This window comes from Anastrepha ludens, chromosome 3 (genome assembly GCF_028408465.1).
Source record: "Anastrepha ludens isolate Willacy chromosome 3, idAnaLude1.1, whole genome shotgun sequence".
NCBI lineage: Eukaryota > Metazoa > Arthropoda > Insecta > Diptera > Tephritidae > Anastrepha > Anastrepha ludens.
Window position 1 is genome coordinate 95278169 of NC_071499.1, and position 60948 is coordinate 95339116.

Here is a 60948-nt window from a genome sequence, read left to right on the forward strand (position 1 = left end):
TATCATCTTGATTGTGGTAGATTGCCACACCGCCAGCTCTAATATTTAGTCGCTTATCTTTGATGACGCAATTGAAATTTAGTATACTAATATCCTCGTTATCGTTTAACCAAGTTTCGGACAAAAGTACTATACTATACTTTGGTATACTATTTGCGGATGACAGAATCTGTTAAATCTGCGGAATGTGCTCGTAGGCTCTGACAATTAAGAGTATATACAGATAGCCCTCTTCTCTGAGTCATGAAATCGATTATTTGTTTATCCACAGTTTCCAGTCTATTTAACGGTAGTCTCCGGAATTCATCTTGTAAATGAGACATACTGACTGATGCTCGTCGACCATGGTAGAATCTAAAATAATTTCCATTCGTTATAATCCACAAGCCTTCAATACAAGTGACTCGTGATAAAGCACCGTAAACTAATGATTGCGAATGTTTTTCGTCATATTCGTAAACAATTTCAGAATACGTGCTTCCCTGAGACTTGTGAATGGTCGTCGCACAAGCACAAACTAATGGTAAATGTGATCGTTTAGCGTTAATCGTTTTGTTGTTGTTAAGCGGGATTGTTGATATGCGTCGTCCGATTGGTACTACTGTTTTACTGATATAATGCGCTGCAACATGACCAGCAACTTTTTCCTCTGTCGCGTAACTTTATGATGTATAGCTCTCCTTCTCTTTCTCTCTATGTTATATATCTGTATACTCTGTCTTACAACGAAGCCTATGTCTTATGTATAGAAAATGTATAGCTCTCTTTCTCCTTCTCTCTACGTTGTATCTATTTTCCTCTCTCGCGTAACGAAATCTCTAAACGTTACATTTTTTCCAATTCACTCTCCATTCTCGCTCAAATATCAGACCGCCGCTAAAGAAGTTTCACTTGAAAAAATACTTCGAGCGCCATTTTGCCATAAATATGCTTCTCAATGAACCCGTCTATACGTGGAAGAGGCGCAGACTGCCGTGAACTTCATTTGAAATATATATGTTTCATAAATATACTATATTTATGAATTATTATTGCACAAAAACCCGAATTTGAAACTGACTAAAAATAAGTAAATCGATATGTGAGTGGTTTTTACATGTAAGTTTTCAATAGTACATATTTTTAATCTGAGTTATTCGAAGTACAAATATTGGCAGGAATGAAGCTTTAGGCTACTGAAAAGAAAAACATTAATATGTAATATGGCATAACTGATAATAACCAAGCTGCTATTATCTGCTTAACAACTTTAAAGCAACATGGAAAGAACGAGCAGCTGGAGAAGGATCAAATAAGCATCAACTGAATTTGCCCAATCACTCGCACAAATCGCCAACAAATGTGACATTGATTATTATTAAAAAAAATTCAACACTGGAAATCTGGGTCGGATAAGAGAAGACAAGGGAGTAGATAAATGAGAAAATTCAGACAGTTGTACAAAGAGGAAAAGAAATAAATCAAAGAGGCATGCAACATAATAGCATCAAAAAACCGTTAATGTTATCGATAAGTATGAGGAGGGAAATAGAAAAATGGAATCAAAATACTTGAACTAAACTTGATTTGGCAAGTCAGATACGGAAGGAGAAAAAAGTGAAAACACAAAGAATGACCTCTCCTTCATCTAAGTTGCTTAGGAAATTTTTGACACAGATAAATAACAGTTCGAGTTGTTCGTAGTATGTGACTTGCATAAATTTCAACAATTTATTGTTTTTCTATCATCAATGGCTTCTGTGTGCTTATGTTTATGTGTATGCACCTAAGTATGTTTGTATGTATGTAAGAGTCTCTGAGACGGACGCTTGAAGGCACTTGACTAAGTTTGGGCAATTTTCCCTATATCGATTTGCCTTTTATATAGGAGTACATATGTATATATTATATCTGCCTATACTTAGGTATATACATACATGCATGCATACATATATGTGTTTGCATGCCCATATATACATATGTACTCGTATATTATACACTTATGGCGGTCTTAATTGCAGCAGTAACATTTTTGAAGACGTTATGACTCAGTAATGAGAGGCTTAAGTGACAAATTGTGCATGAAACCGTTAAGTGGTGTGGGCATGTATGTATGTATAAGTATGTACATATGTAATTAATATGCCATTTCATGCCACAGATCAGTACGCGTGCATGATCTACAACAAGCTAATAGCAGTTACAGACATTGTTCACGCTAAATTAGTTGCATTAAGTGTCTCATACTACTGTCGGCAAAAAGTATGGTGAATTTATTTGTCAAACTTAAATTAAAATTTCGCTCTAGTTATTTTTTTCATGAGTTGGCAGCACTGTTAATAACATTTGGGCCAACTTTCATGTGAATGTCATTATCAGTAATATATTTACGCTTGTGTTTACCAAACGACCAAGAGTGCATTTTTTGATTTTTACAATGTCTGATTTGATTGAGCAGAGAAGTGCCATCAAATTTTGTTTGCGGAATGAAATTTCGGCTGCGGAAACGTTTAGCGTGTTGCAGAAGGCATTTGGTGATTCGACCATGTCGCAGAAAAATGTTTATAGGTGGTACAAAGACTTCAAAGAGGGTCGAGAACGTGTTGATGACTTGGAGCGCTCCGGACGACCATCAACGTCAACAGATGACCAACACGTCAATAAAGTGAAGGAGTTAGTGCTCAAAAATCGTCGGTTGACTGTTAAAGACCTTACTGATATAATCGGAATATCAGAAGGATCTGTGAAAACCATTTTGAAAGACCATTTGGGCCTACGAAAAGTCAAATCTCGTTTGATACCGAAAACTCTCAATTTCTTGGAAAAAAGTCGTCGCGTTGATGTGTGTGAAACAATGCTTTCAGACTATCAGGACAAGCTCAAATGCATCATTACGGGAGATGAGACTTGGATTTATGCTTACGACCCTGAAACAACCGACCAATCAAGCGAATATCGTGCAAAAGGCGAGGCCAGACCGATAAAGGTCATGATGACAGTTTTTTTCGATTTTCGTGGTGTGGTGCACTATGAATTCCTTCCACCTGGCCAAACTGTTAATAAGGAATATTATTTGAGCGTTATGTGTCGTTTACGTGAAGCAATTCGTCTAAAAAGACCAGAATTATGGGCCAATAACTCTTGGTTTCTGCATCACGATAATGCACCGTCTCACACTGCACTCGTTCTAGTGATCATTTCGCCAAAAATTCCACGCATATCGTTCCGCAACCACCGTATTCGCCTGATTTGGCTCCGTGTGACTTCTGGCTATTCCCAAAACTTAAGAGACCACTACCGAAAATGGACTATTTGGCATGTTTCGGGGATTGGAAAAATCGTTGGCATAAGTGTATTTCATCGAGAGGACATTATTTTGAAGGGGATGAAATGGATTTACAAGAATAAATAAAGATTTTTCATTTTACAACCAAATTCACCTTACTTTTTGCCCACAGTATAACTTAGCTGATAATGGATACCAAATTTAAATTTAGTTTTCATAGTAACGACATTGTTAATGGATTTATGTTACTTATAAATAGTCTGAATAATTTAAAATAGGTAGGTATATGTTGGGACATTTTTCTTCATTTTGAATTCAATGGATTCAAGTGTTTTAAAATAAATGCAAACAATAACTAAAACTTCATTACGCACAAAGTATTATTATTTAAACTCAAAAGTGTAGTTATGAAAATCATTTAAAGTCGTTTCCTGTACTTGAGACAGCAGGATAAATATATATTTGTGCACAGTATATATATATATATAATTTGTACACACGTGTGAGATGTTTTCGGCGTGAAAAAACTGTGCAGGCGGTAGAAAGTGCATTCTAAAAAGGTTTCGGATTTAGATTTAGAAGATTTCCTCTTGCACGAAAAATTAAGCTAATAGAGAGAAATCGTCACTGAAATATTTAATATCTTTAAGTGTTAAGTTAGCATACAAATGGCGTGATTCTGACTTAACAACAGAGTCCAGAAAAGTGGAAAGTTTTTTATTCTTAAGATTCGAAACGAAGTTATGAACGCAGACAAAGACTCAGAAGTAAAAGCAGTAAAAGGCTCCATATTTAACATTAACGAGATGTCCTTCCGCTTTTTTGCTCAATGAGTGCCAAGGTGTATAGTCTCCACAGCAAGGATGTGCGGAAGCCTGCCACTTGTCATAAAAAAACACCGCAAGAATATTGCGTACATATGTGCTCGGAGTGTATGTAGATATTGCGGAACGATATTTGTTTCGATGTGAATTATATAATTGGGAGTATTTGGGGGCAAAAAAATTAATTTTTCAATAAGGAGTCGTCTCTCAACTGAGTCGTAATCGTCGATACCCCAAACTTGACGCCTTATAAAACATGATCGACCTTGAGCACACATCTCAGATTTTTAGTTTATTTGAAATGCAGGTTCGGGGTTTTAGAATCAGAAAGCTTCAGATTTAAGTGTTTCGCATAAGAGAGTTTGTAAATAAGCAGCACACCCAGATATATATATTCGTTGCCAATCTCGATATTCTCGCCGCCAAACTTCCAATTATAAGAAGAAGGCAGTATTCCTGTATACACTCTATAAACACTATGCGTTTCGACTTGGTCAAATTTACTTTAAGGTCCCATGGAATGCTATAGCCGTGGATTGCGTCGATCATATACATATCTATACATGCAAGCTGAGTAGACGTGTTTTTCTCTGCACGGCAGTTATTTTTTATTTACTTGAGTTTATTCGTATTGTTTTTAGCGAATACGTGACTCTTTGATCACTTATTGAGTATTCGAGTTCTGTGGCCGAGAACATTATTTTGTGTGCGTTAGAACAAACTAAACTTTTGGGAATTATACCAAGCAAAAAATATCTACAAGAGGCAAAGCAGTGTGAGCACTCTAACTAAAAAGGAGAAAAAATGAAAGCTCGCCACCTCCTTTCTGGCTTGAGCGGATAGAGGAACAACTCGAGTTGCAGAGCAGGAGTATCATCCAAGAGATTCCGGAACGAGTGAATGCAGCTGTTTGGCGAAATAGCGGCTGAGATGGCGAATCTGCGGAAAGCAATGAAATTAATGGAAGAACGTGTGGGGAAAGCTGAAGCACAAATTGAACTGAATGGCCAACTACAGGGTGAAATTGCGCTACTTAACCCTTTTTAAGGCAGAGGCGATATATTTACCACCAACAAAAACTTTGTTTATCTTTTTATGTAAGCTATCAAAGGAGTCCTAATTTGTTGCAAGGGCAACTAAGAAGGTCTGGTTTATTATTATAAAAATAAAAAAATGACGTTTGTGTGACATATTTTTTCTTGGCGCCACTAGCTGTCAAAAATTGCGGTAATTTTGAAAGAAAATTTGTTACTCCGTGAATCTTCATATTTTTTATTTGAAAGGATGTAAGAAACTGTTTTTTTATTATGTATTTATGTTTATTCTACAAGTTGTTTGCTATACCTTACAAGTTACTATCGTATTTTGATGTGAGAAGACTTTTTACTCGGTGGGAAAAATATTCCCGCTGCCCGTGGCGTGTTATGTACATTTGTTGAACTAGTTCCTTCTTTTCTCAGATTTTCATGAAAAATGCCGCGCTATTTGAATGAAAATGATATTGAGCAGATGTTGGACATGCCCGATGATGGCTCAGAAGATGGATTTGAGTTTGATGAGGCAGAAGAGTTCAACGTGAATACAATACAACAGTTACTTCAAGCACCTGATGATTCAAGTGACCTTTTACAAAATTCTCCTACTCATTTGAATTCTACACCTAACAGTTGTTCCGAGTCAGGTACATCTACAATAGCACTATGTTCACAATTAGACAATTCGCAGCCAGAAGAGCCTTTGATAGTACAGTCATCATCACCCTTAGAACAAGAATTGACTGATGAATCTGAATGTGAAGTTGAGTCATGGGGGAAGGTTTTCTGGACATCCAGGCCAGATCCTGATGAATTTGATAAGGTGACAATAAAACCTCGGTATTTATTGAATAGGAGAGCACGTCCAGTAGCGCATTTCAAAAAGTTTTTTAGTGATGAAGTCTTCGATTTGATTGTTACTCAGACAAACTTGTATGCGGAGCAGCAAAATATAAAAAATCGGCAGCCGTTTGACACACCGGAAATTAGTGCTTTTTTAGGCATTCTCATTATAATGGGTTATCATTTTCTTCCATATATCGATTTATATTGGTCATCGGATCCTGGATTTCGTGTGAATGAAATAGCTGAAGTTATGCCAGTAAAACGCTTCAAGAAAATTTTAGAGACTTTGCATTTGAACGATAATAGTCAACAACCAAGTAGAGAAGATGTAAGTTTTTATAAATTGTATAAAATTCGTTCTCTTATATCTTTACTTAGTCAATCATTTCAAAGCAATGAATTCAATTCCTCTTCCCAAAGTATCGATGAGAGCATGATACTATTCAAAGGAAGGTCCAGTTTGAAGCAGTACATGCCGCTAAAGCCCATAAAAAGGGGCTATAAAGTGTGGTGTTGTTGTGATAGTAGCACAGGGTACTTGTATAACTATGAAATTTATACAGGTAAAACAGGACAAGGAACAGAAGAGGGTCTAGGGGCTAATGTCGTAAAGAAATTGTCAAGTAAATTAGCACAAGAAGATTTCAAGTCTCATGTTACATTCGATAACTTTTTTTGCGATTTTTCTCTCATGCAGTACTTGTATGAAAAAAATATTTATTCCACTGGAACAGTAAGAAGAAATGGAGCAATTTTACCTAACATAATAAAAAATAACACAAAAACGGCAGAAACCAAAGCCTAAAGTTGAAAAAAGGTTAATTCAAGTGGGGAACTAAACAAGATGTAGCATTTACTGTGTGGCAAGATACTAAAGAGGTTTTATTGTTGACAACTGCATTTCATCCTAAAGTGGAAGTAACAACTGTACAAATAACGCAAAAAAATGGCACCAGGGAAGCTGTAAGTTGTCCTATGGTTGTGAAAGAATACACCAAAAGAATGGGCGGTGTCGACCGTTTTGACCAAGTGAAGGGGACGTATGCTGTCGGAAGGAGGAGTAAACGCTGGTGGTTGCGGATATTCTACTTCTTGGTGGACGCAAGTTTGACAAACCATTTTATATTCCCTAACGTCGAGAGTAGAACAGCTTACCAACTTAGAATTTCGGGTGGCTGTTGCCAGATTAGTGGCTATAGTGGCTATAGCAGCAGAAAAAGAAGATCAAGCTTGCCTACCTATATCTGCAAGAAATCACGCATAGCATGCCCAGAGGTATATCAAAAAACTGTAAATGCTGTACCTGAAGAACTGCGGTTTGTAAACGTAGGTGACCATATGCCAGCAGAGTTGGAAACTTACCGACGCTGTAAATTGTGCAGCACAAAGGTCAAAGATAAGCGTAGCAAAATAAAATGCAGCAAGTGTAATGTCCCTCTTTGCATCACGCATTGTTTTGCACAATTTCATAGAAAATAATGTCTCAAATTCAGCTTGCATGTGGCTCTGTTGACGGGCAGTGGGAATATTTTTACCACCTATTTTTCCAAAACTTCCGAAATAATTAGTGTTTTTCTTTTAAGTTTATTTTTGTTATATAAATAAAAACATGCCAAAAATGTAAGCGCAAGTTATTTTATTACTCTGAATCCTTCTGCCTTATAAAGGGTTAAGACTCAGCTGGATGAATGCCATAACCAAGCTGTTTCCACCGATCACATCATCAACGGTTTGCCGCACATGGATGGCGAGAGTATTTTTAGTAGGCTGTGTCATTCTCTTAATTTGTCTGCGCCACAAGTTTGCTCCGCCTTTCAACTGCGTAAGCAGAGCAATTCTACTGCTTTTGCTGTTGTTATTAAATTATCACCTTCTGCTGATCGCTCAAGATTACTCAAATCAGTGGCTTGGTAGGTAGGTATAGTGGTTGTCGGTTGATACACCTAGGCCTGATGTAGGCCCATTGTGATACCACCGGGACTGTCCCCTCTCCTCTCTCTATATTGTCCTCATTGAACCAACCTGTGGCTTTAATAAATCTAACAAGACTTGTTATTTTTATATTGCCTACTTCTGCCAAGTTATTCAGGGAGCTTTTTCCTAAAATATTGAACCTTCTTTGTTACAGCTTCTTTAATAGTCGTTATAGGGTGCTCCCAGTCTACTGGCATGCCTACCAATCAGCCAATGCCCGGTTAGGACCCCGAGAAGATCTCTCATATTTTTTCTGTTTAGTTTCAACAGTCGGTTTGTGCGGCCCATATTACATTCCGGCCACGTCAGTCTACTAGTTGCGCATGTCAGGGACTGAGACCATAGCCATAGTGTTGGCAGCACTCATAGTGTGTTTATCTATAAGCATTTTACAAGTTGCTAAAGGTATAGGTATGTTCGCTTTGTCTGGTTGGATCAATCTCGCTAGTTCGTCTGCTTTGCAGTTGCCTTCTATGTCTCTATGACCCGGCACCCAGAGCAGGTTTAATATATTACAAAGTACTGTGATAGTTCTGTCGATACATTCTTTTACTGTCTTCGAGTTAATATTAGGCGATGTTAAAGCTTTCAGGGCCGATTGGATATCTGAATATATGCTTATATCGCCTGCGGTGAGGACACTTTTATTAAGGGCTAGCAGGCCTACCCTGATAGCCAATATTTCAGCTTGAAATACACTGCAGTGATCCGGTAACCGGAATGAGATGTTGGCATTCATTCCTTCAGAATGAAGGCCTCCGCCTACTTGATCATTTAGCTTGGAACCGTCAGTATAGATGCTGATTCCGCTTTTATTGGCCATTATCCCATTGTTCCAATCTTCTCTCGTTGGAAAAGTTGTGGTAAAGGATGTGTTTAAATGCAACTCCACTGAGCTACAAAAGTCTGTCGTTTGATGTAGGAAGGGGTATTCGTCTAGTATTCTAGCGTGACCCCTTCTGTTAATGGCTAAGTTAGAAGATTCTCTTAATCTAAGTGCCGATTTCGCCGCCAGCTGTTTGCTGTAAGCCTCAATCGGTAATAAGTGCTACATGACATTCATCGCTACCGTGGGCGTAGTCTTTAGTGCCCTGCTTATGCAGAGACTAGCGCCCCTTTGAATACTTTCTAGGCGTTTTACTGTTGTTCTTTTCTCAAGTGTTCGCCACCAGACTAAGACACCGTATGTCATGATAGGCCATACCAGTGTACTATTTTTGGGGTTAGGCCCCACTCGATGCAGCCCACCGGCTTACATCGTTCAAAGCATTTTGCATTATGTTGCAGAGCGCATCTGGGAACTTCCGTCTTATTAATATTGCAAGATTGTCTGCGTAGGCCACTACGTGTATCCTCCTTTCGTCTAGATTCTTCAACAATTGATTCATTGCCAGAATCCACAGCAGAGGAGAAAGAACCCCCAAGCATCTTGGTTCTCACTTCTTTTCTGTGCCTGCTGACATACAAGGCCTTGATATAAAAAATCTGATGAACTTCATCAGCAGCACAAAGCGGCTATCACAACCGCAAATTAGTGACCGTTTATAGTAAACAAGCTGATGCAATGAATTATTATATCAGTTCAGTCCATAAGCTCGAGGGTTTTTTAAAGGTGGTTTTAAAATTAATAAAAAATATGTTAAGAGTATTTATTAATCAATAATATATTTTTCTTCATTATTTACAATGTCTTTCCAACGTTCAGGCAAATTTTTAATTCCCTGCTCAAAAAATTGTTTGTCCTTGGAGCCTAAAAACCCTTCGATATCCCTTTTCATAGCTTCGTTTGAGGAGTAGTTCTTGTTACTCATATGGGATTGAAGCCCACGGAAATGGTGATAATCACAAGGTGCAATATCCGGAGAGTATGGTGAATGCGGCATTAGCTCCCATCCGAGCTCGTTCAGCTTGCCTAATGTTTGCCTTGCGGATGAGGTCTTGCGTTGTCGTGGTGAAACAAAACTTTGCGTCTATTCACTAAAGACGGTGGATTTTCGTTAAGTGCCTCATTCAGGTTTGATAGCTGATGGTAATAATAATCAGCAATTATCGTCGGGGTTTGTTCCAGAAGAAGAAGAATCTCCTCGTCCTTCATCTCTAGAGGTCGGTTCTGGTGATTCATCTTTATCTAACCATTGGCGCTTGCGAACAGAATTATTGTAAAGGCCCCATTTTTTATCACCAGTAACGATACGGTTCAAAAAAGTCTCATTTTCAAGCCGTTGCAGCAGCTGAGAACACACATTCACTCTCTGCTGAAGGTTGGCGACGGAAAGTCTATGCGGAACCCATTTTCCCAGCTTTGAATCCTTTCCCAACTGAACCAGGTGCCTGTGAACTGTTCCATGCGATGAATTTAAGTTTTGAGCCATCATATCGACTGTTAAATTTGACTCAGCTTCCATGAGTTCGAGCAAGGCGTTGGAGTTAAAGACTTCAGGACGACCAGCGCGCGGGGCATCCTCCACGTCGCAGTTACCACTTCGGAATTTTGAAAACCACTTTTGCGCAGTCCTTACGCTCACAGTATCCTTTCCGTGAACACTGTTTACTTCTGTAGCAGCAGTTGTTGCATTTTTACCACTTTCATAAAAAAAAAACAAAATATGCCACTTATACGCGTTCGAAGATTCCATTTTATTTTTTAACAACACGTGCTTCTATGCGCGATTAAAATCACTTGTTGAATGTACAATATATCAAAGAAAATATAAATAGTTATACCTATTTCGCGAATAATTTTTTGTATGCAAAAATCGTACAAAAGTGAAATGATGGGTAAAATACGCACGAACTTATGGGCTGACCTGATATTTATTTTTTTGTATTTTTTATTGTTAAGAGAAGTAAAATTGAGTTTCTTAGTTTGTGTTCCTTATTTTAATTATTTATTATAATATAAGTTTATTTTATATCAAACATGAAATGTTTGAAAGTGTATAGTAGTTTATATATTTATTAAAAATAAATTCTGTAAATTTAATTAAATATTCGTTTTTCTAATAGACCTACTAACAGTCTTTGTAATATTAATATGCCAACTCTTAAACAAAAAAAAAACAGTTTTTGTGTGGTGGACTTTAGTGACCTCACTCCGCCCTTTATGTTATAAAATAGACTCCGTACCCTAAGGGTTAAGTTAAAATCATCTAACGCACATAAAGTTCTGAAAATCGACCTAAAGACCACCACTAGGAATATTTGAAGATGTTATTATGCCGGTGGTGGCTGCTGCGAATTCTTTTTATACGAAGGAAAAACTCACAACTTAAAGTTGACCCTTTTAATGCCCGTTAATGAAACATCCTTTTTAATCAATTTGAAACAGGAATGCATATTTTTACTAAAGCCTGTGTGCTTAGAGAAGTAATCTTTAAAACAATCTTCAGATACGGAGGGAGAGAAAAATGCCAAATGTAACCTTTTGTATTGGACCGCAACATCCAAATCATTACAAGTATTTGTACCTACTAGTCGTACTTGTTTTTTGCTTCGTTTCTTATTGACCGTCGTCCACTGTGCATTACTAGCCACAGCAGCAGGCGAAAGAACAGTGCGCGAAGTGTTAGGTTCAGCAGCGGCTAGCGCAGAAATTTGTACATGTTTTTTGTTTCGTTTATTATTGACCGTGACCGACAAAGCATGAAGTGGATAAAAGAGCAGCGTTAGAGACAGCATCGACTGGCGCCGATACTTCAGCGTATGTGTGTGTGTATGTATATTGATTACAGCGAGTAGCAGCAGTCACATTAACGCCGCCATCAGCATTAGCAGCAGTCGTAGCTGAGAGAGCAGCAGAGGAGACAACAACTGTTGGCAACCAAATCTCAACGTGCGAGTGTGAAGCAGAACTTGCCCAAGCATTAGATAAGGATGGTAAATCAATAGTAGCGACGGACGAAGAAAGAGCAGCATGAGAAATAAATGATATCCATGATGGAAAGAATAATGAGATGGCGCCTGTCCTGGTACCGTTACTTTGCGCTCAGCGAATTTGACAATGAGTTACGTGGTTTTAGCACCAGTGTGACCAGATTACCATTTTCGTAACTTGATTTAGCATTTTTTTGTTATTTAGTTTCAGAGTTTCAGTTCTTTCTTTATGACATTTTATAGCCTGTTTTAATTAGAAGTAATGTTTATAATTTCGTAAAATACACATTTTTTAAAAATTAGTTCAATAATTCACTCAGTTTTATTTAGCTTTACTTTTTTTTACATCTGGTAGCATTGTCCGCGATTGCAGTAGTTTTTGGTGTTCTTCTGCTTTCAGCAGTCAAATCTCTCTGTCGCTACTGCAGTGTTGCCTAGCTTTGGATATAAAACGCACTTAAATGCCTATTTAAAGAAAATAAAACACCACATTTTTATGGAATTACTTAAAGAACTTTTTATGCGTGACAAATTGTCCTTGAAATGTGCGCTTTTTTAAATAAATGTGTTATGGTTATGTACAATTTAATTTATGAGTTTTTTGTTAAGAGAAACTCTTTTGTTAAGGTAACGACTTTTTTGCTATATTTGAGGTTATGTGACTAGATAAGGTACTATATTTGTAAAAATGTCCTTATGGTTTATTTAGTATTTTCTGGTATTTTTGCTTATTTTTACTATGAATACACCTCTTAATGCCCTATGTCCCACTTAGGATCGATCACCGGAAGAAACCATTGCACCTCTATGGTTTTAAATCGCATTCAGTAAATTCAAACGCTTTTTAAACTGCGTAAAAAAGTTTTCAATCTTAAGAAAAGTTGAGGGAAGAAGATTTAATATTCTTGCATAACCTTAAAGGAGCAAAAAATTCAATTTGCACTTTCAAATTTTATAAGAATCCACAAATTTCCATTGGCACTAAAATCTTCTCAGAGTGAGTTTTTAAACTTGCTTTGATCGATAAAATAGTTTTTTTTTACTTACAGCTTCGGTAGCTTTAAATTATAATGGAAAAAAGGAACAACCACCAAATATTTTCTCATTTTGGGTATAGAAAAGCACTAAATTTATTTCGAAGAGCAAATGGTTCGCAACACTGCACAACTTAGCAAACGTGACGTCACGCACTCTCTGATGGGCGCAATCTTGTTCCTATCATTCTTGAGTGATATCGGTGGGCGGGTATGTCTAGCAGCAATTACTTTTTTAGCTGCAGCATTATTACCACCAAACTTCTCAAAAGCAACAGTAATGTAGGAACGTGGATTATTAACCTCGGCTGTGAGTAAGGAAATCATATTGTTCTTCTCAAGCTGATTTCGCTGCATAGAAAGAAGACCTGAGTGCATATTCTCAGTTTTATTCAAAAGTTTGTTATTGACTTCACGAATAGCACTGATAACATTACGCGCACGGGCATTCTCAGATCGAAGAGAGACAATTATGCTGTATAGGGATCCTAATGTTACTTCTTGCTTATTGGTGCTTTCACTGTAACTATCACTTTGATTAAGCGGACTAATAGAATTTATAATTAAAGAGTTCGAAGAGTTTGATTAAACATTTGAATTAGTTGAGTTAGTTGACATGGCGTTTATGGGAGGTGGAGGGGTTGAACGGATTGATTTACGCCGAGCAGCAACACAGACAGTACAAAAGAATATCCTACCCGAGCTCATAAGAAACTCCAAATCAGCCGGTAGGATACGAACACATTGCGTATGGAAAAGTTCATTGCACTTCGCGCACCGACATTATTGTGTCTATATAGTTTGTAACAAATTAAATTAAATTAAATTTTCGGATTTTTTATTTTTATATTTTTTCAGGATAACCAACTTTATTGAGATCCCTCTAACGACTGTCTTTACATTTACATAAAATGAGTTCATATCCAGAAAAAAGAATGGACTGTGTGAAAAAAAGCTTGTACAATGAATAGTAAAAAAATAATATAAAATGAATCTACAGAGATGGCAAGTATATAAAAACAGTGATGCCAGCTCGGCCACTCCTGACAGAAACACGTCCCGAGTTAACCAGCTTCATGACCATCATCAGCGTGGTCACCATCATCATCAATTCCAACGAATAAGGCACACCATGGTTTCATCTTGTCTGCTGTTGCACTTGTACTAAACTTTCTTTGCAAGCGTTGCATACTTTCAATATCTTCGACCGATATATCGTCGAATCGTAGAGAGAGAAATGAGAAGCAATTACTAATGACGTTTATGAATAACACACCTAAAACACTTCCCTGAGGTACTCCACAGCAGCATTGAATGTTTCAGAGGAAATACCATCAATTGTGATCACACAGCAGCGCATAAATAGGATTTAAACCATTGCAAGAAAACAGAATGAAGCCCAAGGAAGATAATTGATACAGTAAAATGTTTGGAGGTCCTCTGTAGAAAGTTTTGGAAAAATCTGTGTAAATGCAGTCGACTTGTTGCCCTGCTGAGACACTGTGGACGGTCTAATGACGAATCCATGCTAATTGCACGAAATTAAGCTTTTAGTGGCAAAGGACATGTTTTTCTTGACAATGGTTTCAAAAGGTTTAGAAATTGTGGAGAGACAGATCTTTTTAACACACTTTTATTAGGTCGGGTTGTATGTATGTATGTAACGGAATCTTTGAGCTTAATTTTCACTGGCTTCTAAACATCTGATCGACTTGAAATTTTGCACACCTATCAAGGACCGATGACGATGCAATAATTTGATAAAAGTTTTCCATTATCCTTATTGGGATTGCCAGGATTAATATTTTCTTTTTTTACCTGTGGGCAAAAAGTAAGGTGAATTTGGTTGTAAAATGAAAAATCTTTATTTATTCTTGTAAATCAATTTCATCCCCTTCAAAATAATCCCCTCTCGATGAAATACACTTATGCCAACGATTTTTCCAATCCCCGAAACATGCCAAATAGTCCATTTCCGGTAGTGGTCTCTTGAGTTTTGGGAATAGCCAGAAGTCACACGGAGCCAAATCAGGCGAATACGGTGGTTGCGGAACGATATGCGTGGAATTTTTGGCGAAATGGTCCCGAAGAACGAGTGCAGTGTGAGACGGTGCATTATCGTGATGCAGAAACCAAGAGTTATTGGCCCATAATTCTGGTCTTTTTAGACGAATTGCTTCACGTAAACGACGCATAACGCTCAAATAATATTCCCTATTAACAGTTTGGCCAGGTGGAAGGAATTCATAGTGCACCACACCACGAAAATCGAAAAAAACTGTCATCATGACCTTTATTTTTGAACGACTTTGACGTGCTCTTTTCGGTCTGGCCTCGCTTCGCACGATATTCGCTTGATTGGTCGGTTGTTTCAGGGTCGTAAGCATAAATCCAAGTCTCATCTTCCGTAATGATGCATTTGAGCTTGCCCTGATAGTCTGAAAGCATTGTTTCACACACATCAACGCGACGACTTTTTTCCAAGAAATTGAGAGTTTTTGGTACCAAACGAGATTTGACTTTTCGTAGGCCCAAATGGTCTTTCAAAATGGTTTTCACAGACCCTTCTGATATTCCGATCATATCAGTAAGGTCTTTAACAGTCAACCGACGATTTTTGAGCACTAACTCCTTCACTTTATTGACGTGTTGGTCATCTGTTGACGTCGATGGTCGTCCGGAGCGCTCCAAGTCATCAACACGTTCCCGACCCTCTTTGAAGTCTTTGTACCACTTATAAACATTTTTCTGCGACATGATCGAATCACCAAATGCCTTCTGCAACATGCTAAACTTTTCCGCAGCCGAAATTTCATTCCGCAAACAAAATTTGTTGGCACTTCTCTGCTCAATCAAATCAGACATTGTAAAAATCAAAAAATGCACTCTTGGTCGTTTGGTAAACACAAGCGTAAATATATTACTGATAATGACATTCACATGAAAGTTGGCCCAAATGTTAATAACAGTGCTGCCAACTCATGAAAAAAATAACTAGAGCGAAATTTTAATCCCGCGAAGTTTGACAAATAAATTCACCTTACTTTTTGCCCACATATGTATTTTATTTCAGTGATTTTTCTTATGGTTGTTTATATGCTCAACTGGCAAAATGGTCCGACAAACTTTTATTGAATCGCACAATACTACGTTGCTCACAACAACATTCTCAGTTCTCTTTTTTCCATTACATAAAATAACGAAAATTAGCACGGGATGGAGTTCCTCTTCGTATTCCTATTAGAGAAAAATAGTAGTACTACAAACAATTTTTGTAAAGTTTTAGAATTTGTGAAAAGTAATTTAAGGTTGGTCTGGATTCTTGGTATGTATTTTTTTACTTCTCTGGATTTTATGTTTTCCATTCCATTTCCATGCCTCTGGCCATTATTGGGTTGGATTTTTCCAATGTGCACGTGATTGTACTGCATTTGCATATTTATTATTCTTAAGTGAAAGTTCGCATCTGGGCGCATGGTGCACCAAATACCCTGTTCTATTTATAAGAGTACACGAGTATATAGGTCATTTTTACATGTATTCAGGCATTTGCATTTCGATTTTCAAACAAATTTCTCTAATGGTGCGGATTTCAGCTACGAGTTGCATACAAATTACTCTTCCATGCATGCCTACATGTACAGCCTGTCTAACACTTGGCTTCCGAACTCATTACATTTGCATTCATCGGCTTCATTTACGCATTTAATGCGTAGAGCAAAGGAAGGCAAACAAAGAGTAAGGAAATGCGACAAAAGTTGAAAGGATCCAGATGCAAAATTTTTGCCTTGCATATTTAATGAGTCGAAAAATATGCAGACTCGCTCATTGAATCAACACCATTAAAATTCTTGTAAACTTCGACGCTTTCGAAAAAATTGTCTACTTTGGATTCTCTCAGGTGTGATAAAAAAAAAGCAAAACTTAATTCGTAAGAAATCTGCTTGCTCTCCAAAACTATTTGCAAAGCTTCCGTACCGCTGCTGAGTGAAGAGTTTTAATAATTAAATAAAAAAGTAACTAAAGTAGCAATTTTTATATACAGATATGCATATCTAAGTAGCAACAATGCTTGGCTGCTTGCTGAGAAGCCTTAAAACAGCAAAAAGTTTTATAGCTCTGCACAGCGTCATTCAAGTTGTGCAGCACACACTCTTATGCATGCACTTAAGTTTCCACAAAATGCAGGCAACGATCTCCGTCCACTGCCCTGCATAACCTTCGACAGTTATTACTTGCCCACAGAATTGACGCTCGGCTGTTGTTTTTTCTTTTTGTAGCCTCATCATTGTTTTTGGTAAGTTCGCCAATTCTACTGCCGCGCAATCCTCCGCATATTTAGAGAAAATTGAAACGAATGCTTTATTTTATATATATATAATTGGCGTGTACACCCTTTTTGGGTGTTTGGCCAAGCTCCTCCTCCTATTTGTGGTGTGCGACTTGATGTTGTTCCACAACTGGAGGGGCTTACAGTTTTAAGCCGACTCCGAACGGCAGATATTTTTTTAAGGAGCTTTTCATGGCAGAAATACACTCGGAGGTGTGCCATTGCCTGCCGAGGGGCGACCGCTATTAGAAAAATGTTTTTATTAATTTTGCTTTCACCGAGATTCGAACCAACGACCTCTCTGTGAATTCCGAATGGTAGTCACGCACCAACCCATTCGGCTACGGCGGCCGCCTTGCTTTATTTTACACAATTAAAAAAGGGAGTGCGTGAATGCAAAATATTTAGGAAAGAGCAAACAGTAGGCAAGTTGAGAGAAATGGTTGTAGATATGGACGAAAGTTTGCTCTGGTCGTCACTGCCTGGCTTGCACTTGCATTTTTAACTTTTCTCCAATTTAACATTCCTACCTAAGCATACATTTACGCGTTCATTGCAGCTATTGCCATTGCGCCATGCCGACCTCTTCCATGAATTTCTAACTTTAAACAGTCTGTCAAGTATTCTTAAAAAATTTGAATTTAATTTAAAGTTGAAAATAATGTTGAGAAAGTACTTGGACAGAGACTTGGCTGTAGAGGCGATGACGGCAGCTAATTTGCCTGCAATAATGTTGCCACTTAAAGTCATTTTGACTGCTTGTTACCTGAGTAGACTTGACTTGGCTTAGTTCTGCTTGTTCAGATTGCCTCCTATTGGGTTTTTGCCATGGCATGAATGAGGTGTGAGTTGTGTGTAGAATTCTACAAATTGGGCTTGCGTTTATTTTCCAAAACCATTTCCATCAACACTTTGCGAAATGAAATTAGTGCTAATTGTAATAGTCAGAGCAATTTAAACGGACATTGCTTGAACTTTTAGTCGTTACTTATAATTGTCAAATGAAATATTTAATTGCCAAAAATAGCCCGGGTGAAAATATGAAATTCCTAAACTGGATAGAAACCAATGACAAATTCATGCTTGCACTCAAAAATAATACGAGCCAGCATAAAATCGACATATTTGAAAGTTATTAGCAATAAAATGAACAAATCAAAATTCAAAATTTTCTGTATATCTTTTCAAGAATGTCCTGTAACATCGAGCAACGTATGTATGTATATTACAATTTCCATTCATATACTGGTTTATAATAATAGAAAGACGAAGACAAGATATGACATAAAAATGCATGTACAATCAATAACAATAGGATTTGAGATACAAATTTAGAGGCACAAGTTGTTTTAGGACAATAGCCTTCCCGTGAAAAAACAGATTTATACGAATACTCAGCGCCTTTTTAACCAGTCAAGCAGACAGTCACTTTTTTCTTTTGAAATAAATTTATGGTTATGTATGATAGACTGTATTAAAAAATCCTTGTATTAAAACTTATGTTACGAGAATCTCTTTACAAAAGGGTCGAAAAACACTTTTTGCTACAGGGTTTGATTAAAAAGTAATGAGCCTTCCGCGCGGAGCGTCTGCCAAGCGATCAACCAAATCGGCTGGTGGGGGAAAATGATCGTTGTACCTTCCCCTTCTACTAAAAACCCGTCCCAGTTCGCTGGCAACAGCGGTACAGTCAACATCGCTCCGCGCTTGAAAGCTGTTTTAGAAGTGTGTTAGGTTTTTGCAGTGGCGAAAAGGCAGCGATCGTTGGAGCAACGTTACTCGATCAAATTTTGCGTAAAGCTAAACAAAACGAGTACCGAAACCATTGGGCTACTCAAGGAAGCTTACGGGGACCAACCTCTGTAAAGTGCTCAGGTAAAACGGTGGCACAAGTCGCTCAAGGAAGGCCGGGAGGACGTCGAAGACGAACAGCGATCTGGAAGGCCGCCTTCCACTGCACCTCTGCATTGACCAAGATGGAGGTTCCGGTGCCTCCCCACCCTCCCTACAGCCCAGACCTGTTCCCTCCGGACTTCTTCTTGTTCCCGCGCCTGAAAAGAAAGCTGAAGGGGAGGCGTTCCGACTCCATCGAGGCGATCCAAAAAACTGTGACAGCCGAATTGAACGCGATTCCGGCGGATCAGTTTAAAAAATGTTTCTTGCAGTGGAAGGACCGCTAGCAGCGGTGTATTGACGCTCAAGGGTCCTATTTTGAAGAATATTAGTTGTAACAGGTGGCGCTAAAGTTATCCTCCTATCAGAAAATGCTATAATGTCAGTTCTGTTTTGACATTTGTGTAGTAAACACATGCGAAATACACGTTAATAGGTAAGCAATGTTACGCTACACTGCTCCAGAACCCGGAATATTGATGACTATTTATTTGACCAATAATCGGTCGGTGACTTTGGCACAACGTGAATTTCGTCGCAGATTTCCTCGCCGTCCAACGCCTACTGGTGAAACACTGCGACGTTTAGTCACTCGCCTCGAAGAGACTGGCACAACACGAGATGCTGCCAGGCGCGACAGACCCCGGAGTAGACGTTCTGCAGAGAATAGTGCTGCTGTACCCGAGGATGTCATGGAAGCGCCGTCGACATCGACCAGACGACGTGCCACGCAAATGGGTATCAGTCGACGATCTTTACATCGAATTTTGGTACAAGATTTGAAGATGTTTCCGTACAAAGTCCAGACGGTGCATCAGCTGTTAGCTGCTGACCGCCAATCGAGTCTAACATACGCTCAAGCCATCCTTAATCACCACCAAGAGGAAGATGATTTTTCATCAAAAATAATCATGAGTGATGAGGCCCATTTCCATCGTAGCGGGTACGTAAATAAACAAACTTTACGCTTCTGGGGCACTGAAAATCCGCGTGTAACCCACGAAGAGCCATTACACCCGCTCAAAGTCACTGTATTTTGTGCTGTTTTCGCTGGAGGAGTCATCGGACCTTTTTTCTTCGAAAACGTCGCGGGCCAAACGGTTACTGTGAATGGTGAGCGCTACAGAGCAATGATCAACGAGTTCTTTTTGCCGCAACTTGATGAATTGGGATTGAAAAACATGTGGTTCCAACAGGACGGTGCAACGGCACACACTGCACGCGCCACAACCGATATGCTGAAGGATGAATTTCCCGGGCGCCTAATCTCCCGTTTTGGCGATTTGCCTTGGCCAGCAAGATCGCCTGATTTGACCGCTCCAGACTTCTTTTTGTGGGACTTTTTGAAGTCGCGGGCTTATGTCAACAAGCCTCAGACTCTTGCAGCTCTTAACGACAATATCCGTCAAGAATGTGAGGACCTTTCGCCGGAAGTTTTGGCCAAAGTGATGGAAAATGCCATAAAAAGGGCTCAAATGGCAATCAACTGTGGCGGCGGCCATTTACATGACATCATATTCTCGACTTGATGTAAAAAAAATTAAAAGACCAAATAAAAATAATCCACGAGAAGAATCAAAGTTTTTTATTTATTTTTTAATTATAGCCAAAAATCATCGCAAGGTTACTTTTGTGCCACCTGTTATAAGCCAAAAGGTTTAATTTTTTTTTAACTTACAATTTTGGTAGATTCGAATTAAAAGAAAACCAAACTCAAAAAATTTCGGATTTTGGGTAACCAATAGCACTGAATTTGTTGCGAAGAGCAAAGGGTTGGCAACACTGCACAACTAAATTAGTGTGGCGTCACGACAAAATATGACAAAAATCTTATTTGGAAGGTACTAATTTAAGAAATACTTAAATTTAATGAAAGTATTGAGATTCTCGTGAATCACATTTGTATATACAATCGCTTGTAAAATTCCTTCTACTCATTTTAAATGAACATCAAGATTACATACGCACATTATAGTACACCTGCGGCTAATAAAAGTACGTCAAGTTATTGCTTTAATAAGTTCTGATAAACATAAATACAATGCGAAATTCAAATGATTTGAAAAACAAGTACGATCCCAACTTTAAAGCCCACCCATATTTTAGGAAAATTTAATTCGGACTGGCTGTTTATTTTCGGAATCCAACCAACTCATAGAAAATCAGAGTAGTCCGTTTCGGGTCCTAATGCGTCAATGTGCAGTTTGAATTTGTCAGATAATTTCGTAAAATATGGCCGATATTAATCAATCATGCGTTTCTTTCTCTTCATATCTGTAATACACTTAAATAAGTAAAGCCTAGTCTGAATTTTTATAAGAGGAACATATAGCAAACCGAATTAAGAGCATAATTATAAAAAAATCGTAAAACAATAAAAAATGTATACTTTTTGACCACTAATTTAGCCAGCCCTATGGCCCTATGACAGGTTATTGTTTGGAACATCAGAGCGTTGGACGAAAATTTAGTGATAGCATATAAAGAGTGGGCATAGTTTTTATCCGACGTATAATGCTATATATAAAAGGATGATCAGATTGGGGGCACTTTTTTCAATAGGGATTTTTTGAAAAATCGCGCGTGACTACGTCAAACTAAATACACTATTTTTTTCAATATTTCATCATGGAAAGACTTAGGGTGCGAGCAGAGTGAGCGCTGATGCCGAGCGGAGCCGAGCCGAGCATATTGACGCTGATTTTCATGCGAGAAGAAAATTTGTATATAACACAGTGAATGCGAGAATCAGCGCTGTAATTCTGTTTATTCCATGTGTTTTGCTCTTATGTCATTTAGTTTTGGTGTTCATTTGTGTTTATAAAATTGCTGTACACGGTAATGGATTCATGGATGAAGAGTATTTTGCTTCTCCTAGTATGATTAATGCAATTATTAACACAAAAGAGTTTGGAAAACTTCCAATTACACTAAAAAGGAATGAATTTGGTGAATTTCACCATTTATATAATGATTTAAGAAAATATCCAGCTAAATTTCAACAATATACCGGAATGAAAATTGAAACATTTGATTACATTCTGGACTAGATAGGTGTGAAACTAAATAAAAACTGGACACATTTTATTAAGGTGCCAGTAACCTCTTGCGAAAGATTGATAGTGACTCTGGGGTAAAATAATTCTTTAATACTTTGTTTAATTCAATTATATTTCATGCAATAATTTGTATTTATAAAAAACTATTTATGTGTCGAGTCAGTGTAATAAATTGGCGTCTCCTTTGCTGTTTGTATTTGGTCTAATAATGGCTCACTTCCAATTTGTATGGAGGCAAATGATGAAGTGGTTGGTTCATTTGTGATTTCAATTGGTACAAATGTGCTGGACTGAAAATGTCCTAATGTGCTCAAATCAATTGAGTACACGTTCTCAGAGGAGGTGCTAATTGGAGAGGAAATTGTTTCATAGCGTGAGTGTTCGTTGCGCAGTTCTGGCAAACTGTTGGCTTTGCCATACACATATTTGTACAGTGTATTCTGCATTTCCATCCTGCATAAAAAATTTTTTTTCCGGTTCCAATTTCCGAATATGCGGCAGTAATGTAAAGAAAAAGGCCTCATCTTCGTCCAAGACTGTTTTTTTTTCTGAAGTTCTTTTTTCAAGCAAAAGTAATTTTTTTTCTATTTCTAACAGTTCGGCACTGCTGCTGTTCGCCGTTTCTGCCGTTTCCTCTTTGGGCATGATTCAGGGTTTGTTTCAAAGCCTTCATACATTTCCTCACTTTCCTCAACTTGTGATGTGTTGTGGACGTCTTCATTTTCATACTCCTCCACCTGACTATTCTTAAATTTCCCTAGGCTTAAAATTCCACTTAAATTTCTATATTTCATCTGATCCTTTAAAAAAGGAGAGACTGGAAGTATGGCCAAGTTGAAGTTATTTGTGATGCAGTGTCACCAGCATCACCAGACTTTGGTGTTGGAAACTTCCTCAGTTCACTCCGGAATTGGTCGCGCAAATATTTCCATTTTTTCTTCAAATCTTCCTCTGAAAAAACAAATTTTTCATATTACAAACATTTTAACAAAAGACAATCTCTTTATTTAGATATTTGGCTGGCTTTTTCGTTTAGACTTGGCAAATCAACTGTTGGACTAATTGTAAAAGAAACAACTCAAACGCTATGGGAGGAGTTATTTCCTGTCCATATGCCGCCGCCAACTAAAAAACACTTGGAAGAAGTTGCAGCGCAGTACTGGAATTTATGAAACTTCCCAAATTGCATTGGTGCTATTGATGGAAAGCACATACGTATCAAGTGTCCAGCAAGTTCTGGCTCAATGTTTTATAATTACAAACATTTTTGTTTCCATTGTGTTACAAGGTATTTCCGATGCCAACTGATGCTTTCCATTTCAATTCAAAAGGGCTATTCGGGACATGTTCTTCGATTTCGATGTAACTCAAATATGTTACTCTCTGGTCAAAATAATGAGACACGTATTTTTTTGTCCGCCCGAAAAAATTTTTTTTCAAGAGTTATCGGCAATTTTGTTTTTCGCCTCAAACTCGATTTTTTTTAATTATATAAGAAAATTTTTTTTTTTAATTCCCATACCATAGTCAAAAATGAACCGATTTTAATAATTCTGGGTTCAAAATGATCGTAATTACTTACACAAGCGACTTCATGTAGAAACAATTGCAAAAAAGTAGTTGAACATTTTTTATTTAGCAAAAAAGAAAAAAAATTGAAATTTTTTCAAAATTTAATATTTCAAAAAGTGTTTTTTTTTTTTTTATAACTTTTTCCAAATCAAACAAACATCTCAAACTTTAATTGAGCTGCATGCCTAGTAGCTAAAATGAGTTGTTTTTGAGTAATGAATTTTTGAGTAAACACCCTGTTTCGCACTTTTTGTTTTTTGCAAAATAAAAAATTTTCAACTACCTTTTTGCAACTATTTCTACATGAAATCGCTCGTGTAAGTAATTACAATTATTTTGAACCCAGAATTATTAAAATCGGTTCATTTTTGACTAAGTTATGAGCATTTAAAAAAAAAAATCTTATATTATTAAAAAAAAATCGAGTTTGAGGCGAAAAACAAAATTGCCGATAAAGCTTGAAAAAATTTTTTTTCGGGCGAACAAAAAAATACGTGTCTCATTATTTTGACCAGAGAGCAACATATTTGAGTTACATCGAAATCGAAGAACATGTCCTGAATAGCCCTTTTGAATTGAAATGGAAAGAATCTATATAAGAACATTTTTTTTAATTGCTCATAACTTAGTCAAAAATACGCCGATTTGAATGATTCTGGGTTCAAAATAATTGTAATTACTTACACGAGCGACTTCATTCAGAAATAGTTGCAAAAAAGTAGTTGAAAATTTTTTATTTTGCAAAAAACAAAAAGTGCGAAACAGGGTGTTTACTCAAAAATTTATTGCTCAAAAACAACTCATTTTAGCTACTAGGCATGCAGCTCAATTAAAGTTTGAGATGTTTGTTTGATTTGGAAAAAGTTATAAAAAAAAAAAAATACACTTTTTGAAATATTAAATTTTGAAAAAATTTCAATTTTTTTTCTTTTTTGCTAAATAAAAAATGTTCAACTACTTTTTTGCAATTGTTTCTACATGAAGTCGCTTGTGTAAGTAATTACGATCATTTTGAACCCAGAATTATTAAAATCGGTTCATTTTTGACTAAGTTATGAGCATTTAAAAAAAAAAATCTTATATTATTAAAAAAAAATCGATTTTGAGCCGAAAAACAAAATTGCCGATAAAGCTTGAAAAAATTTTTTTTCGGGCGAACAAAAAAATACGTGTCTCATTATTTTGACCAGAGAGCAACATATTTGAGTTACATCGAAATCGAAGAACATGACCCGAATAGCCCGGTTGAATTGAAATGGAAAGCATCAACTGCAAATTTATTGCGATCGGAGGTGGAGCGTATGAAAAGCCATCACTTTGGTGGTACTTTCAGTTCTTCTCAAATTTATAAACTTTTAAAAACTGGAGAACTACAGGTATCGCGAAGCACAAGTCTACCAAATACTAACCAAACTTTGCCATGTTTTTCTTGGTGATGAAGCCTATCCCCTTTTGGAATGTTTATTACGGCCATAAAAGACTGCACTGAAGACCACGAGTATTTTAATGCGCGCCTTTCAAGGGCTAAAAAGTGCATTGAATGCGCTTTTGGACTTATAAATGTCAAATTTAGAAATTTATGGAAACCGATAGAAACCGATCCTTCCCTTGCCGAAGTAATTATTAAGGCAATTTGCCTACTGCACAATATTATCATTGATCGAGAGGGTTTGGATGAAAACTTGAGAGAAGAAGTTGAGAAGCAAAACACAAAAGAACCGCAAAATGAATTCAATAAAATAGCATCAAGACTGGTAGATTAATTAGAGATCACTTTTGTAACTATCTATGCCTCAATAAACTCAAATAATATGTAATATTACTTACTTGGTACATTTATTTCTGCTGCAACCGATATCCACAGTTTTTCCACACAAACACGATTGTGATACAATTTGTGTTTTTGGTCCCACAAAGCAGGCCGGGAAAAAATTTCACTTATTATTTGATCGATATCAAGTTTTCTTTATTTTTAAACCATTAAAAAACACAACTGCACTCTAAAAAGTAAACAGCAACAATGCAAAAAAGCGCGCAAAACGCTTTGAAACTGTTTTCTCGCACTCGTCGGCTTTGCTCTCTGCTCTTGTCGGCGTTCACTGTGTTATACACAAGCTTATTTGTATTGACTTGTATGTAATCAGTTTTATCGCACTGACAATCTTGGTCGGCTTTCAGCGCTCACTCTGGTCGTCACCTTACGCCTCATCAACGTTTACAAATCCTGCAATTGTGTTACGAAAATCGACGCTCTGTGAAAAGTGTTCTTCGCGTGGTCTGGCCAACTTATTTGTGCAGCGATGAGTCCCATTTTTAGTCTAATGGCTACGTTCATAAGAAAAATTGCCATATTTAGACTGAAAAGCACCCCGAAGCCACTCAAGAACATGCATACAAAACAACCGTTTGGTACGGCCTATGGGCTGGAGGAATCATCGGCCATATTTCTTCAAAGAGGAGAATGGTGGCAATGTAACAGTGACTGGTGAACGCTATCGCACCATGAAAAACGACTTTTTGATGCAGTAAATTGCAGCCTGCTACTTGCCATAAAGCCCGTGACACATTGGATTTACTGCGTCGTTATTTTGCTGAGCAATTTATCTCTCGCCTCGGACCAGTGCATTGTCCACCAAGATCGTGTGATATCACACCTTTGGACTTTTATCTGTGGAGGTATCTAAAGTCTAAATAGTTTGTGGCTTAACCAGCTTCGATTGAGATACTAGAAGCCAAAATTTCTAATCCTCCAATGAGTCATTCAAAATAGGTGTTTACGGATGGCGGAATTACGGCGGAGCTGCGGCCAAGATTTGATGCGTACACCCTTTTTTGGGTGTTTGGCCGAGCTGTTTGTAGTGCGCGTATTGAAGTTGTTCCACAAATGGAAGGACCTTCTGTTGCAAGCCTACTCCGAACGTAAGATATTATTTATGAGGAGCTTTTTCGTGGCAGAAATACACTTGGAGGTTTGCCTTTGCCTGCCGAGGGGCGACCGCTACTAGAAAAATTATGCTCTTCATTTTGGTGTTTCACCGTGATTCGAACCTACGTTCTCTCTGAATTCCGAATGGTAGGCACGCACCAACCCATTCGGCTGCAAAGGGATTATCTTCGAAAAATAAATTTCATAAATAATTCTACACAATACCAATAAAGATTGCCCAATCAGTTTAAATTCCCGTTGTTTTCAATTTAAAATCAGATTCATCTAAATTCATCCCCTTCATTTACGTCGTATGTAGGCGAGATTGGGCCTAACACGTGTACCACGTTCGAGTGAGTTTTCTTTAGTCGTTCTCCAGATACACACAAAAGTGTGCGAGGACCCACCCATTTTTCAAAATATCACTTGCATCGTATTTCGTGTTTCGGTTAATTTTTTGAGCAACTTTGCTTCATTTAACCATTTCCTATATCCGCTCACCTGGGGTGTGGGTTTTTGAGTGGGCATGGCTGCTTCAAAGCATATTTATACAGGTTCAACGACGTCGTCAATATATATTGCAATTGCTGCCACGAAAACGTTATGCTCGCACTTCCATTCTGCAAAAAGAAAACTCCATAAAGCCTTTGGAGAAACTCCTTCGCCGGATACGTGCGTGCAACATATGCTGCGCTCGAAGAAAAAGTGGAATGCGGCTTGCGACACAGAGGCTAAGACACAGCTGTGGCGGCTAATCGCCTTCCCTATACACGTTGTATTAACACCGGCACACAAAAAAAAAAAATTGTCTGTACACCGGGCGCCACCTATCCACGGGCATGTTTTTCGACCCGCTGAATACGAATTTCAAGTCAGTTTGGGCCGTCCAGCCTTCAGTTTCGAGTAAATTGCAAACAAATCCAAAAAATAGCGAAAATTCGATGTTTTGGAAAAAACTAATTTTTGAGATCTAAGGAAAGCATAATTTTTTATGTATTTTGATCCGTTACATACTAATTTCGATCGTACTTATTTTTATCGGAATAGAGAAGGGGAGTTTCGGAAGTTTTTCACAAAGGACGATGAGAACTCGGTGGTGTACTGTTGCAATGTTAAAAGCTTGGTTGATGAATTAAAACCTAATATTTAGAAAGACGATGGGTGGAGACTCTTTATAGATTCATCAACTAGAAGTCTCAAAGCTGTCTTGCTTCACATTGGAAACATATTAGCGCCAATTCCAATAGCCCATTAGACGAAGCTTAAGGAGACCTATGAAAATTTGGAAATTGTATTAGACAGGGTAAAGTATTCAGAACACCAATGGCAAATTTGCGAGGATCTCAAAATCGCAACACTTCTTTTAGGCCAACAAACAGGATTCACAAAAAAGCCTTGCTATCTATGTTTGTGGGATAGCAGAGACAGAAAGAATCACTATGTGAAAAAAGAATGGCCTACGAGAGTGCAATTAAATGTCGGTACTCAAAATGTAATACGAACACCATTAATTCAGTCTTCAAGCTATCTGCTACCGCCACTTCACATCAAATTAGGTCTCATGAAACAATATGTCAAAGCTCTGGACAGGGATGGTGATTGTTTTCAGTACTTGAGAGAAAAGTTTCCGGCGATAAGTGATGCCAAATTAAAACAGGGAATTTTTAAGGGACTTTGGGGTCTGTTTGGGAACCCTATTTCAGGATGCTAATTTTATAGGTAAAATAAATGATACGGAGAGAGCAGCTTGGGTAAGTTTAAAAAATGTATGTCATAACTTTTTAGGAAATAATAAAAGTGAAAATTACAGGACAATAGTCGAAGAATTATTGAAAAATTACAAAAACTTAGGATGCTTAATGAATCTAAAATTACACTTCCTAGATTCTCACATCGACTACTTTCCTGAGAATCTTGGGGAGTACAGTGAAGAACAGGGAGAACGCTTTCATCAAGACATAAGTGAAATGGAGACTAGGTATCAAGGAAATTGGAATATCAACATGATGGCAGACTATTGCTGGACACTCAAAAGAGCTATACCAAAAGATAATAACAAACGAAAGAGAAATCCTCTCCGTAGATCATTTGAAAATAAAAGAGTTCGATACCACCGGGTAACAGTTTGAAAGTTAGAAAAATCGTTCTTCTAATTCTTTTTATACGTCATTTTCATAGATTTTACAATTTTTTTGCATTTTCAGATTTTAATCTTGTATTTTTTTAATAAACAATATAGTACAATAAAATTTATTTAATTGTGTTTAAAAGATTTTTTTCAATTTTTTCAGTAGTAATTTTCTGCTATTTTATCCATTTTTTGCTAATTATTTTTGCTACTTTATTCGAATTTTCGCAAATTTTTGGGATTTTTTGCAATTTGTTCGTAATTGAAGGCTGGACGGCCCAAACTGACTTGAAATTCGTATTCAGCGGATCGAAAAACGTGGCCGCAGATAGGTGGCACCCGGTGTATAGACACCGGCGAAAGGTGATAGGAATCATAGGTGGGCACACTGCATTATAAATTTACTGCATTAGAAATAGCAGTAATCAGTAAAATTTTACTGATTACTGAAAAAAATTGCAGTAAAATTATTGATAATATAATTTGATTTGCATTATCAGTATGATATTTACTGTTTATGGGAAGTCAAAATGTAATACACTCTCATCACGAAATTCAATCATTTATGTACTCAATAATTCTTTCTTTTTTTGGTTTCTCTTATTTTCTTTCTTTCCAAAGGTAAAAAATCCTTCAATTTAATTGAAATTTTTTATATTTACATATTTTCTTACTGCACAGAGACAGACAACTTTGGAATAAATGCAATAGACCGAAATCTGCAGAAGTAGTTAATGGAGTGATAAATGCGAATTTAATAACTCCATGCATAACAAGGTGGAACTCGCTTTATGATTCCGTAAATAAGTTACTGGAGCACAAAACCAATTTAGCGGAATTGTGTTTCCGTTTAAAAATTCTTACCATTCTCAGTGGTGAGCTTGAGTACTTAGAGGAATACGTAAAGCTTATGAGACCTATTGCAGAAGCAATCGACTTCCTTCAGGGTGAAAATACCATGTATTTTAGTTATTTCATACCCACTGTAGAGTCCTTAGGAATAAAAATGCGTCGTTTTGAGCCTAAAAGTTTTAAGTATTTAACCAAAAGTAGCAAAAAAATGCATGAAGTTTTGCTTAAAAGATTTGAAAAGTACTTCCTGATTCAGCCTGACGCTTGGGATGCTGTTATTGCCGCTATTTCTGTCCCTGACATTAAGTTGCGATTTGTGAAAGCTCTTTTAGAAACAGCTAAAACGCAAACAGAAGAGGAAGTTAAACAAATTTTCAACACTTTTGTGGTCAAGTATGGAAAAGTAGCCTGTGCCAAAACTCGTATTCTCCCTCAACCACCTCAATAAACATTGTTTGACTTCGGGGATGAAAGTAATGGTAAACTTTTTACACTTGGTTTTCAATTAAATATTTGTTTTATGCATATATTTACTTAAATAGATATTAGCATACAATGTGGTTCCACTGACTCGGAAAATGATCTTCAAGAAACGCTCTTATACCTGGCCGAACGAGAAGAAACAACAAAGTTGCCTAAATAAATATCAGGCTATTAAAAACGTATTTTTAAAATATAATACCCCATTACCATCATCTGCACCTGTAGAACGGTTGTCTTCATTCGCTTGAATTGTAAATCGGTCCAGAAGGCAAAAACTCAGCGATGCAAATTTGGAATGCTTGTGTTAAGAAAGGCTAATAGCTAATAGCAAATCAAATTATATTAACAGTATTTTTACTGCAATTTTTTTCAGTAATCAGTAAAAAAATATTTTTACTGCAATTTTTTTTCAGTAATCAGTAAAAAAATATTTTTACTGCAATTTTTTTCAGTAATCAGTAAAAGTTTACTGGTAATGAAAATTAAATTGCAATATCAGTAAAATATTATATTTACTGCATTTTTACTGTTACTGCAAAGTGCCCACCTATGATAGAAATAAACACGCTTAGCCTGGTTTCAGAAAACCACTTGAGCTACAACTAAATAAGTATTTTGGTATGTATTTGTCTATATCTATTTGATTCCTTTGTGCTGTTACTTACAATCGCAATGTTAGCGAAATTATATTTTAATACTCTTGGGAGCATGTGCTTAGGTTTAATAAATAGGTGGTATTAAATTTAATTTTAAATTTATCTTCGCTAATGAAAAGGAACTGGGAAAAAACAAAGTAACATTTTTTTTACTTATTAAATATGACTTGATCACATTTTTTGTATTGCTACTACAACAAAAAACAACAGTAAGAGCTGCCAATGCAAGCCAACTTCGGCTAATGCGCAAAATTATTAAGCCAGACGTGTCATCATTATACATACATATATTTAAACTCAGTTGTTTATTTAGATTACCAATATGTAATAGGCATTTATTTAATTCGAGTTGCATTAATGTGAGCACTTTATGCTGTTGGCAGTGTGTTTGTTAATTGCTCATATTGTTTTTTGTTTTTTTGTTTGTTTTCGGAATTTGAAACATATGTTTCTCATGAAAAATTTATATCATTTTGTGGCTACCGTTTGCGGCGCCGTAGAATATTTTATAATTAATTTGATTTTTCTAATTTTGTATTTATTCCGCCATTGTTATCGTTTTTTGTTGAATTGCAACATTCGTGTTGTAGCTACGAGTATATGCCGCTGCATGCAACACTGCTATTGACTTCTCTCATGAGAGCTTTAAGTGTACTACAGCTATTAGTAATCCGTTTTTGATTTTTTTGCCCATACATTTGCCTTTTTGTGTTGTAAAATTGTAATAATTTGCTGCAACAAATTACTGTGTTATTAGTGTAATTAATGGTGTTAACGCCATGGCGCCATGTGCAAACTAATTTTGTGGCGCAATCCCATTAAAAATTTATAAATGTTTGCTTCATTTTTTTATAGAAGTTTACATGAAAACATTTCATATGGAAGTGCATAAATACTCGGTTACTTGACACTATGGAATGCTCAATTCACCAATTTATTATTATTAGCAGTTATTTTGTGCAGCATTAGTTGCAATAGATAATTTATCAGTTGATCAATAAGGGCTTTGATGAAAGTATCATAAAATGAAAATGGTGGGGTTTAAAACTAAACCGTTTGGCATGGGCGTTAAGGGATCCCGGTGGTCGAGAGCTCGAAAATTTTAGGGTATTTTCAGATTTTTTTTTACAATAAAAAAAAAAATGAAAAACGATATTTAAATTTTTAGGATTTTTATTTAACTTCTTTCACATATAAAAATGAAAAAAAAAAATCTTTTTTTTAATTTAAATAATTTTAAAAATGGTGCTAGAATTGACTCATCCGAAAAATTAGACCTGGGCGGTGTTGTGCATTTTAGCTGTTCTGTTTATCTGAAACACAAAAAAAAAATTAAATATTAATCAGTATAGCCGTAGCTATGTCGCGTACTAGAATAAAAAAAAAAACACCAGTCTAACGGTTAGACGCGATAGAAGTGAAACCTTCCGTAAAACAAACTGAGAGAGAGTGAGACGAAAGCAGCATTTGGAGCGGGATAATTATAGGTTCATTATAATATTGCTATAAAGTTCATATTTTATTTTCTTCATTTTATTATTATTCATCCTCAATGTTTTCAATTTCAACAAATGATACGAGTGGCTTATGATAGCTAAAATATGATACAAATGCTTTGGTTTCGATGTTGTCAACATGTCTTTGAAATACCGTGTCAATGGTTGTTTTTGATCGTGTTGTCGATTCAGTGCGATTGTTACACATTTTTAAATTGAATGTTGTATTGAGAACGTCAATTAAAGGAACCGCTGTGTCCAATGCAAAATTTACGTTAAAATCGCCACTTAAAATCATTGGAACTTTATCGTAATCTTTTCTAAGTATCCGCGATACTTCTGGTGTATTAAATTTTGGTGAATGAATTCCGTGATGCTATTTATTGATTTTTTTTTCTGTCGATATTCACGACACTTTTCTGCATTATTTTTCGGCATAATTGCGGTAAATATTTAAAAATGAAAATATTTACGAATATAAAAATACACACGCGGTTGCTATTATGAGCGTCCCCAGCAAAACCTGCGTGACCGAAACTCTAACACAATTACATTTTTTTGAATGTTACAAACACATATGCACGCAGGTTTTGCTGGGGCGTGACCGAAACTCTAACACAATTACACATATGCACTCGTATTTGTTTGAAAATCGACTTTTTTTTTGGTTCTCCGTCACCTTTGGAAAATGTGTAAACAGTAAGCAAACTTTATTCATATATTTTTCCTCATTTTTGCATCAGTAAAATTAAACAAACGCCGTAGCCGAATGGGTTGGTGCGTGACTACCATTCGGAATTCACAGAGAGAACGTTGGTTCGAATCTCGGTGAAACACCAAAATTAAGAAAACGTGTTTTCTAATAGCGGTCGCTCCTCAGCAGGCAATGGCAAAACACCGAGTGTATTTCTGCAATGAAAAAAAGCTCCTCATAAACATATCATAAAATAAAAAATAAAATAACTGTATAAAAAAAATTTTTTTCTTGTGATTCGAACCAAGGATTTTGGATCGGAAGCTCACATTGCTAGCCGCTCGGCTATCGCGCCATGCTGTCGGCGCTGGCCTAAAAGTTATTTAGTTCGTCGCTACGTGTATATGTAATATTCGTAGCCAAGAGTGTCGCTTTTTTCGTTTCACTTTTTCTCAAATCACTCCCAACGATTCTAAAGAAGTTTTCACTTCAAAAATTCACAAAATGGCGCGGTTAAGACTCTAAAAATCGGGGGGTTTTCAGTCTTTTAACCCTTCAGAAGGCGCGCTATGAGCAATTTGCTCACGCAATTTTAAAATTACCACATTTTCAATGTTTACCGTTAGTCCTAGAATAACGGCGTTCAGTACCTCTAAGTAAATGATATGTCTTTGCAATAAGAAGCATTCGAAGTGTGTAGTGTGCGAATAGAGATCGAAGATATTCGTTTACTTTATATGTGCGGCATTTTGCTCATTGCGCGCCTAACTACGTAAGTATTTTGATATATTTTTTTTTTGCAATAAACGCGTATAATTTCTCTTTATAATTATTTAGGTAAATTTTTTAACAAAATAATGGAAACTAATAGCAAACGTCGTCGTCTGGTAAATAACACCTCACAAATTGCATCTTGGTTGGACAAAATTTTGGATGACGAGGACGACGTGGAAGAAGATTTTGAGGAAAGTGATTGTGAAAGTGAACACACTGATCACCAAAGTGATACAGAACAATCTTCTAATACCCACGCAGGTTTTGATCAAGATGAAAACGTCGAAATGCCGCGAGGAAATCGGCAATTTTATTTGGGAAAAGATATGTGTACAAAATGGGCTATGGATGTACCCACTCGCAATATACGTACTAGACGCTGTAACATAGTTACACATCTTCCAGGAGTTAAGGGCACAGCGAAAGACGCTATAACCCCTTCACACTGCCTCGCACTATTTTTGAAAGATACTTTACTTGAAAAATTTGTAACATACACAAATATGTACATTCAAAAAGTGACTGATTTGTACCAAAGAGACAGGGATTGCAAGGAAACAGATTTGGCGGAGATGAAAGCATTTATTGGAATTTTGTATATGGCTGGATTAAAAAAATTGAACCATTCAAATTGAAAGGAGCTTTGGCTAGATGATGGAACTGCTCCAGATATTTTCAGAGCAAAAATGTGGATCAAGCGTTTTTTTATTCCTAGTCCGTGTGATTCGTTTCGATGAAACTTCGTCCCGATTCCAATTAGATAATCTTGCAGTGTTCAGAGAAATATTTGAAGAATTTAATGGCTATTGTTCCGAACATTTTATTCCTGGAGAATACCATTGACGAAATGCTGGAATCTTTTCGAGGAAGGTGTAAGTTCCGAATTTATATGCTAAGTATGGATTAAAAATCAACGCATTGGTTGATTCAAGGACGTTTTACACTTATAAAATGGAAATATGCTGCGGAAAACAGCCACCTGGATCTTATCAGTTAGATAATTCACCTGCTAGTATCGTCAAAAGAATTGCTGCTCCAATATTAAATACAGGCAGAAATTTAACAATGGCAATACAGGCTGAAATTTATGTCCATACCCCTGGTTGATGACCTTTACAAAAACTACAGGACGAAAGCTGTTGGTATACTAAGAAAAAATAAGAAGGAAATTCCTTGTCAATTCATTTTGACAAGAGGAAGACCAGTACCTCATAACCTATTTGGTTTTGGTGAAAACAAAATTATTGTCTCGCATATTCCAAAAAAGAAAGATAAGAAAATTGCACTTTTGTTATCTTCTTTTCATACCGACGACGGAATAGATGATGAAACGGGTGACAAAATCAAACCCGAAATTATAACATTTTATAACCACTAAGGGTGGAGTAGATACTGTGGACCAGATGAAGGAAACTTATTCGGTATCCAGTACTACTCGCAGGTGGCCCATGCGACTATTTTTTACAATAATATTAATATTGCTGGTATAAACGCCCAGATTATTTATAAATGCAATACCCAAATCATGACACACAGAAGGTTATTTTTGAAAGAAATTGCTTTGGAGCTTATAAAGCCAAATATTGTACGTCGTCAGACTATCAAAACACTTTCAAGCTCATTAAAAGAAATTATATCTCAAATAGGGCCAAACAATGAACATTTAGAAGTCTCTGAAAATAATGGATTTTGCGCATTGTGTCGCAGACGAAAAAATAGATGCACCAAAAAAGGATGTTTTTTGTGCAACAAATTACTCTGCACCGAGCACGCAAGAACTATATGTCCAACTTGTTTCGATTGCTCCTTTAACAAAGATCTGGCTCAATATTGAATTTTTATTAATATGTATTGCTACTAATTAAAATTAGTTTTTTTTGTTGCTAGTGAAAAAAATGTATTGAATTTTCGTTTTATCTTTTTTATGTTATCAAAAATAGTTTCTAAGAGTTTAAAACTCAAAAATGCATATATCTTAATAAAAATAAACCATTAACCTATAAAAAAAAACACTTTATCTTACTAATCTACCTAACCTAGGAGCATAATATGTTTATGTGAATGTGGTGTGAGCAAAATGCTCACGTGCGCCAATTCGTGTAACTTATTAAGGCGCGCCTTCTCGAGGGTTAACAAAAAGAATACGAGAGAATTGAAATAATAATATGATTCTAGTACGGGTGATAGCCATTGATGATGTGAACAACATATTAAAATTTCAAACAATTTGGTTGAATATTTTTTTTTTTTTTTTTTGACAATACCAGGCCAAAAAAAGTGGTTTCGAGATAAATGAGTTTAAAATTTGAGGTACAGGAGTGCGCGGACCGCTCTATACTTAGTTAATGGGCTGTGGAAGCTATACAGGCATGTTCTGCAAATCGTTTTCGGGCAATATTTTCGCATTTTCCGTTTTTAAATCGTTTGACATGTTCTTTTTCGAACATCAGCAAATCATTTTGACACCCTGTTCTGGAAATCGAAATCGTTAAAATTTTCCAGTTAAATTTTCGGCAACTTAAACGTTAGCGGTTTGTGGCATTCTTATAAGCTGTTTGTTGAAATAAATTTATCAAAATGTGAGTATTTACTCAAAATAACTGCATATATTTATGTAAATAAAAAGAGGTTGTCTGTAAAGTCGGTTTACTGACGATAGTTTAACGTGATAACGTCATAAGAAAATACTGATTGAATGGTTGCATTTTTCAAAAGAAAATTTTAATTTTATTTGTTTGATAGATATTTTGTATGGATATAGAGAATGAGTTAACATTAACATAACATAATATAACATAACATAACATAACATAACATAACATAACATAACATAACATAACATAACATAACATAACATAACATAACATAACATAACATAACATAACATAACATAACATAACATAACATAACATAACATAACATAACATAACATAACATAACATAACATAACATAACATAACATAACATAACATAACATAACATAACATAACATAACATAACATAACATAACATAACATAACATAACATAACATAACATAACATAACATAACATAACATAACATAACATAACATAACATAACATAACATAACATAACATAACATAACATAACATAACATAACATAACATAACATAACATAACATAACATAACATAACATAACTTAACATAACATAACATAACATAACATAACATAACATAACATATCATAAAGCATTCACCAACAGCTTTCATTTGATACCCATATTGTACATACACGTCCGAAGGTTACCCGGGTCCACGTTTTGACCTATATCTCGAGACCCTATCTACCAATAGGTATTCAAACTATACAGAAATCATCTTCAATACCTACTTGACAATGTGTGTAAGTTTGGTTTAATTCGGTTCAAAGACACGGCGGGTCCACGTTTTGGCATATATCTCGAGACCCTAGTCACGGAGCGGATGGAAATACTCTGAACTAAAGCATTCACCAACAGCTTCCATTTGATACCCATATTGTACATACACATCCGAAGGTTACCCGGGTCCACGTTTTGACCTATATCTCGAGCCCTATTTCCAAAATAAAATATAATCCATGTTACTCGTGGATGATGTAGCTTTCGAATGGTGAAAGAATTTTTAAAATCGGTCCAGTAGTTTTGAGTAACACTAATGAGCAAGGTAACACTAAAGAGCAAGGTAACACTAATGAGCAAGGTAACTACATATGAGCAAGGTAACACTAAAGAGCAAGGTAACACTAATGAGCAAGGTAACGACACATTTTTTCGTGCGTGCAGCCTGTTAAATCGAATTATAAGACGTTATCACGTCAAAAGTGTTTATTTAAAATATTTAAAACTCATTCAAAAACTTTTATGGGAAAACACAAGTACTCCAAGCAAGAGCTAATTTTAGTCGAGCTTATGGAATCTCATCCAGATTTGGCGAAGAATTTTTCGAAGGGCGACAGAGTTGCTGTTGAGGAAAAGTGGAAAGAGCTAACGACGCTGCTAAATGCAGAAGGACCGCCCCAAAAAGATGTTAGTGGATGAAAAAAAGTAAGTATTTAGTCAAATATTAAAATAAATATTTTTGAGTTGTCTTTTTTCAAGATATGGTCTGACTGGAAGGGGTGCATTCGGAAAAAGGTTGCCCATAACAATCTAGAATCGAGGGCAACAGGAGATGGACCCTTTAATAAGCATGTACTGACGAGCAACGAAGAATGTGTTGCAAGAACTTGTGGAATTTTTGCAGCCGTTGAGGGCATAAACCATTCTAGAAGCTTTGGGACAGAAGAAAATAATAGCGCTATCGAATCTGAGGAAGGGAAGCGGTGGCTACCCCGAGAGCTGGAAAAAGGCCACGAGTGTCAACGCAGGACAGCCTTCAGACGTGTATGGCAACGCAATCTACTTGTATGGAGAAAATATCCACCATTTTAGATAACATTTGCAGGAAGATGAAAGGGAAGATATTCGACGACTTTGTTGTGCTGTTGAGAAACAAAATGAATTGCTGGCCGAGCAAAATCGCTTGAAGACTCAAAGTATAGAGCAAAAGCAAAGACATTACCTCAAAATGGAGCAGTTGCAACATGACTTAAAAATAAATATTATATAAAAGAATCTTATTGAACTGTTATGTATATATTTACTTTTAATATGAATAAATTTTATGTTTCATAATATTAAATTTCTAGCAATAGAGTCTCTCATATTTCTGCCAACACTATATAAACTACTGTTTTCCTCATTTTCAGCAGGGTAGTTTTCAAACAACTAAACCGACCTTTTAATACTCCTATAACACGCTCAACGATGTTACGTGCTTTTGCATGCTGCTGGTTAAATCTGCTGTTTCGAACTTAAATTCGAATTTAAATGAAATCGGAAGAATTACAGAACACCCAAAACAAAATCGTACGAATTGCCATTTCAGATCCGAATTGAAATCGCGCGATTTTCAGAACATGCCTGATAATATTGGGAATTTCCGCATGAAAATTTCACAATATATTCTTAAGATACTATATAGGGTGTGCGTCTTAATGTTGTTCGACAAATGGAGGGACCTACAGTTTCAAGCCGACTTCGAACGGCAAATATTCAAATATTCAATTTGATGAAAACCTGACATTAAGTCCAGGCATGAGAAGTACTTTGCTCTACCTAGTTGATCCAAAATATCATCAATTCTAGGGAGCGGATATTTATCAGACAACAGTTTTTTATTAATTTGACGAGAGTCAATTAATAATCGCCATTTTTTTGTTTCCGAATTTGGAAGTGACTTTTTGGGTACTAATAACAAAGGGCTATTATAAGCAGATACAGATGGTTCGACTATTTTGTCGTCAATTAGTTTTTGGACTTGTTTCTGAATTTCGTCTTTGTGACTGTGAGGATTTCTATAATTTTTAATGTATATTTCTTCATCATCCTTCAATCTCAGTTTTTGTTTATAAAAATTATTTGTGGTTATTGGTTCGGTTTCTAGTCCGAATACATCGCTGTATTGTTTACAGATTGTTGTTAGTTGATTATGAAATTGTGGTGGGAAATTCTTTGATAGCTGTTTTAGTACAGATTTCTCTCTATTCTCTGGAATTGTTTTAACTACTTCGTAGCTTGAAAGTGGTTCATATTCTAATTTATTTATGTTGATTAACTGATCTTCATTTGTTGTATTAAGCATTCTTATGAATGCATTTTGGGTTGTTGCTATGGTATTTGCTATGTAGATACCATGCAGAATTTCTTGGTTTGGAATAAATACACTGTCTTCTACTGAGTTTATTGTAATTTTTCGGACCACTTGTGATCTTGCTGGCAGAACTATGGAATTGTTGCCAGAACTGTATGTTATCGGAACATAAATTGGGCATTTTAAGTTAGTTGGTCTGATTATAAGCCAGTCTTCAGACGGCTTGAAATCTAATTGACAGTTGTATTTTTTTATGAAATCTATTCCTAGTATTCCATCACATGGAATAGCGAATTGTAAATTTACAATGTGAAAATCGTGGGGTATTATGTAATTTGTGGTTTGGATTTCAATGGAAGTAAGTCCTTTAGATTTGGTTACTTCTTGACTTATTCCCTGTATATTTATTATATGATCAGTTTGAATGTATTGAAAAACATCTGAATTTTCTTTTAATATAGATATATCTGCACCTGTGTCTATCAAGAATACTAGTTCTTTTCCTGTGTTTATATTTGTGAAGGTTACGTATATGTTTTGGCTGAGATTGATGGTATGAATTTTATTATTTATTGCTGAGTATCTAAAGGCTGTTGGGAGTTTCCCGAAGCGTTTTGGGTCACCCTTACATTATTGTTACTGTTTTGGTTATAACCTCCATTTTGATGGTTATTTCCTCTATGGTTTCCTCTGTTGTTTCCTCTATTATTACCTCTATAATTATTGTATTGGTAATTATTATTCTGGCCATTATTGCGGTTGTTGTTATTATAATTATTATTATTATAATAACCTCGACCATTGCCTCTACCGCGATAATTATTCCTGTTGTTATAATTACCACGGCCCCTTTGGGCGAGCAATATTGAATTGGGATTGCCTGTCATTTCGGTACTACATTGTATATACTTTGTGACGGCTTCATCCATTGTTTTGAAATTGCCTGCCTCGAGGATTGTTTTTAACTTTCCGTGTTCACAATTTTTAACCATTGCGTTAATGGCTTCTTTAGTGCTGAATTTGTCAGCATGTTCGGCTGATAGGCCTTCGTCAATATACGAAGCTTCCAAAAGCTTTCGTAAATTGTCAATTTCTGTCGTGAATTTTTCGGCAGTTCTCCCTTTTTGCATTGTTTTAGACAATTTGGCTTTTACTACGTCGGATGTTTCACCAACTATAGTATCTTGCAATTTTTTGATTATTGCATTAATTGTCGTTTCATTTTGGACTTTGTATAGAGTTGAGCCAACAATTTTTGACTTAATGACCTCAACAGCTATTTCTTCGAATGTGCCTTTTGTCAGATTTATTAACTTCAAAGCTGTTACAAATCTTTGAAGATGTATTTTCTGTCCATTGAATTCTGGAATGGCATTCGATATGTCCTTTATGTATGCCCTTTGGGCGCTTACATCCGTCATGATGTTTTCTTTTGTGTCTACTGAGCTTGTGCTAGAATTCAATCCTTCTTCCTGTTCTATCTCATTATCTTCTTCAGATAAAGTGATTTGTGCAGGAATTGTAAGATCTTTTAGGTCGTTTTCTTTTATATCAGTTTCTTCGTTTGATTCAGGATCTGAATCTAAATCTGTTTCAACTGATTTCTGATCTTCTTCTCCATGTAGTGTTAATGGTGAATTTAACACTGTTGGAATGAAAATATCTAGCTGATACTTTTCTTTGACGTTATATAAATTTGAACGTAATTTGATCAACAATTTTGATATTTTTGACCAGTTAGTTTTATTTATTATACGTCTATTATCATGCACTAATATTCTTGCATCATTAAATGTTTCTACAAGAATTTTCGCATGTTTATTTAAAGTATCCTTTTGTATTGACCTATTCTGGCTTACACATTTGTAAGATTTATCAAATTTTTCTTTTAGTTCACGGATATTTAGGGTTAGTTGCTCCCATTCCATGCCTGGGATTCATTATGTATATGTATATATATATAAACAATTTTTTTTTTTTTTTTTTTTTTTTTTTTTTTTTTTTTTTTTATTCTTTATACATAACTTTTATGACATTTATTTGTCCCAATATTTCGTGCTTATCTATCTCTGAAAATACCCTGCAGCTGATACTTTACCGTAGTCAATACTATTCCCTTTGGGTGCTAGTACAATGGTAAAGGGGGGGAAAAGTCTAAGTTATACTTTTCCATGTATTCACTTTCTAAATCATAGATAAGTATGGGTTCTACTCTGTTTTTTAGTATAGACAATACCCTTTTCTGGAAATCGGGTTCATTTGTCATTACTATTCTAATGCATTTCTCCGTATTCATATTTGATTTTTTTTTTTATTTATCAAATTCATGTTTTTTTTTTTTGTATATATAAACACATTACCATGAGAATCGTGTGTGCTTGTATATTATTTTCAGATCTTATCAAGATCGTTAGCTTGGCTTAAGGCTCTCTTTTTTATACATTTATTATGTAGGATGTAAGCTTTGTAAATAATATATGCACACATAATAATAACGATTATCAGTAACAATATGTTTGTTATTTTCATATCAGTATTTGGCGATTCTATTTTATTTATTACATTTGCAGTGGAGTCCACTGTTTTGGTATCAATTACCCAGAATGGTCTGGGTGTTATTATATATATATCGTCAGATTTACTTATACTGTTTCTGCTCATTTATTTTAGTTTTGTTATTTCTAATGTTAATGTTCATTTAGGACTCAATTTTAATTTAATTAGTTTTTCCTGATTCGATCAACAGCGATCTCCTACCTAGTGGTTTGTATGGCTTCACGGGCCATACTCTAGCGGGCAATGCAGTTATCGCTTCCGCTTACTATATTTGTCTTAAATTAATTACAATATTTTTTTTTTTTTTTTATGTATTATATAAATATATCTAAATTCTGCTGCTGTTGATCGTCCATCTGCACCAGCTGGTCTTCGCCGGATCTGGCACGCTGGCGCTCCCTCGTTGACGCAAGCGGCGGGGTGCCTCTCGCGTTTGATGTCTCTAGTTGTTGTTCGTCTTGGTGTTCGGATCCGCTGCCGTGCAGTGCTCGCACGTGTATTGGCAGAACGCACTGTCCAATGGTCCCTCGCAGTCGTCTGGGCACTTCTTGGCTGGTTTACTGAGCTGGGCTTTTATTGCTCCTGGCTGGTTTAATTTGGGAATAGTGTTATCAATTGTTTTTATATGTCTTTGTGTGGTGGTAGAGGTTGAATGCTTATGGTTTGCCTTCTGGGCTTGATCAATCTGATCTAGCTCGGCTTGTAGTGCTATTGTTGCCTCCCAACGTAATGGTGGGTTGGTGGCAAACAATAGTTTGAGAATTTCCGCCTTCCTCTTTTGGAGGCGTATGCCGCTTCTTCCGGCTTTTTTCTTTTTGATTACTGCATTCATTGAACCTCTACTCACTCAGACAAGAAAAATGTAGTTTCCAACGCTGTTCCTGCTCTTTGCCTTTTTGCGATGTAAAGTTGTCCAGCCTTTTACGATGTAAAGTTGTCCAGCGTCCAGCTGCTTCAATACTTTGTAGATGTGGTTGGCATAGCTTTCTTTCCTCCTGCCGCTTGACTCCAGGGCTTATTTTCTGCGTCCTGTCACGGTCGCCATGTATTAATCGTAATCAAAGAAATGGAAGGAGGTAATATGTTCACTTGGTTGTTGAACCGTCGGCGCATGTCAAATATGCCGACGCAGCAATGTCCATGCAGGGCAATGTCCAAGGGATCGTATTACCACAAGTGCTTGCACATTGTTTATATGAATATTGTAGTCAAGTGCTACAATGTGTTTGTAATAATATTTATGCATTCAACTGAGTACAGTGAGCATTCGATAAGTGAACATACTACAACAGTATCAGGCCCATAAATTTCACAAATTTTTGCCGCTGCCTTCGTTGCATTTTTGCCTCTAAGGTAGTAAAAACGTAAAATATGACGAATTTTTTGCTTGGTGGACTCGATCTTTGACGCGCTATAACTTAAGACTGAAACGTCCGATCACAACACTGTCAAAAAAACACTTGTAGTACAGATTGTCGTCTTCAAATCGCCGTTTAGAGTGGCCCGATGCAATAAGTGCAACGCAAGATATGTTTAAATGTCGCGCTCAATTGACAAAATACGACATTACTTTTTCCCCAACCCAATATATACATTTTTTCGTGAATTACTGTGCGCATGGACAGATAGACGGGCAGCTGAACAGACGTTTATAAATGGACTCTCTCCTAATTCTTATCATTTGTGGTACTTTGTGTCTACATTTACTTCGATTCCTTAATGCTGTTACGTGCAACCGTTAAATGAACAAACTTATAATACCCTGTGGCACAAGCATGCGGTTATAAATATAAAAGATTTAAATGCAAATACTCACGTGCATTCATATGTATGTATGTATACGTGTGAGTTGGTAAAATTGTCATGCCGTCACAGTAAAGTAGCAAAAATAATAAATATATAATTATTACTGAACCACAAAACCCTTTTATGAAAATTAAATTACACGCATCAGCGTCATGGTAGTGATAAAAGCAAACACCAGTCAGCGCAATAGCGGCATAATATGAAGAAAACTACAGCCAGACGCAGCTATGCATACATACATACATATGTAGCTGTGGCAAACAACAACAACAATGACAGCAACGAAACAGTGACAGCCGTAATGCAGCCTTGGTTACAGCAGTTGGCTTAATTTCGCAAATGGTGTTTTTTATTATAACCAATAAAGTGCAGAAACTCTCAGGCACATATTATATTTACATACAGGCTTATACATGTACCTACACATACATATGCTATATTAATACGAGTGCGTGTGCGGAATGGGCGTCTAACGCGATCATGCGCGCCATAAATTCGCGCACCAGCCATATCTACATTCAGCCTTGCACTGAGCTCAAGTTCTAGTGCTCTTCATGCATTAGACTCCACCCACACACACCGGCAATTCGCTCGCTGTTGCGACATTGTATGGGTTTTATTTACACTGCACAGCTTATACTCGTAAGTGATAAATTAAAGTATTTTCTTTACGAATTTACGCGCATTTAGTTCATCCCGCCTGTGTGCGCCATCTAATGCAACGCACGCATCCTAACCCGCGCTCGTGAATATAAATATACTTGTAAATACTCGTATATGACGTACTCGTGTGCGCTCACTTTTCAGGCCAAACGTAGCTATGGTTGCCTTGCACAAGAATGCACTAGCAGCACCAGCAGAGACAACTTAGCAGATTTTCTCATATGAAAATCATCCGGAATCTCTTTCAACTCCTTTGCAATAATTAAAATGTGTATATGCGTATATATGTATGCGTGGTTTCCGCATGTTTATCACCATATATTTAATTTGCTTATGCCTTACCTTTTGAGCTGGTAAACTCTCTTGTTATAAGTAGAAAAGTTTCTGCACGCAAAACTTATTTACGCTCATATTCATGAGTGAAGGTTTTTTTTTTTGAAAATAAATTTGCTTTAGTTTTAGTTTACATATGTGATTTCACGTTTTTAAGCTTGCGCAAAACTTTTCGTGTCTTCTCTTTAATTTATAAAATGGGCTGCATAGTGAATAGAATTGGGAAAAAACTTCGAGGCCGGTTGATTGCAAACGCGGTTTCAGATGAAGTGAGTCTGTATCAAGTGCTCTCCTTTAGGGATAGTCACTCAAACTTTAAATATCGAGTAAATGCGAATACGTCCAATACACCCACAGGCGTTTGAAGGGAAACTACAAAAATACTCTGATAAGGATTATGCCCGTGTGGGATCTATCAATTAACTAGCCAGCAGCCGAACGGGGGAGTTCTTGATATTTCTTTGAGCAGTACTCATTATAAAACTTTTTTTCAGTCCGAACTACTCCGACTCACTTGTCAGGAGGGGCTCTCGTTTGGATTTGAAGGCTGACATTATTATTGGTATTAGCTGAATCCCATGTAGACGAATGCTCTTTCTACTATAAAATTGTGACTGTCAAGAGTGACGCGTTTGCCGGGATGCGGGTGTGCTGACGGTTGATTTGAATTTATGTAGTTATGAGCAAAGACATTTTCTTCATTTTCCATTAGTATACATTTCATCATGGAACGCTACACACTTGAGCAACGATTGCAAATCGTGCAAATTTTTTATGAAAATAATCGTTCTGTTGCTGCTACTTTAAATCCAAATAATTCCAAAAAATCATCTTCAGTGATGAAGCTCACTTTTAGCGCAATGGCTTTGTCAACAAGCAAAATATGCGTTACTGGGCAGAAAGCAATCCACACGGGATGCATGAGGCACCGTTGCATCCCGAAGAAATCACTGTTTGGTGCGGTTTACATGCCGGCGGCGTAATTGGCCCATATTTTTTCGTCGACGAGAACGATCGCCACGTTACTGTGAATGGAAATCGATACCGCGACACGATTATTTTTGGCCGCAATTGAATGGTATGGACTTAGACGACATGTGGTTTCAACAGGACGGGGCCACAAGCCACACAGCACACGCTACAATTGATTTGTTGAAGAGTAAGTTCGATGAGCGCATTATTTCCAGAAATGGACCGGCCGCCGCCGTGTGATTTGACGCCTCTAGACTATTTTCTTTGGGGTTATGTGAAGTCATTGGTCTACAGTAACAAGCCGGTGACGATTTGTGAGCTCAGAGCCAATATTGAACGCGAAATTGCTGGAATTTCGGGCGATTTATGCAAAAGAGTGGTCGAAAATTGGGTTCAACGATTGGACTTCGTAAAACGTGCACGCGGTAGTCATGCGAAAGAAATCGAATTTCATACTTAAATGTATATGTTCAAACTCGATAATAAAAAAAAAATTAGTTAAAAAAGTCAAACCGTTTGTGTTTTATTCAAAAAAGTTCAAAAGTTGAAGCGCTCTTACTGAAAAACGCTTTAGATTGAAGTTTGGCAAGTTATTTTTGAATTTTTTAATGCTAATTTGATTAATTAATTATTTTTTTTTAATTTTTTGATTAATTTAATTAATTTTTAATTCTTCCGTGTCTTTGATAAGGGTACGTGTAAAAGAATGCAGTTCCATACAAATCAATTAATCCTTTGTCTTTAAGGCGTCATGTCGAACCAAATCACTTTGTTATTAACGGATCTTAATATCGCAAGCCGTTGACGGGAAGCGCAAATTTTGATCATCTTCACTGTCTTTCATTAAAGCTGTGATATTTTTAATTGAGCGCATGAAAACAACATGCACTAGCGCTTTTACGTCTTACAATAGTCCAATCGACTCAAGTTTTTCTAACTCTATTACTCCAGACTCCGTTGGTTACATCCACAATTTGGCAAATGTGCCTTTTCTAAGTCACATTATGCAAGTTATTGCAGTTATATGGTACTAACCATTCCAATTGGCATGAATTTGAACAATGGGCCTGTGAGGGAAATTCGCTTGACGTTGTCTGGTCTATAAATATATTGACCCCTGGACGAAAACTAAACATGCAACTTTTCTTTCTGGTTTTCCTTTATTGTTTTTGACGAGTTGGAAAATTAAAGTTAAACCTTACGGAGATACATGACTTTATCCGAAGTAGACTAGTTGGGGAAACTTGGGCCATAGAAGGCTTTAAATGAGTTTTGTGAATTTATTTTCCAAGCACCGATTTTTGGTTTTTTACTCTCTTCTAACGCAAAATACTTCCTAAATACTGTGCCAAAATTTCAAGCAAATCGGAGAAACACTTACGGAGATACATGACTTTGTTCCAAGTAGACTATTTGGGGACACTTCGGCCATAGAAGGCTTTAAATGAGTTTTGTGGATTTATTTTCCAAATAATTGAGGTGGAACACAGAGGGAACAGCTCTGTAACGAGCTATTAGTGTATTTACATCTGAAGAAATAATCGAGGAAATCATGATAGGCGAAGAAAACTGGAACGCCGCCACAAATTTCGTGAGGATATTATTAAAAAATTGCGTGAAATGGAAGGTTATGTGGAAGAGCATTCAGCATTTGTTTTTCAAAAAAGGCGACCTTGGACGCAGGGTGAGCAAGTGAATGTGTCCTTCTTAGGACATCGTTTTGGACCTCTACCATGAAGCAATGCGGAGGAGAAAAGGGGACGGATGTTTTTATTGTAATCATCCCATTTGTAGTAACGACGGTTATTACATGGAAGATGATTCAATGTTAAAATTTCCTCTTCACCAGAAACTTCATCTGTCAGCATCATTTCAGCACTGGCATTCTCCGATGGAGAAATTGTTATATTTCTTATATATGGATGTATTCATTGAGAGACAAAGGTTTGCTATCCCTTGACCTTATGTCCTATGTCCTATGGCCCCATTTGACTATCAATTTTTATAACGATTATGAAGTGTGATATCACTTCATTTAAAGCAAAAATTTCACTTTTTAAATTTAGTTTAATTGTTTTGTTAGACAGGTTATAAGCTTACATAAATGGATTATGTGCAAAACCTACGTTTCTACCACAAGAAATTTTAAAAAAACTTACCTCTTCGAAGGCATATGAATAGTTGTTTACGCAAATCCAAATAAAAATGAAAATGCTTATGGAGGATGGTTCCATGTGTAAAAGTCCACGCAAGTGGGGAAAGTTACTGATCGCCATTCACTTGGGAGTGGCCAGGACGATTCTTCTGCATATGGTTCAAGCAGCTCACAACGGCCGGGATTAGCCCACGTATCCCCTGGGTAGCTTCCGGACACCCGTTCGGGAGTGAGCTAACGTGAGAAGGCGAAGCATTCCAGGATAGCTGGTTGTGCGCTGGGTTTGGGACCCGCCATTTAAAAATCCCCCCCAATGAAAAGAATTGCAAAGCCTCGGATGAGAACCCCCTTTACTGATGACGACCCCTGCAAACGAAATAAGGAATATGATTTGAGGGCATGCACCTGGAATGTCCGGTCCCTTAATGGGGAAGGTGCCTCTGCCCGGCTGGTTGATGCCCTCGTGAGAGTAAAGGCTGACATCACTGCCATCCAAGAGATGCGATGGGCGGGGCAAGGTAAGAAAACCATAGGACCTTGCGACGTCTACTACAGCTGCCATGTAAAGGAGCGCAAATTCGGTGTCGGATTTGTTGTGGGAGAGAGACTTCGTCGCCAAGTACTGTCGTTCACTCCGGTGGACGAGCGTCTCGCAATAATCCGCATCAAAGTGCAATTTTTTAACATCTCGCTAATTTACGCCCACGCCCCGACGGAAGAGAAGGACGATGTGACCAAAGATTCCTTCTATGAGCGCCTGGAACGTTCCTATGAGCGCTGCCCCTGCTACGACACAACGAAACATCCGGTAACGGACAGAGGCTGATCGACTTTGCCGGGGCCCGAAACATGGTAGTCTGCAGCACCAGATTCCATCATACAAAGATACACCAAGCTACCTGGCTGTCTCCTGATCGAAAAACGCGAAACCAGATCGAGCATGTTGTGATAGATGGAAGACACGCTTCTAGTGTATTAGATGTACGCACCATCCGAGGACCCAACATCGACTCGGATCATTACCTTGTTGCAGCCAAGCTGCGCACCCGCCTCTGTGCAGCAAAAAACGTACATCTACCTGCGCAAAGAATGTTCGACATCGAAAAGCTGCAATCTCAACAGACAGCCAGAAGATTCGCCACTCGACTCTCACTCCTGCTCTCGGAGAGCACTGCCCAACAAACCGGCATGCGCGAGCAATGGAGCAACATTTCTCGTTCCCTACGTACCGCCGCCGAAGAAGAAATCGGATTCCGGCGAGCCCGAAAAAACAATTGGTACGACGAGGAATGTCATGCTGCTGCAGAAAGAAAGGATGCCGCCTATAGAGCCACGCTGCGATCGGGCGCAACGCGAGCCATGTGGGATCGCTACAGAGAGCTGAAAAAGGAAGAGAGACGTATTATCCGACAGAAGAAACGAGAGGCCGAAATACGTGAGTGCGAGGAGCTTGAGATGCTGGTCAATAGGAACAACGCCCGAAAATTTTACCAGAAAGTTCGGCGGCTCACAGAAGGTTTTAAGACCGGGGCGTTGTCCTGTAAGAACAAAGACGGCGATCTGGTGACTGACGTACAGAGCAATCTTAAATTATGGAGGCAACACTTCTCGAACCTGTTAAACGGTGACAGCTGCGCATGTCATAGAGAATGTGAAGATCCCGATACCCCAATCGTTGACGACGGAATTGTCGTTCCGTTACCCGACCATGACGAGGTGAGAATAGCAATATCACGGCTAAAGAACAACAAAGCCGCGGGCGCCGACGGACTGCCGGCTGGGCTATTCAAACATGGCGGCGAGGAGCTAGTAAGGTGCATGCATCAGCTCCTCTGCAGAATATGGTCGGATGAAAGCATGCCTGCTGATTGGAATTTAAGTGTGCTCTGCCCAATCCAGAAGAAGGGCGATCCTGCAATGTGTGCCAATTACCGCGGGATTAGTCTTCTAAATATCGCCTATAAGGTTCTAGCGAGCGTATTGTGTGAAAGGCTGAAGCCCACCGTCAACCAACTGATTGGACCTTATCAGTGTGGCTTCAGACCTGGAAAGTCTACCATCAACCAAATATTCACAATACGCCAAATCTTGGAAAAGACCCATGAAAGGAGAATCGACACACACCATCTTTTCGTCGACTTCAAAGCTGCATTCGACAGTACGGAAAGGAGTTACCTGTATGCCGCTATGTCTGAATTTGGTATCCCCGCAAAACTAATACGGCTATGTAAGATGACGTTGCTCAACACCAGCAGCGCCGTCAGAATTGGGAAGGACCTCTCCGAGCCGTTTGATACCAAACGAGGTTTCAGACAGGGTGACTCGCTGTCGTGTGACTTCTTTAACCTGCTGTTGGAGAGCATCGTACGAGCCGCAGAACTTAATCGCTCAGGCACAATTCTTTATAAGAGCGTACAATTGCTGGCGTATGCCGATGATATTGACATCATCGGCCTTAACAACCGCGCTGTTAGTTCTGCCTTCTCCAAACTGGATAAAGAGGCAAAGCGAATGGGTTTGGTGGTGAACGAGGACAAAACGAAGTACCTCCTGTCTTCAAACAAACAGTCGCCGCACTCGCGTATCGGCACCCACGTCACTGTTGACAGTTATAATTTTGAGGTTGTAAAAGACTTCGTGTATTTAGGAACCAGCATTAACACCGATAACAATGTCAGCCTTGATATCCAACGTAGAATCTCTCTTGCCAACAAGTGCTACTTTGGACTAAGTAGGCAATTGAGCAGTAAAGTCCTCTCTCGACGAACAAAACTAACACTCTACAAGACTCTCATCATGCCCGTCCTAACGTATGGCGCAGAAGCTTGGACGATGACAACATCCGATGAAGCGACGCTTGGAGTGTTTGAGAGAAAGATTCTGCGTAAGATTTTTGGACCATTGCACGTTGGCAACGGTGAATATCGCAGACGATGGAACGATGAGCTGTATGAGATTTACGACGACATGGGAATAGCCCAGCGAATAAAGATCCAGCGGCTTCATTGGCTGGGTCATGTCGTCCGAATGGATACAAACGCTCCGGCTTTGAAAGTATTCGATGCGGTACCAGCTGGTGGTAGCAGAGGAAGAGGGCGGCCTCCTCTGCGTTGGAAAGATCAGGTGGAGAAGGACTTGGCTTCACTTGGTGTGTCCAATTGGCACCGGTTAGCACGAGAAAGAAACGACTGGCGCGCTTTGTTAATCTCGGCCAAAATCGCGTAAGCGGTTATCGCGCCAATTAAGAAGAAGAAGAAGAAAGTAGTCGCGCCCCTGAAACTGACGTAATTGGTCGCGCGGTCTACATATGTAATCCACTTTAAAATTAAAAAAACAATATATAAATATTTAATTCTTCCATTGCTTTTGTTTTAAATATTCCTGTCATTGTTTAATTTATTAATATTAATCAAAAATAACATAAATAGACTTTCTGTTCTTACATAAAAAAATAGAAACCAAAACTTCATTTTTTAACAAAAAATTAGGATACTTCACAAAGGTATAAAATATATATATGTTGAGATGTTTTAATTGCTTTCAAAACATGACAAACATACAGTCTTTGAATGATCAGGACAAATGTGTTTATTGCAAGCGTTACACACTTTACGGGTGCTTTTATTACGGGCCCTTCCACAATCGTAGCAACGACCGACGTAGTTACTGTGCGTTAGACCTTGATGAGTTACAACTTGTGGAAGGTCCAGGAAGTCTTTTATTTTAAATGTAAGTGTTCTAGGTAGCGTCGTAAGTGTTAATCTTTGGTGAGCCAGTGGTTTCATCCAAGACAAGGCTAAGTCTATAAGAAAATCACGCCTTTTAACAGATTCATAGTTACTGTTTGCAGTGTAAAAGCATAATGCGTTGAGAGCACTGAGGTTTATAAGATTATAGAACTTAGTCAGCGGCCACCTTCTCGAATTCATAGATACGTCATAAAGAGAACACATCTTGTCAACCAGATCTACGCCATTTTTAGTGCGATTATAGATTATTTCCGGCTTTCGTTGATCTCCGGTGTCAGAATCAATCGCTGTATCGTTGTGCTAGCTATTCTAAATTCCCGGGGAACTTCTCTTTTATCTTTTCGAACGGTAGCAACCATTGTAATTCCATTATCAAATAATTGCTTTGCAATATATAGTAATATTGGTATGTCTATTCAAAATTGGTTGCACCATTCTCATCACGCTATCAAATCTCTGGTTGCTTAACCGAAATGGACCTTCGGGTTGTTGGCCGGCGTAAATTTCTAAGTTATAGGTGTATGGGAAATGAACATCTACAAGTGCAAAACTTTCAGTCCATACTTAGCACTGAAGGACAAGAGTTGTTCGTCCAAAGTCATTTCAGCACTTGGTGTATAATACTTTTGAAAATTTCAAAAACCAAATCAAATATTTCGCGAATAGGCGCTAGTTTATCGATGCTCGCACGATCTTGACGGTCAGTAATATGATCAAAGCGTATAACTCTAAGAAGGAACTTAAATCGTTGTTCAGACATGGCCAAATATTATATATTGAACCTATTCCAGTGTGTTTTTCCTTATCAAATATTTGACTTGTACTTGAACGGCTTACCTTTAACATGCCAGCCATTAGTAAAATTCCTAAAAATCCTTTGATTTCAATTTCATCTGTTGATTTGGCATCCCTTTCACGTGCATATTTAGTCTTAATACTTTCCATTTTTATATTAGTATATTTTATAATGAGGCCAATTATATCATCGTCTACAAAAAGTGACATGCAGTCCTCGGGTTTGGTTTTTTGTCGAGCGATTCCTTTAGGACCGGGGGGCACAAACACAATATTACGCCTTCCTATTCTACCACTATTAGCGGGGCATTCTTTGTCCACAAAGTATTATCAACACCTAGATATATTTCTCCACGTCTGTCTCGTCGAGGGGGGGCTCATTATCGTAGTCAGATACTTGATTACAAATGTCTTGCTCTTGCTCGGATTCTGTGTCAGACCACTCCTCTCCAATAAAGTCCTCTTCGTCTTCTGAACATGATAAATCGTCATCAAATTAATCACTTTCAATTTCGGACAATCACGCTGCAATCTGATTTTCTTTTCGATTTGCCATGATCTTCAAACCCAAAGAAATTTCTATGTACGAGTAGCATACATATGTAAATATTATCAGAAAAGTTCCACAAAATTTTAAAATGAAAAAGTATGCCAAAATTCCACTTTTCTTTACAAAGTATAATATAACTAGCTATTAGCATAAAACCTAATTTAAAATACTTACATAATGGGTCACGCGGCATACATACGTAGACCATGAATTTCACGAACCTCTAGCGACACAACTGCACGCGACAATTAACAGCGCAACACTGAGAGTGACTCTCTATTTGTTAGTTACAAGTAGCAAAAATCTCCGATGAAATTGAGGCACGATTTTCAAGAAATTTAAAATTTAACAATGGTGGATTACATATGTAGACCGCGCGACTACTGCAGGGTTAATTCTTAAACTTCTGGTAATAAATTTTGTATAGCTGCTATTCGTTTTTGGGAAGCAGAGGAGACTGAAAAGCAGTTACTGGAGGCTATGCAAATCACTTTCATGCTGGGTGTGCTAAAAATAAATAAAACAGTTCGAAATTTCGGTGCCTTTTAGTTTTATTGTAACTAGAATTGCTTTAATTCGCATTCATTTTGATTAAAACTAAAAATTTAATAAGTGGCAGCATCAAGGCCCTCCTCTTTGGGTTGTAAATATGTACGCATTTTTTAATTTGTAGTTATTGAATATCCGTGAAACACTAAAATGAATAAAAAAGTTTTTTTCTAATAGCGTTCGCCCCTCGACGCACAATGGCAAACCTCCGAGTGTATTTCTGCCATGAAAAAGATCTTTATAAAAAATATCTGCCATTTAGAGTTGGCTTAAAGGCTGTATCTCCATTGTATCTCTATTTGTGGAACAACATCAAGCCGCACGCCACAATAAGAGGAGGAGCTCGACCAAACACCCAAAAAGGCTGTACAGTATGTACATTAGGCCGGGTCGATTTGTGGGGAGGCAAAAAAATCGCCCATTGCTCTGTGAAAATCATATTCTAGGGATCAAAATAAGAAACTTTGCCGAAGGAACCATACCTCTAAAACGGATTCTGATGTCCCCCAATTTGGGTCGAACTTTTAGTGTCTTTTGTGGGGATGCAAAAAAATCGCCCATTGCTCTGTGAAAATCATATTCTAGGGATCAAAATAAGAAGCTTTGCCGAAGGAACCATACCTCTAAAACGAATTCCGATGTCCCCAATTTTGGGTCGAACTTTTTAGTTTCTTTTCTCATGTAAAGGCCAAAAATGGTGATATTTTGAAATGATTGTATGGGGAATCCCCCTGGGGAGTTCCAGCGGATGTGCCACTGCCATGGGTGGATCGGCCGTCCAAAGTTAGTGGGGGTCGGTCATACATTTGGACTCGATTGGAGCACTCTAAATGGGTCAAAGTGGGATTTTTCGTTCGACCCAATTCTGGGTGACATCAGAATTCGTTTTAGAGGTATGGTTCCTTCGGCAAAGTTTCTTATTTTGATTCCTAGAATACGATTTTCACAGAGCAATGAGCGATTTTTAAATCCACCCGCCCTAATGCACATGTAGTAGTTAGCTAGACATAAACAGACTTTTTGTGGGCATCATCATGTAAAAGCAGCGAGCCAAATGCAACGTAAAGTGATCGGGACATTGCCACCCCTAGTTGAAAAATAGTGAACTTATAGTGCATTTATAGTTAGTTTCCTATAAGAATTAAACATCGCAGTGAATATGTTATTACATACATTTATGTACATATATAGAACATACATTTATTATGTAGTATGAACATAAATGCATTGAGCCTTTTAACTGTCCGCAAAGATTTATATTCTAAGAGGATTATTTTTTTCCATTCATATAATTTTTTCTTGGATGAAAGTTCCATAATTTCAGTTTTCCTCTTTCAAACAGCTTTCTCTGATTTGGACGAATTAATTTGGACAACATGAAATGGGTTTGACAATTTTTACATAAATTATTTTCTATGCATATATGATTTCAATTTGAGCAACAACAAAACACACTTATTCATATATGAATGAATATGAAAGACTTAGCGTATCTATCGGTTTTCAAAAGAAAATCCTTCCGCTGATAAACTGGCATATCCTTGATTGCGTACACATATGTACATGTATATGTATGTAAGTATATGTGTAAAACTAGCCGTTTGAGTCTATGCATGAATATAAGTACACAAATGAACTTGACAGTTCAATAGCTAACATTTTAAAAAAGATTTAAAACATAAAAGTTAGGCGCTGGGAAAATAAAATGATGTAACAGGCAGTTTACATTTTTTGTAGGGATTGCTTGGGCGTACTTGCGATTGAGTTGGACTAACTTTTGGCAAGGATTGGCTTCAGGTTCGGTTGTGGTGTCGGCAAGGGTTATAAATCAAGTTCAAATTGCGCATATGAATTGCTTTATTGGCATTCTTTCTTAAGCAAATGCCAGCACATAGTAACATGCCAACACACACTATATATACACACACATATAAAGTTCTGCATGCAAATAAATTCAAGCTTTCCCATGATACGCAATGTTATATTCTTAGCTTCCTTCCCCATTTCACTTCATTTAGTTTTAGCGTTACTTAGAAAAATGTTAAATTTGATTGCTTGAAAAAGCGCACTTAGGCATGAAACAATTTAGAAAATCATATATCATTTCAATTTTGGCTGACAAGTTTTCTAAACGCAAGGAAGTTTGTCTGGAAAATATTGAATTGGCACTTCTTTAACTTTTTTCTTAACCTTCAACTGATGACGTGAAATTTTTCAACGTATATGTAGAGGTGGTAGTAAATTTTACACCATTTTATTTATTTTAATGAAATATAAATTTTTATATTGTATTAAAATCGCTAAATAACTATATAGGCCGATTTAAATTAATTTCAGCTACTGTAATTTAAAAGAAAAATACAAAAGTTTTTGTTATTCAGTAAAAAATATTTATTTAATTTCAACAGCCTTTTTTACACAACGAAAATATAGAGGCACTCTTAAAAAGTTTATAAAAAAGTAAAAAAAACCGTAAGGATAAATTAAATGGCATTTTTTCACAGCCCAATATATAAACATTTTTATAAAATAATACACGCTTCGAGTCTTCAATACTTAAAAAAAATAACAATGACTATATTGGTTAAATTTTTATGTCACTCGTCATATTCAGTATTAGTACAGTTAATACACAAGCGTTTGCTATAACCCATACACTTTGGTTTTTTACATTCTAGGCACGTGTGTGTGGTTTTTCTTTTTAATTTATTAGGACAAATGTAACATAGTTTGCTCGACTTAGGTTTTCCCTTTAATGCAATTACAGGCTCCGGCTAATATCCCATGAAGAGCGAGTTATCCTTTTGTTGTGTTCTCGTCTTTGTAAATGTGGAACAATCAAGTTTCTAGCAAAATCTTTTAAAAAATTGTCTCTAGAAATTTCATGGAAATTACGAGAAGATTGATTCAAAATATATGCATTAACTGCACTTATATCTACCAGCCTGTAAAATACAGCTACATAAAGGCCAACGTCGTGTACGACGACTACTCGAGTAAATAGAACACTTCTTATCGAGCTCATCGACTCCACCTTTCGTGTTGTTGTAATCGGCAATCATTTCTGGCTTATTTGTTATTGGATCAATTGCTTTGTGATGATGCATCGAAGAAACTAAAATCACTGAACGACTTTTTCTTGGAACATAAGATAAAAGTGTAATATCTTTTGTAAACCCATACATAGAACTTGCGACTGGTCTACTTTTGTTTGGTAAAAATTCTGCAGGAATTTCTTTTTTATTTTTTCTTAGAGTACACAAATAAGTTAATTTTCGTTCTTTTAATAGTTTACTAATTGAATTGATGAGAACCAATTGTCTGCAGTTATATTTCTGTTACTTCCTTCTATAGAATTGCATAATCTTAATACCGATTGAGTAGGCACTGCAATTTTTTTTCTCGGAATTTGTAAGGTTTTATATCTGAGTTTTTTCCATAATAAATGGAGGCATTTGAAAGATAGTGTGTGCGAGCATCTGTTAAACCCATTATTTTTATACCATATTTTGCGGGTTTCTGTGGCATATAAACTTTAAATTTGCATCTGCCTCGAAATGGTACTAACATTTCGTCAATACAAGCGTGAGTGCCAATGGAGTAATTCTTTTTACAATTCTCAATAAATTTATAGAAAAGTTCTGAAATTGCTGCTAGTGGGTCGTGTGACAGCCTTTCTTTTCCATTAGAAGAATTATCAAAGCGTAAGCACGAAAATATGGTGAGAAATCGAAGCCTAGACATAGTAGCCCTGAATGTGTCTCTGCCTGTTCCATCAGTTGCAAAAATAAGTTCTGTGGATTCTCTATTAGATTTAAAAACAGCAGAATAAAGTAATAGACCTAAAAATGCGCTCAATTCAATTTTATCCAAAGGTTTCGCTTCAATTGCATTCGTAGACTCAAATTTTGCTGCTAATTTACGGTTGGTGTGTTCAATGATTATTTTCTCTATATCTTCATCAAAAATCCGAGACCAATATTGGAAAACATTTTCGGGCTCATCTTGGCTATGTGAAGCACCCACTGAAGTTGGTAATCTTATGATATTATGCAAGGGAGTCCTACTAAAACGCTGGGGTTCTTGTGCCGACCATTTAAAACGATTTTTTCTGTAAAAAGCACCTTCAGATCCCAAATTGTCGACTTCTTCTGTAAAAGATGTTCCCATTTCTTCATCGTTATCCGTTTCTGAGTTTGAGTTACCATCACTGCATATTTCAGGGCAAAAATTTGTATCGACGACCTCGTCATCAAATTCGCTTTCATCATCATACATTTCGTCATCGTAAACCTCATCATCTTCCATTAATAGTCTCGTAATATCTTCTGTGGTCATATTTTTTGAACTTGCCATTATTTACTTATAATTGGAAGTTTACCTAAGAAAATACTAAAATGTGAACAGCTAATTTATAAAAAGACTAGTGGTAAACATTTTTTAAATTAAAATATAACGCTAACGTAGAGGTGTAGTAATTTTTTTTTCTATGAATTACTTACGTTAACTAAGATGTGGTAGTAAAAAATTGTCCATGCAAATATTACATTTACGACAACGTGTGGTAAATTTTACACCGACGGTCTAATTTCTCCGCGTTACTCTTCCTTCCGATAAGCGAGATAACACTAATAATAAAAGCGTGCTAAACTATAAGGGTACTAAGAATATGAGGTTATAAAATTGAAATAGAGAGCAGTTAAGAGAGCAAAAAAAAAAGAGAGTGTAAAATTTACTACCACGTCGCAAGTTAAAGGTTAAAGGCTAAGCGATTCTGTTGTTTTCCTTTACGCTGCTACCGTCAGCAAGTACCGCAACAACGACTGGAGATTTTGAATCTGTTCTAATTGTAATTTGATGTACTATATCTATCTGTGTTTACGGCTTGTTATTTAAGGGGCAAGACCTAACGGAATGCAAATAAGACAGGTATTGCCATTTTTTTGACGAAACATTTATTTACGTTTAGTTCATATACTGAATTCAAAAATACAGCTTTAAACTGAAAACAAAGTAAATGAGGGACGCTTCTCGAAGTTTTATAAATTAAACTTTACATCAATTGGAGACAATTCAAAATTGTTTTCATTCCAAAAGCTGGTAGAAACTCACATACCCATCCAAAAGACTTAAGACCGATATCTTTTTCTTCCTTCCTATTGAAAACTTTGGAGAGGTTGATAGAATTTGATTTAAGCCTAACTATAGGTCGAAATCTTATCTCTACGTCACAACATGTCTACACGAAAGGGAAATCGGTAGAGACAGCTCTACATAACCATATTTATACGGCAGAGAGTTCACTGCACAAACAGGAATTTACTTTAGCCGCTTTCCTTGATATTGAAGTGGCCTTTAACAATGTTGAAGGGGCGGGAAAATTACTGCACCACTCACTGATCTTGGGGTAGAACCGGGTTTGATAGGCTTCATTTGCAAAATGCTAAACAGCAGAATCATTGAAGCGGAACTAGGAGAATCGGTGCTCTGGAGATTGGTAAGTAGATTTACACCGCAAGGTGGAGTCCTCTCACCGTTTCTATGGAACGCAGTTGTAAATAAACTTCTGTTAATACTGGAATCGGTGGGCTGTAAGGTGATAGCTTGAGCCGATGATGTTGTCATTGCTGTCTCTGGTAAATTTGTATCTACATTAAGAGACCTAATACAAAATGCTCTAGACATACTTTCTAGGTGGGCAGAAAAGTGTGGTCTAGGAGTCAACCCAGACAAAACACAACTCATATTGTTCACTAGGAAACACAAAATTCCTCAACTAAGTCCAATTATGCTCAAGGGGGCAGCTCTTGTGATCTCGGAAGAAACCAAGTACTTGGGACTAATCATAGATAGGAAACTGACTTGGAAGTCAAACATCTTAGAAAGAGTCAGGAAAGCGAACCTAGCTTTTTATGCCTGTAAGAGAGCTTTAGGTAAGACCTGGGGAATTAAACCTAAGGTTGCTCATTGGCTTTACACTGCTGTCGTCAGACCCATTCTTCTATATGGAAATGTTGTCTGGTGGTGTGCTATACAGAAAAAAACCTATTCTAATTTATTGAATAAGGTGCAGAGATCATATGCATAGCAATATGTGGCGTCATGAAAACCACGCCATCCATGGCTTTGGACATCATGCTACATCTGCCACCCCTAGATCTCTTCTGCAAATACTTAGCGGCCTGGTCCGCTTTAAGGCTCAAAGCGAGCTCACAATGGAAGACTGTCACACATGGACATTCAACCATCTTAGACTCCTAAACGGATATAGCCAGTGTCTGTGATTATCACCCTCCCATTCTCTGCTTCGAAAGGAATTTCCTAATGAAAATCTCTTCTAGACTAGAATGGTTTGAAGAAAATCCAACACCCAACACATCCGTTAAGATCTACACGAACGGGTCTAAAATGGACACCGGTGTAGGATCAGGGTTATTTTGAGAAGAGCTTTCTATTAGTGAATCCTTTAAACTACCGGATCACTGTAGTGTTTTTCAAGCGGAAATAAACGCTACTCATGAAGCCTTAAAATGGCTAAAGATGAACAGAATATCATCAACGGATATCTGCATTCTATCAGACAGCCAAGCTGCCCTACGAGCCCTGGATGCATTCCAAACAACATCAAGGAGTGTCTTGCGTTGTCGCCAATCTCTAAATGTGATGGTAGAATCTTATGCTGGGTCCCAGGCCACAGAGATATACCAGAGAACTGTAGGGCAGACCAACTTGCAAGAGAAGGTACCTGTATGCTAGACATAAGTAATTTTATGGAGATACCTCTCCCAACTTGTAAGCTTCTTATTAAGGACGCACTAATCAATTCCGCAAATCAGAGATGGATTAGCGCTAACACCTGCGAAATTGCTAGGCAAACATGGCCAAGCTAAATTTGCGTCTGTCCAAGAGTATTATAAAACTGAATAGACTTCAAATCAGGACCTTAGTAGGGGCCCTCTCAGGACATTGTCTCATAGCAAATCATGCAAAGAGATTAGGAGTTTACACGCATGATTTCTGTCGTAGCTGCAGAAATGAGGAGGAATTGGAAACAATTCAACACCTTTTTTGCACATGCCCAGCTCTAGCCAGAAGCAGGAACCGATTTTTAAAATCCTACTTCTTAACGAATATAGATAACCTATACATTTTAGGTATCAACAACCTTTTACGCTTTATCAAAAGCTCAGGATGGTTGAATATGGAGAGGGAAATGTAGCTCAGCCCCCGCGGCTCACAACGGGCCCATTTCGTGATCTAAGTGGCAGCGTTGTCTCTATGTGCGATGCGGCTGCCAAACTTAACCTAACCTTACATCAATTTCTGCTTTTAAAAATTTTTCTTTTATAAAAGTAAGAAAATAATCCTATGTTACACTATCTAAAATATATTCAAAAAGATGTTCCCGGAAGA

At 37.1% G+C, this 60948-nt stretch overlaps 1 protein-coding gene across 1 annotated transcript; it reads right to left on the reverse strand.

The window, feature by feature from the left end:
- Positions 1–39976: 39976 nt before the first annotated feature.
- LOC128857608 (kinesin-related protein 10-like) lies at positions 39977–57873 on the reverse strand. The gene is made up of 2 exons (XM_054093359.1): positions 57660–57873; positions 39977–41205 (listed from the first exon to the last, which is right to left on the reverse strand). Exons 1-2 carry the CDS (start codon positions 57871–57873, stop codon positions 39977–39979), a joined length of 1443 nt encoding a protein of 480 aa, XP_053949334.1.
- Positions 57874–60948: the final 3075 nt, after the last annotated feature.

Excerpts from the sequence above, each read along its gene's own strand:
- LOC128857608 (XM_054093359.1), bottom strand. The coding sequence starts at position 57,873 with ATGACCACAGAAGATATTACGAGACTATTAATGGAAGATGATGAGGTT. Across the intron at positions 41,206-57,659 it reads CGACAATTTGGGATCTGAAG|AAACATTTAATGATGCAAGA; the intron begins GTGCTTTTTACA and ends AAATTCTTGTAG.